Raw genomic sequence first — 72,089 nt, 5'->3', positions numbered from 1 at the left:
TACCCCAAAGATGAGCAATTGATAATACTCCCCGATGGAAGTCCCAGAGACGTTTGCTCACTCAGCTCGTAAACTTTTGTCCGACATGCACGAGCAGACAGGAAGTTTATATAACCCGTCGCGGGGCGCGCGAAGGTAAATACCGGGAAAATCTAATGTCATACCCGGAGCTGCACGCTTGTAAAATGGAACGGAGAAAGCTGGTAAATACTTTTCCGAAATAAAACAAAACAATATACACATTTATAAGTTATACATAGATATGTACATCCGTGCATTCCGAGCACTTTTGCGCACGACGAGCTCGTACCTACAAGAGCGCCTGGTAAATTTCGGACGGCACATTATAAATATAGATATATACACATAAATGGTACACTTGCCTATGTTTGGGTGCAGTAATCTCTCTGTCTCTCGAAAAAATACGACACACCTGACGCGCGTTTCATTTTATGTGTTTACAACCTGATGTGTATACGGAGGAGGAGCCATGGCATTGTTCGCGGCCCGCATCTTTTATTCATTGTCGAAAATCAACGTTGTCTCGCCTGATATTCATCTCTTTTTTTTTTTTAATGGCCCCTGCCTCGCGTGAGAATTTCAGTCCCCCTCTCTCTCATCCAGTGCCTGCATTAGCATCGCTATCAAAGCGACATCGGCTGCTGGTGGTGCTTTTACTCCTCCCATTCCCTCTTATTATTGCGATTGCTCAATCTTGTGAAGTGAAATGATTCACTAAAAGCCATATCAGCTATATACGTATTATATACAGGGGTCCATATGAGCCCGTCACGCTCGCATACATATACATATACATATATATATATACCCATAGTCGTAAATAAACAATTAACACCCGTGTTCCGGGACTTTCTTTGCCGAGCTGATGCTTGTGAAATAAAATCTCAACTTGGCTCTCTCTCTCTCACGCGTCGTCACTCATACATACCCACCTGATGGAGGAAAAACTTGTGTGCATGAGCTTGTACCTCGTAGGTAGGTAGGTATTGTTGTGCTGCCAAGGAGGAATAATCGGGACATTTGAAAAGGACGCTATTGCTCCTGCTGCTGCTGTTGTCAATATTTGCGGACCAAAACTGCCTTCGGATAGGTCGTGCTCGGTCCTGCGCTCTCGAGTGCAGGATAAATAGACCCTTGGGACCCGAGAGATCACTGTTTTTCGACATTTTCCGGGAAACCGTGTGGGAGCAGCGCCATACATGTATATATGTATATTTACCTGCATCAACACTATTGTTATTCAATTTTTACGGTAAATTTAAACGTTTTATTTTTTTTTTACTTTTTTTTACTTTTTTTACTATTTTTCTATAACAAAACAGAAACACCTACTATCTTTGTATACACTATACGCTGACGCTTGTGTGATCGTTGCAATGTTACAAGGTTGACTGGAGATAACCCGATGCATATACATATGGGTCGTTCCGTTGAAACTCGCAATACTATTATACTATAGGATAATGAAAAATTAGCGATTTTTAAAAGTTGATTTAAAAATTTTTTTTTTTGTCATTTATCGTTGATGCAACATTAGAAATTACTTTAAATGTTTATTTTCACAATACGCGAAAGAATGCGAACGCAATTTTGTAAGCAAAAAATAAAAATTTAAAGGAATTTGTCACAAGTTTTCATACTTATAAATTTATATCATAAGCGTTAAACTGTTAATATGTGGATCTCCTGATGTTCTATCGTATGATGGAAACCACTAAAAGTAGTAAGTAGTATGTTTTTCATGTATAGTTAAGAAGCTCAAATTTTGTCTACCGAATTCTTTTATTTCTTTGCAGTTTATTGTAATTTTTTTTTTTTTTTTTTTAAATTATTGAACAACATTCTTTTTGTATTGTATACAGAAATCATGAAACGTTTGTGTCGATCCTTATCTACTGTATGTAAAATTCAATTAAAATTGACATTTTATTATAAGTAAAATGATCATCAAAGCACCAGATATTTTGTTGTTCACTGGTTCACGCTGTCGGGGTAAATGTTTTCCACATATAAATCGTGGGGGAAAAAAAGTTAATAGCTACTTATGGTTTGGTTTATTGCAAGTATATAGGCTAACAACAAAGTCAACCATGATAATGTTTTGTACACTTTAAGGTATTAGTGTCAGAAAAGCGTTCACTTGCAGCTTATATTATCTCGTCACAATATTTTACAATGCAATTTATGTACGAGACATACGGCAAAACTGAAATTTCGACTCGTATTTGATATGTAGATCAAAGAGAGCCTACATATTTTAATCTATTTTTGAATCTATTGATATATTTACATTTTCTAACGAGTTGGTAGTATAACATGTACTATAACGTGCACGAGTAATAAAAAATCATTAGGATCGAGTTTTTTCCAATATTGCAAAAGCTTCACTAGGAAATGTCCATATACATATTTGATGGTTGTACAACAAGCGTATAACTTCTTATCAGCAAATAGCTGAAGACTAAGGCAAAAATACAAAAAAAAGGCCATTCCTCAGCAGCGCGTTTACACGTGTCGTGGGTCGAATGTATATACACCCAAGCTGGCAATCGCCTTGATAAACTCAAACATTTTATTTAACAAGGAAGGTATGTATGGTTGCTCATCGAGTGCCTTTATCATCCTCGTTTTCAAAGTTATTATATTACCACTGCTGCACCGGTAGGTATAAGTATAACAAGTACGTGGCGCGGCGTGAGGCACGAAAAAGGGGAGCGTCGGTTTGTCGTCGGTGGTCAAATACACGGAAAAAGGTATTTGCTCGTTCACTCTCTGCGCTTATCTTAATTCCAAAGTGAAGAAAGCCACGAATTATCTTACATGGGCGGGAGAGGGGCGCTCACCTTATCTTTGGTATCTCGACCTGTTTCCCGTGTTTCTCATTGAGCACAGCGAGCGTATATTTATATGTACATGCTTTTCTGTGTTATTTTTATTTATTTTTTTTTTTCATCTCTACCTGCATACACACGTGCATATAGAAAAGCAGCAACAGAAGCATGGGCGCCAGAAACACCCCAGAGGGGACTATATGTGGGACGAAAGACCGCTCATTATTGGCTTATGTATACTTGTGACGTGTTTTCTCTCAAAATTCTTCTTTGAAGGAGAAATGCGTGTAAGTACGTGTGTATAGAGCAAGGCGCTGGAATGAGTGGGTCGGAGGTGATGGAGAGCCGACGATTCTGACAGCTCTCGATCCGCAGAGGGCGAGACTTTTTAACTCCGGCAATTTTCGCCGACGATCGAGCCACTGATAGGCGATCTTGATGAGAAAAGTGGACTTCCTCTTTTTTTTTCCTCTCTTAAATTCTTTTCTTTCTCTGACGCGCGCGCGCGAGCTCCTCTCTTTCGTGACGTTGCTTTTTTTCATTTGTACAGCGGTTGGATGAGTGGCGACTATTTTTTTTTTTTTTTTTTTTTTTTTAGCACTTGTACGTTTTCTGAGCAAAATTTAATTAACTGTGCATGGTCTGTGGAGCGGTTATCAACTTTTTTTAGTCCAAAAACGCCACACTATACATACGTCGGTACGGTATTTTATAAAATGTGTGGGAATACGTATATTGTGAAATTCATACTTGTAAATGTAGTAAATGGATTTGATCAAATATTATTTTGATCCACTGTTAAACGAATATGACATTATTACGTTACTGTACATATTTAGTTTCAACCTATGACCAATGGGTATTAAAAATTTTACAAGATTTAAAAAAATATAATATATGGTACAAAATCAGCTACGACTCCAACAATTATGTAAAATTCATAATTTTCAAAATTACACTAAGCAAATATTTTTTCAGTTACTTTGAAATTGTCAACCTAATTTGCCTATTATGATTTTTTTATCTCTTACTTTTCTAAAAAAATATGATCAGGTGTATTTTGAATATCGTCACATCTGTCTAAACTGAGGGCCGAATATCATGCTCGTAGTGTAAATTGATTTTTAATTTTTCAAAATAATTTGTTCATGCTATAAATTTACTGTTACATGATTTTACTGTTTATTTTACTGTTTCTGGATACTCCTATAGTCTTTCGAATAAATACAACGTCTGTACTCAACACTTGCGAAGCACAGGATTCACTCTATAATTAATGTTTTTTTTTTTTAAATAGCACAAATTTTAAAATGCCCGTATCTCCGTAAATAATAGAGATATCGCAAAATAAGTGATAATTTCGGATCATGGTAATTCATAAATTTTTTTTTTTTTTGTTTTGTATACCCTGCCCTGGCCCATGCTTATAAAGTAATTTAAAAAAGTAAGATAAGCTTTCAGACAGTCCACTTATATTTATTACTACAAAATTATGGCAATATCAAAATTCAAAACATTCGTTTCATGAAATGGTATAAACTTTAATCCCCCGCATCTTCCTGAATAATAAAGATGTTGTAAAATGAGCAATCATTTCAGATCATCAAAATTCATACAAATTTTTTATTAATTTCGTGTACCCAATTTTTTTTAAATTATATGCCCTGCATGACGGTTAAAAAAAACCAACGAGTAGAATAACTATCCAAACAGTCCATTATATTTCTTTAAGGACTATAGGATGCTATAACATTATTAAAAAATTTTAAATTTTTAGCTTCGGAAATGGCCTAAACTTAAAACGCCCGTATCTGCGTAAATAATATAGATATTGCACAATGAGTTATAATTTTGGATCATCAAAATTAACAAACATTTATTTTTTAATTTTTGTGTACTCTGCCGTATCTCACGTTTCAAAATAAATAATATTAGGTAGAATGACTTTTCAGACAGTCCACTATATTTCTACTATACTACGAAGCCATAACATTGTTTAAAATTAAGAACTTTTGGCTCAGAAAATTGCTTAATTTTTAAATGATCGTATCTTCGTAAATGACAGAGATATTGCAAAGTGAGGGATGATTTCAGATCATTCAAATTAAAAAACATTTTTTATTATTCATTTCCGTGTACTACGCCCTGGTCAACGCTTTAAAAATGATCTGATGACAATCTCTTAATTTCGAAGGTTGGATTTTAATTTTTATAATTTGAGTTTGTTTGGTATTTTTTAGAAAGAAGGGGAGCTTACGTGGTAAATGATAAAACATTCCTTGATTTCTAAATTGATTTACACTTTTTTGTTTTGCGTTTTTTAAACATTAACTGCATTATTTTTCATTAGAAAAATGTGCATGTCAACTGCAACTAAAACCGATTTGCATGGCCACCTAAGCAAATAAAAAAGCACTCCTAGCAGGTTGAAATACGAAAAATTTGGAATAGCATTTCATTTTAAAACTTAACGCCCAAGATAATTTTTTTGGTGGCGTTTTTCATTCTGGATTATTTACTCTTTAAAGTAATTTTAAAATGTTTCAATGCGCATAATTTTTACACATATGTAATAAATAATTTTAACATTTTGCAACATGTTAACTATAATTATAGTTTTAGACACACGTTTTAGGATTGACATTGACATCTGTTGGTGGGTTTTGTGAAACTCATGTCAGTAAAGAGAAAATTATCCTTACCGACCGGTCGTAACTTGTTCTCTCGGGATACACCACAACAGCAGCCGCTTACACCGCAGGATACCCTTGGATGATGTCAGTTATCGATGACTGAAACTCGTTCAATACTGCAGAATAGAGATATACATTTGTTGGACATAATTGTAAATTCTTTTTTCATAATAAAAAAAAAAAAAAAAAAAAAAAAAAAATTAAATTACAAAAGGTGCAGTGTGAGCAAGTAATCCACTCTCAAAGAGATAACAATTCAAAGCAACAAGCGTAATGATTTATAAAAGATGTAAGATACTCAATGCGAGTGAACAAAACATGAACGAGGTGTGTCAATACTTAAAAAAATAGTCTGACTCATTTTAGTTTTAGTACTCTCGCAGTTGGTGCTGACATCATAGTTGAAAAGGTTTGCAAATAAACAAAAATGCTCATTTTCAGTCACTGGGGAGTTGTACGCGATTCGAAGTAATTTATTGGAGTATACCAAAAGTGAAAGGCGATTGGTAATTTAAGTCATCTACGGTATCACCCAAGGGTCGTATACCGTCTAAGCTTCTTCAGAAAAATTGAAGCTTTGTTACCTCGTTTAGCGAATCTTGCATTCAGGGCCCCCCAAAGGCTGCAACAAGAAAATATCGAGCCAGCCACCGCGGCGTCCAAATAGAGATAAACAGCCGACGTTCGTTCAACTTTCCCCCAAAAACGGGCGAATGTCAGGACGACCTCTTTCTCCGGCGCGGGCGTACTTGTATATTTTTTATCGATCGCGAGTCTAGCAGCCGACGACCGAGCTCCTTCTCCTCCTCGGCAGGAGCTGCTCTTTCTTAGGTGCAACGTCCCTTAAGACTCTCACAGACGTCATTGTCATTCGTCTACTGGTGTACATACATAGTCCAAAGGCCGGCGGGCGGATTGTATTTGTCCGTTCCTTCTTCGTTGCTCCTTTCGGCTGCAACTTGATTACTGTTCTTTTTTCTTATTTTTGTTTTTCGTTAAGCTTCGGTTCATTTTTAATTTATGCGTGGGCTCGGTGATCATTCACCTGGATTCTGTTCGATAAAAAGCGCCGGTTGAAAGATTTTACTTGTTTTTCCGATTCAGCCTGTTCCTCATGTACACAGTGACCATTTAAATTCATTCAAATCACACGTTTTTAACGGGTATACTTGAATTTTTTATGTTTTACGAAATGCAACAACGATTTTTTTTTTTTTTTTCATTGATACAAAGAGACATCCTCTACGATTGTACCTGTACCATGTGAGCTTTCTGCATCATATTGATTTTATTAAAAAAAATTTTCATCTATGCGAAGCTATAGTTAATAAACTGAAAGCATAAGTATGTAAATTTGGTTGTTTATACTACACCAATAATTACAAACACATAAAAAAAATTGGACTTTAAATGTTAAATACATTAATCACTCGTGTATACAATAAGGTAAAAGTAAGATTCATTTGACTTACGTCTAATTTTTCATTCGGCATTCGATTACATCGGGTACAACCAATAAGGTTCGAGATGAGTCCCTGTTATTCTTAAGAGATAACCATGAATAATGAAGCGCATACAATTTATACAGTTGAATCAACAAAATTGTTTTAGTCGGTTTTTTTTTCTTCCATGGAATTGCCCCAAATACTTTTTACCATGTACATACGGACAGCTGCGGGCAAGAAAGTGCCAACGTTGGTTTTCATTGAAAAAGTTTTTCATTTAGAGTTTTGTTGAAAAAAATTTCAATTTAATCTCTGGGCGAGAAGTTGCTAACCCGCAGACTTTCTTGTACTCCCTTACAATATGGTTGTAATACGTAACCAAAGTAAGGTTCTGGTCAATAATTTTCTTTTTCATAAGCTAGATATTATCATCCAATGGATGTATATTTTTTGTCAGCACTGACTCTTTTTTAAAACGAACATCTCAAGTGGTATCAGTTCTCAGCCGCAAAAGTCGATATTTCAGATTCAACGCGCTCCTGACCCAAACATGACGAGTTGAAACCGAAGAGATATCATTATTTTTTTTTAACTTGATCATTAGTCTACAGCTCTTTAGCGTCATATAATAATGATTGGATTCTTCGATCAAAGGCGTATAGTACCAGATCAAGAGCTAAAAGTAAGGGAAGGAGCCAGGGATTAAAAAATAACCAACCAACGATTGTTTTCCAACTCGGAATCAGAAAGCAACAAAAACCGCAACGTTTTCAAACGAATGTACGTCTCAAGCATAGAAAAAAAAAAAAAAAAAAAAAAAATGATGGTACACGAAGGACTGCCTCTATTTTCAGCCGCAAAGAATCTCATCGCGTCCACCCTCCCCCGAGCCAAAAAAATTGAGGGGACCTTCAAGAGGAGAGGATAACGTAACACGGGGATCTCTCGCTTCCCCTGAAAGCTCTCTCCCACCCTCCGACCCACAGCAAGGGATGCTCGCGCGCGCGTGTGTGCCACTGCGCTTGGACAGCGACGACACACAGGGAGGAAGATCAATACCCGGAGCCGTAGCCGCCACCGCCGCCAATGGGCTATATACCACAGCTACCGAGCATTGGCGGCAGCAGCACGCCAGACAGTAGCTTCGCGTACCTAGCTCCACGAGGACGCGCGCGAGCCCACCCCTCGGCCATCACCCATGTTCGCTCCAGGACTACCAGACCCGACGACCCTTGGAGCTGCTGCTTCCGTGCAGGTGTCTACTGCTGGCTAACATCCGATCTGCTGGTGGGTCTCTACTCTCCTCTACTCCATCGCCACTGCCCGTACACGTCTCTCGAGTCGTTTCTGTTTTCTTTTTCCTCCCACTCCTTTTGTCCTCCCAACCATGTTCGTCTCTCCTCATCAAATCTCGTTGCGAGTCGGTAAACGGGGGTCGACTGTCGTTCGTAATGGTACACGTATAGATCATCTCGCTGTTCCTCGGTGTGTATATATATATAGGTGGATCAGCCCGAGCGATCGAGAGGTAGTCTCATCGAAAGGCTCGCTGATCCCTCCGGGGATGCAAAACTTGGCAGGCCATCGTTGCTTACGGAACACGTGGTGATGGATGCCCTCCTCCGGGCGCACTCGACGCGCAAACCCTTCCGACTCCACGCACGATCGGACAGATTACGCGGTCCATTTTCTTTTTTCCCGCAACACGCGCACACGCTTCACAGCCATTCCATCATCAATTTCGGCAAAATGTATTGGGAAAGCAGGGGCTGAGGGGTCCATACTCCAGCGCGCGCGCGCACCGAGCTTTTCCCTTCACGCCGCGCTCACCGGAAAGCTCCGGGTTCTCTCTCCCAACACATTTAAATCGAAAGCTGCTCCCGTGATGGTAAATAATATTCCGATACTGCGTAAAATATTTCACAAAATGAGATTCGTAGAGTGTGGCTTTTTACACTTCCTGGCACGTTGCTCCTCAATTTAAGTTATACCCAAGTGCAGAGTCCTGGTTCAAAGTAGCTCGAGCTCGTGAATTTGAAGCACAGGGAATATTTAATCCAGCGGGGCCTCCCCCGGAGCATTTGGGTATAGCTGTGAATTCACGAGACGACGAGGCTCGCCGAGCTGTTTTCCCTTAAAACCATCCGAAGCAAAAATCAATCGACCCTTTTGATTTGCATCGCCCTCCTCCCTCCCCCTTATACACCACCCATATGTACAAAAGCTTATCAGGCTCTCTTGTGCCGGCCCTTTTGTTTCCCGTCAGCGAAACAAGCGACCGAAATTTTTCTCCAAGGGAACATAAAAAAAAAAAAAAAAAAAAAAGCCGGGAGGGGGGCACGTACACACGCGAGACGTAAGCTGCCTCGAGAAGGTCGTGACATACTAATCGAGAATAAAAAAGCTCGCGCGCGCGACGGTTCGCCAACCACGGCAGTCGTACTTTTCTCGGAATAACTTTCCTTACTTCGGCACGTGTATATATATATGTTTTGTATGGTAGACAAAAAAATGTATTTACTTGCCCGTGAATAGGCCCATTCGTATCTATCTCTCGAGCTTTCATTTTTCCAAGCACCCTTCGATACAGTATGACACCGAGGGAAATAAAAAAAGAAGATGGTTTTTTGCTCTCCTCTTGCGAGGGTTCCCTGCACGGATTCGACAAACACGGCCCCAGCCAAATCAATCGAGTCCGGCGAACTTTTCTTCTCCGGTGTACTTTACGACATGATTCGGCGCGCGGGACCATGATTCAACGGAAAAAAAAAGAAAAGAAAAGAAAGATAAAAAATCGAGTTAACAACCGCCAACTTTTCCCTCGTAGCTATATATGTACACTGGTCAGTAGGTATATATTTATTATCAGCTAATCGAAACTCTAGTTAGGGAAACCACTCACGCGGTGAACTTTAGCAAGTCCCCCTCCCCTGTACACACTAATCTTTTTATTAATTCCGACTCGGGCGTGTAGGAAAGAAAATCCAAGGCTCGGGAAGTAAGTATAAAAGCAACACATCTGACGCGGACGCGTCATCTATAATCCAAAGGCGTCCCATTATATCGAGCGGTTGGCTGTTTTTCTACAACCCGCCACGCGAGCCCTATACCCATCAGGTGGGGGTGTGGGGGTGGGATTGCACACGTGCGAGAGTACCTACATGTATATATATATATGTACAATAGAAGGAGAGATTCGAGTGACGAGTATATATTATGTTCTTCTCCGTCCCAGGGAGTACTCGCGAGAACGGTGATACGGGGATGATGACGAGGTGCCAGGAGCCTGCCACGGAGGAAGAGGAGCCGGAGCTCTAACTCGGGAACGCCAGCTACGCTATTCCGGCAAAGGCGCACCGCTTCTGACTGTCCATCCGGACGCCTATACCTGTTCTACTGCGCTGCTGTGGCTGTCCCGTCTATACAGATGAGACGCGACTGACTTTGAGCTTCGCGTTCATCAAGGTTTGACGGTGCGTGCAAGGGCTCCCTCGATTCGGCCAGTGGGACTCGATAAAGGTGACCATGTACACACTTTTGTTATTCATCCTTTATATTTGCCCATCGTTAGCGATGGCTCTGGAAACAGTTTTCGTGCTGCTGCACGTACCCTCCGAGCTGTGCGTGCAAAGGGCGGATAAATAAACCGAGGGGAGGCTGTACAGCCGAGCACGCCAGATTCATCGCTGGAAAATATTACACTCGAGGGGAAAATGGTCACGCGATGGGGATGGAAAAGGGAGGTTTCTTTGACGAGAAAGACAACGCTTTACACAATGTATGCAGGCTCGCAAATCGATAAGCAAATTGTTTTCGAAAATATGGAAGAGTATAACGTGGAGGGCTAGCGATTGCATACAGCCGGAGTTGCCGCGTTTTGACTATACGGAGAAATGACATAATTTCACCGCGATTATTGTCAACATTTAATTGGAACGGTTATCTGTTGCTAATGTACGTTTCGATTATCATTCAGATAATATTGTCGACTTTCGGTCTAGGAAAAGTTTAAAATGCCAAAGATAAGGTGTGCGGCGGATATGAAAAGAAAAAAAAAAGTAATTCGATTAAACGGTGTATCTGATATACGCGGATGTATTATCAATTTTACTAATTCAACCAAAGTTCAAGGTGACGCGTGGGACTACGAGGACTTATTAACCAAATACGCTTGTCCTTTGATAAGATTACGGGAGCACGAGAGACACTCTCGCATCTGTACAATATTATATTTTTTTTTTTTTTCACATCTAGTATAAGAGGCTATCAATAGGTGAAACTGACTTATCTGAACCTGTACCGCAAATTTCCCATGATTTTGATGGTGTGCACGTAACTATACAGTTGCATGAAACGATTAGACCGATAGATTCGGGCCCATACAAGTTGTATCAATGTTTGATTATTATGCGACAACGAGGCCGTGCCACTAATCGGCATTGCGATCGATTTCAACAAAGTCTCATCCCGACCTTGTTGTCAGCAAATTGCATATACTTACATGCTCTCTCAAGTATTATCGACTCAAGGTAAACACAGCATGGATTGTTGACATGGCTTCGGTGCTTTTTTTTCTTTCTTTCTTTTTTTTTTTTTTTTTTTCGTCTCTCGTTCTTCTTTGCGTGGCATCTATGGCATCCCTTGCCAAAACGTCAAGTACTTGTGCTCGTTGAGACATAAAAAAACAGCCATACCATTGGTGCTTGTTTCGATAAATTGCTTAGTGAATTCATCCTTAAATTTACAGGTAGTTAAACAATTACGATGCTTAATGCGTGTTTTAAGCTGTTATTTGCGTCGATGGCGTAAATGCGTGGTTAAAAAAAAAAAATAAAATAAAATAATAATAAAAACTCTCTATATCGTGTAAAATTTAGGCTTCGACGGAATTTTGTATTTGTATAAGATTCGTTTAACTTTATCTGACATAAATCTCCGTGCTGGGTCTAATTAAAACTCCGAAGAGCACGTATATATATATATAATAAACACGTTCGTGTACACCTTACCCTCCACAGATTGGAAATCGTGTTATGTCACGTTTTTAAAACAGCCTTTCCTTCGACCAGTTGCCTTTACGTTTGAACGCCACGACGATCGAAGGATGAACTTTTTAGAGTTCAATTTTTTCCACGAGGATGTTTGCAAACAAAGCTCGGCACGTTCAGATTTCCATAGGCTTTTAGAACCATTGGCAGAAAAATTTATGTGTTTATTTATTCGAGTGGCAATTGGACTTTTTAACACAATTACAGTTCGCGAGACATGATGACGTGGAGAAAAGAATAGTTGATAATTCTGTTATGTGTCGATGGTAGGAACAATTTTTTTTTTTTTTTTTTCGTGCTCCACTTCAACTGTGTACTTGCTTCAAAAATCGATGAGTCGACGAACTTGATCAAATGGATTTTTCAGAGATAATAATATTCTTTTGCGCCATACCTACATATGTATGCCACTCGAAAAGCATCAAGATCACCGAGAAGATAAAAGATTTATTCATCCTCGCAAGCGTAATACGTTTTGTCATCGTTATCGCATAAGCTCGAAAATTTTGGTTTTACAATACGAGCGCTGAATGTTAATTTTGGGCGTACTCGAAAAGCAAATACATGTCATTCGTCAAGGCCGTTCGGTGCGTATGCCAAACTGAAAAGAATCGGTAAAAACAAACACAAAAAGCGCGCCTCTTTTTCACCCATCAATTAATAACTCAAAGAACATTATTTCCTCGAGAAAAAAAAAGGTAAATAATATCTCAAAAAGCAAAGTCATGGGGTATGTGCCGCATTGCTCAATCACGCAGCTGGAATTAAAACAGCAAACAGATTTCTTGGCCCGTAAAAAAAAAAAAAGTACACCTGCCACGCCAAGTAGGAGAGAAGGCGGTTTCTGTAGGAGGGCTGAAACTTCAAATCCGATTGTCATCCAGCTATATATGATTCCAGAGGTCATGGATTTCCCGAAAAGTTCCCCAAGCACGAGATGTAATGAAACCAGTGACGTGTCGGAGAACTGGTTGGGCCAACGCGTGCGTGTTTACCTTCAATAATATTAATCGGCTCGAGATGATAATCCTTCCGAGACTACTCGCTTTCACGCGATTCGTCAGAGTAGGAGGATATACTCGTGTGTAATTTGCCACGGGAGAGAGAGGTAGCGACCAACAGGTGAGTATTAACCAGCTATCTCCGGTTACAAGCAGTCCCAACCGCTTGAGAATCACTCCGGTGTGTTGCAACGCCCTCCCGTGAGGTGCGTACAACGTTTTCTTGATTATGAAGAAAAAAAAAAAAAAAAAAAAAAAAAAAAAGAGCCAAAGGAAACGACAACGCGCGCCAAGTTTACCTCCTCTCAAAATCCATTTTCGCGTGAGGTGGTTGCCGGAGGGGGCCAAAGCGAGGATTACTTTTCTGGCAACGTATGTCTGGTTTTTTAATATACTTACTTATTTTCCGCCTTGTGTTTGCACAAACGGCAACGACAGTAGTGTAGCGAGTGAGGCTTCTATAGCTTACGTTCAAGTGCCTTTCGATTTACTTTGGAGGGAGGGAGTATAATATATACCATTTCCTTGCAATGTCGCGTCCTTACATGTGCAAGTTGTACCTATGCGAAGTAGCGATGGACTTTTTGGTCAGTTCTTTTGGATTCCTTGTGCACAATTGTTGCGCAATGCTTGGGTGGGTACACGCGCGAGTTAATTTAATTGAAAATGAGTAGGCATGTGGCTCGCTTACTTGGTTTCGTTTGCGAAACATTGCTAAAAAGGCATTCTCCTGTTCACCGGGTACAGTACAATAGATGCCACGCGTTACCGCAATTATATCGTACATCTCGCGTCTCACGGGTATAATGACCGAGAGTCGCGGTAGTGCGTTTTGCGCAAATCAACGCTAATTGCGGATCTCACCGCGACGGGCGTTTAAAAATATCGGCTTGGCTCGGCGAGGCCAAAGCCTCGATTCTAAAATAACGAAATCTCATTCACGTGCACAATTCACGATGCCTTCAACTCTCCCCAATTCCTCGATTACTTTTTTCCCTCCATTCCTTTTTTTCCACCTTCTCTACTCCCAGTACATCCAATATTTTACGTTGGCATGTAGCTCCTGAACACAACCATCCGAGACGCAAAGAGACGCAATTAGGTTGTATCTTTGTGAGTAGAGGGCGCCCATTTCTGTAGGCTTTGATAATATATATACATATATTGGGCCTTTATGCAACGCCGAACAGCCGTTGAAAAGGGAATTTAGGATGAGCCAAGCTCGAAGGGCTGAAAAGTTTACCGGAAGATGCGAGATCGGCTCGAACAAGATGTAATTTTTTTCCTCTCGTTTGGTGAAATCGAGCTACCCCTTCTCTTCGTACAACCGTCACGCGAAGTGCTTTCGAAATCAAACGTTTCTTTATCAAAACTACGGTCGCGCGTCTCCCCTGACCGCTCATGTATCGAACATCAGCCAACGGTAGCGGCGTACGCTAGCGCCAAATACCGGGCGAGCGATAAGTAGTAAACATTCAAAGTCAGTCGGCTCTCGGCACCGCGTCTGATCTGCACGCACCAGATGCAGCGCCCGCGAGTATATAAAACCACCAACAGTACCTCACTCGTGCTGTACTGCTGCCCAAAGTGCCCCATCTCCCACCGATGTCCCGACTCTAGCTTCGCCGATCTCACGTTTTCGCGCCACAAATAGCGGCCGCGCGAGCCAAATGCCCGAGTGAAGTGCGTATAGTGTTGTTGCTCTTGCTCCCCAAGTTCAGGAACGTGGCTCCGTCCGTGTGGGCGGGCTGATGCGGATATAAGTGTCGTCGTCGTCGAGGCTTAAGTTTTCGCCAGAAAAAGTGGGAAACTCTGCGGGAAATGAGCGGAAACTCCTTGGACAAGTACGACATTTCATTTCATTTTTTTTTTTTCACTCGAGACCTTTGATGCTGATTTTGTCTACTCTTGGGTCTCTTTGCGCATTTATTTGGAAAAACTTTGCTGTAGTTTTCACGAGCACTTTTGCCACTAATGCCTATACGCGACTTTACAAATTTTTCACTCAAATAAGCTGTATGGTTAAGAAAAAACAATATTATCTATACAAAAGACGCCAAGAAATGGAAATACAATTTTTCTACCTTGAAGCTCGAAGAAATTAAATAATACTTTTGAAATTGGTGCGAAAAACGTACATCGCAAAGCTATTTTTAAATTCGGGAGAAGAAAAGAAGTCGCCGAAAGGTGTGTATTATAAAAAATCTTCGTACACACATCGCAACATTAAAAAATTCTTCATGTGTTAAGTACACGTTTTATCATCAAAGTGACACATTGTTCAGTCAGCCTTTTCTTTACGCACTGATTCGGATTATCGCAGTAATAATGTTTTATCATCCTAATATTATAGTTACAACGCGATATCCAAATTCGATTAGATGTAATAGTTGAGATATATACTCGGTGCACGTAAGACAAAGAGCTCAAAAAATGGTTAAACTTTTTTTACACACATAGTTTTTCGGAGTCACTTGACGTTGCGATAATAATTATCAGACTGTCTCTTTATCTTCGCTTTGTGTTTGTGTGCCTTCAGTCGTAGTGCCTCACATTCGCGTGTTATAGTATTTTCTTTTCCTGTACAATTCACAATATTTATTCGGGAAATTCCATGTACCAGAAAAATATTTTAAAGTAGATGTTATTGGAGCATATAAAAAACGAGAGCGAACCATCGAATAGTATCAATAAAACTTGTACACCAACTGTCAATAAAGTGTGCGTGTTTATCATTGGTTTGTCGCACGTGGGCTTATCGATCCATGTGATATATTTTTCAATCGACAGTGAATAAAAAAAAAAAAAATCATCAAACAACCAAACTCCCACAGCTACTGACAGTTTCATCAAATTAAAATATTATTACAATACACGGATAACATCGTCATCCGTACCATACAGCGCACGCATAAGCGAAAAGAGGGACTCGTGCAATCCCATTGTCAGGCAGCATTCGCCGGGAGAAAGTCCCATGGCAGCATTTTCTCAGGGGGATGCACTGAGGATGGCATCTCTAGTTTCTGACCTAAAGCTACCCCCTCGGTTATTTCAGCGGAAAGCGCTCTGGTGTTTTACTTTGCGTTGCGTTTCTTAGTGCACCTCGACATAAACTCTTAAGGCCAAGGCCACATCACTATCTGGATTGGTATCACGATTACGTGTCGTTTTGCCATCTCATTGGTATTTTGGATGCAAGTAGGCTCTCGTAGGTGATCAGTATTCTTTTGGTATTTCGTTCAAGTTGGATAACAGGGACGCGTGTTTGGCGCCGGTAAGGCGACCATTTGGAAAAATGTTCCCAAAATTTAATCGAGGGACGCAGCAAAACCTCATGGAAATAAACTGTTAGTTACGAAATTTCCCCGTATGGTTGCAATTTTCATCGTTTCATTTCGTTAGTATTGAGGTAATGTTCAACGATTCAAATGTAACAAACACCGAACACTCGCTCGGCAAATAGCTGTGGACGCGTGCACGCGAAATTCGAGATGATTAATAGACATTTAATACACCACAGCGCGTACAATTACCGGACACTAAACGGAAAAGCCATCAATAAAATGACTACGTGGGAGCACACACAGGTATTAAATCATTAGATTTTGATATCCATGCACTCGGTGATCAGGAACGATTTATCATACTGCAAACTTGCACGCATTACGCGATATACAAGGCAGTAGGCTGGTCGATGAAAAAAAAAAAAAAAAAAAAAAAAAAAAAAAACTAGAAATTTATAGGCTCGTGAATTCGAACGCGCGAAAATGTAAGATACACATTCAAATGGGATATCGTGAAAGCTTCGATACACATCGGTATGTATGGAGTACGAGTAACAAGTTGTTATACTTTTTGTTTCCACTGTACGCAACTATGTATAGTCGTACACGTGTGTATGGGTATACCCACTAATAGTCTGCTGCACTTACCGAGTTGTCGAGGGGGGGAAGCGCGCGATTGAGGGACTTATCTGTACCTATACTTTGATTTCATTTCCACCCAACCATCGACATCTCGTATATACAAAGAAAACGAAAAATTTTTGTCTTCTTCCCGGCTTAATCGATTCGGACTCTGGAGTACAGCAGTAAAACCCACGATCTCCACGAGATCCCCGTAAAAGCAGATTGCAATGCAGCGGAAGAGCTTTAGGCGTCACGCGATCCCCTTCCAGTAATGACCATTGTTATTTACTGTTTGACGAAACATTATCCACCAGCGGGGAAACCCGAGGAGAAGGAGCAGTTGTTAACGCTCGCAAGGACTTTTTCATCGGACCTTGGCTGGCTCCCCGTCGAATGGCCCCCCCCCCCCCGGCCAATGAAGCGCTCATTCAAATTTCAAAGAGTCTCCGCTCGCCATCGGAACCCGTCGCGCGCATTAGCATTTGAACGGCTGATGCTTACAATCAGCCGCCGAGCGAGGGAAGCAACGCAAGGACCTCTGGCACCTTCTTCTCTTCTTCATTTGGAGCTTTCGGCCACGGTCGATCGAGTCTTTGGCAATTGTCGTTGCCAGTGTGTACGCCTACCCCAACTTCCGGAACTTTTTGCCTCCGAGAAGTCGCTCGTTACGGCGCCGATGACAATTAAAGTCCCATCAAGCTCGTACGCTTTTATTGATCGTCGTATACCTAAGCGCTGCAAAAAAGCCACGCCTGCAAATCCAATCAATTAATTTCGAGCGGTAGATGGATTTTTCTTTTTCTTTCGATTTTCTCTTTGCTCGATATTTCGAAAATTCATAGACTATGAAAATCTGAGCCGCTGCACTTGATGCGCGATTAGTCTTGATTTCTCCAGAGTACTCACCCGAGCGGGGGAGTGCAATCGCTAAGTGCAGGCGAGCGTCCCGCCACTTGATCGCTCGATAGCGTTTACATGCGTGCGTGTGTAAGAGACAACCCGCAGTGCATCAAGTTACCTATACATGTGTACATAAATAAGCAGAGTCGCTGGTACTATGTTCCCGTGTGTGTATGTGTACGCCCCCTACCGTCTATTTCATTAGATGGACAACGGCTTCCATTCAGTACGAAAAAGCTTCACGTATGGATAATCGTCGCAGGATAATTATCCACTTGACGACGCGTAATAGCTTGGCCAGTCAATACACACTGGCGCTCTTGACATTAGACAACACACATTTTTGGCGTGTGCCCTCCTCCTATTATTTACCTTACTGTTCGATATACACTGTATTGGCAAAATCGTTGATTATCATTGTTGGACAACATTAGTTCGGAGTACTCGTTACGAAGTGGATTAATTGAATTAAAAAAAAAAATAATAATAATAATAATAATAATAATAATAACAATGAAGAAAACGTTGAGTTTCCGTCTATTGTTTGTCAAACAAAGTTTGCATGTAAATAATGAAGAATAATTTCAGCTCTTCCGTGGCATCGCGTGGGTTTTCCTTGCCGCTAGATTTTGTCGGAGTGACTCGGCGAGACGGGTTTCGTTTCGTTTTTTTCGCCGGAGAAAACCAACCAACGGCAAAGTCTGCTCATTTTCGAAATGATCAATTATCCGAGAGAGATACGCTACGCGAAGCCAAAATAATCGCGACGAATTTTAAAACCACGTAGCACCGTATGGCAATTACAGTGACGCAACGCGCGCGGCATGATTGTCGTCTCGTAATATTATATCATTCATAATAGCCGAGTTTTTGTTGACGCATCGGTAACAAGCTTGCACTATTGCGCAATATACGGATACTCCGTATACACGCGCACGCACAGTAGAAAAGGCCAGAGAAGGAGGTGCAAAAGCGTTTATCGGATTGCAAAACAGTATAGGCAAAACACTCGCATTGAGCTGTCAGAGTGAATTTTGTTTTCTCCCCCCCCCCCCTCGCTGATCTGTAATTGCGAGCAAAGTGACGAGCACATAAAATTGTCATTTAAATCCAACTGTTTACCGCACGTATGCCAGATTCGTGGATGGATATCGTAAAATTACAATTCGCATTCATTAGTCGTCTCGGTCGAAGGCCGGCGAGGATTGCCTCTTTCCAATATATCTACCGACAGTCGCAAAGGAAAAAAATAATCACGGCGACACGTCAGAAACGATCGAACATAAAACAATACTTTGAAACCTCATCGGCCTTGCCGACGAGACGGAATTTGAATTATTATTCCCCTCACCTGTTATATCGCGCTGACGTAAAAATCGGGCCTTTGAAAGATCTTTATCGCGCAACGAGTGGAAACAAAAGTTTGTGTATATTTTAGTTTCTTGCATGTGGAGTCAAGTGCAAACCAGATGCTCGACTCGCCGCATCATTATGCGCGCACGTGTCATTATTGGCGAGCTATATTATCCTCGTCACTTGGGAAAGGAAAAGAGAAAAAAAAAAAAAAAAAAAAAAGTAGAGACTGACACACATTTTTATGCGAGTACCTACAGCTGCTGCGTCGAGATCTAAAAAGATGCGATGGCAAAATTACCGGCATTGTGCACCACGTGCTTTTTCAATTCTTGACCCAGTTACTACATACTATAGCTTATAATCACTGGTTGTGTTTACGCTCGGTACAGTCCAAACATCATCCTTGATTGAGTGATTTTACAACTCCCGAGTGAAGACACGTCGGCCGATTGAATCACGCGTTTAATTTCATCCGTACGGCCATTTTTAAGCGGATTCGGTTTTACAATCCTACGGCGTGAAGGCGCTTCGTCTAAATGGAGCCAAGTGCTTTTACCACATATTGTACACCATCAGTTTTGCGCGACCAACCTTTTTTTGCGAAGCTCCGGGAAAAATATCGGGCGCTAATGAGCCGAGTCGCTGCATCGATTACCTTGACGAATGCAACACGAGACACTCAACGAAACTTTGAATTTGGAGTGGATCTTTTGAATACTCTTCCGTTCGATTTTTTAAAACGTTATTTCATTTCTTTTTCGTAGTTGTTTGGTTACGTAACGCGTACATGTTTTTTTTTTTTTTTTTTTTTTTCCCAATAAAGTTTTCGGTTTTTTTTAATGGTTACATCAGAAGCGTGCAAAATTATTTGATCCTCGTGTCTCTTGATTACAATATTATAAGTATATTTAATGATTGAATTTACCCATTTAAAGTTTTCCGAAAAAAAATTTAGCGCTGCGTAGATGCTCTACATTTACTTTGCAGCCGACACGAGCAGACTAATACAGCTTGCAACACGAAATTGCACTTAAATTGAATTATCTCTCGTTTAGTGCGTACCTATTCTTTCGCTACTTTGCCTCGTGCATCAAAATCATCGGCATTGTCATTTTTTTTAGACAAACTACTGAAAAATCCAACGTCTCCTACAATCGAAGTTGATCAATCATCAGTCGAATCGCACGGGCAAACAGTTGCGAACAAAGTTCCCGTGATAAAACTTTGGAAACTCTATTCCACTCTACCCGAGGTTTCCGCGGAAAGTAAGTCCACGTAAAATATAAAATCAAACGCCAATAAATTGCACCTTGTTCTCGGAGCCGACCCACTTTCTCCTTGCGCATTGTCACAAAACAAAAAAACTTGATTCCTTTTCTCCCTGTGACCATGTTGCAAGTGTAACAGAGAGATATCTTTTTGGGTAATTGACAAGTTGCCGAACAATAGCCCGTGCCAGTCGGAACAAACGAGGTCACGATCAAGAGTCGTCACCTTGCGGGTAAACGCAGCCGCGTAATCGCGCGTACAGCCTCGCATCAGCCAGCCGCTGCAATTCATCAAAGCGGAGAAGCCATGGCCGGCGCATTAAGGCGTCGAAATTCTCGTCATCTGCCACATTTCTCTATCCGTCGCACCAATTGCGAAACCACAGCACGGCACCCCGGCGTTTCCGTCCAGCGCGCACAAAGTCTCGAATTTGTCCATTATCCTCCGCTACTACCTTCACAGCTTCAAGCTCGTGAGCCGAGAGATACTCTACTTTTCCTCTTTTTCGAAGAAGCGAGGTGGACGACTGCGTTCCGACCGTTGGCGCGGAAAAGTTGGCAGTAGAGCCCAGCTCGATTACCAAACTCTCGCCAGAGCTCCCCACTGTTGGCCGGACGGTCTTCGACTTGAATTTTAATTGAAACTCCGGTAGATCGGGTGGAAACAAAAACCCAAGGATTGGCTGCCTCGAGTGGAACCGTCCGAAATCGTAGAGATGATCAATCATTTGCTTTCATAAGTAGCCCCGGGGCGTTGTTTGCACTCGTAGGCCCAAAGGCGTATCGGCCGCGACTCTGTTAATCAAGGGTGTATATTATATATAAGCCCTGACTGTTTGTAAATGTTTTTTCATATTTCGTATTTCAGACCGTGGATGCAGCCGGGCGCAGGGAGCGGAGGTGGCGGGGCCCACCACCAACAACCTACCGGCCAAGGGGGTGGCGGAACGGGGGACGATGAAGCTCCCAAAGATCCGGGGGCTCGCATCACTCACCAGTCCCATCAGTACACCGAGAAGGACTTTGAAGGTAATGGGAACTTTATTGTGTGCCCCTGCATTATCTCTGTTGCTGAAACTCGACCAATTAAAGACTAACAAGCCTCATCGTGACTATACCAACGACTAACTGTAACCTCGTGCCTTTTGCATTTAAAAATAACACGAGTTCAAAACTTTTTCGCTGAACTAACTGTTCCCTCGACTCTAACGAGAAACCTACTAACGAAAGCATCGCATGAAATTTCGCAAATAAACAAAAAAAGGATCGACCGGTGTTTGTGCGGGTCAATCTGGAAGACGAGCGGCGAGTGTCGGGTGAAATAGAGTCAGCAAACGCAGTCGACCTAATCGCGGGATGGACTTTTTGCTCGAGTGACATTTATTGGTCCGGAAGAACGACAACGTGCCGGTGGGAGATAGATCGAGTTGGGGAGAAGGGGGGAGGGGCGCACGTCCTTACAGGTATATAGGTCGGTCTCACGAATCTGGCTTCTGCGTGTATAGGAGTGCACGCGTGGCCGAGTACGCGATATAAAGAAAGAAGTGCTTCAAAAATCGTTAGGCTCGTCACGCCACGCAACTCCGTCATATCAGCCTGTACGCTTCATTATGACACCGAGGGCGGATCGAGTCCTCTCTCTCTTTCTTGCTTCATTCCGTTGATGCGCGAGCGGTGCTCAAAGCCGTGTGCCGCGGACGACGAGAGATAAGTAGAGAGGTTGCAGTGGCAAAAGTGGATAGAAAAATCGAGGTAAATCGATAGGCTGCATTTACAAGAGCACTAGTTTCTCTTCCACTTATTCTCGGCTTCTTTGTCAGCTCAAATGAGAGAGAGAGAGAGTGAGAGGGGCAGCCGTGACTTTGATTTACTTACGCTCTCCTTCTTGCAGTCCCGCAACAATAACTCACTCCCCAACGTCCGTACATGTACTTATACATGTACAATATATCCTTTTTTTCACTTTCAGTCTGTTTCCCCGCACGTCAGCTTAGCTTTAAATATTTTTCACCACCTCTAGCTCGCCTTTACTTATGTTACCGCGCATATGTTGTCCTTTACTTTGGTCACGATCGAACAAATGTGCTACTCGTTGTGGCCTTTGCGTTTTACAGAATCAATGTGTGCGATTTTTAACTGATGTGGTATTTGAATGAAATTCATTCTCTTGCCTCTCGCTGACAAAAGGGCAAGTATTGGATAGAGTAAGGCGATTATTGGCTCTAGATTGTGTGGGTGGTGGAAAAATTTTGCTACCCAAATTTTGTCGTTCTGATGACAAAAGCTTACGATACAGGACACCCATTAAGGTTTGTTTTTTAGATACGAGTACTTCATTATTTTCTTGGAGCAATGGTGTAACCTCACGTAGATCGTATGGTTTAGAAGTGCAACAAGAGGGGGGGGGGCACGAATGGTATCTATTTTTATGCATTTGTCTACAAATAGCTTCGTTTTCATGCAAGTTTTATTCAAGATGGTAATTTCAGATCTCTGAAGAAAAAATTTTAGTTTTGCTACGCTAATAGTTTGTAGAGACGAGATAAACTGGATACCTCGAAACGGAAAACCTTTGGACCTTTTTAAGGCCTCAAAATTATAAAAAATTTACACCTTCTTACGATTGAAAAAAAATTAGTGAAAAATATTAAAAATTAATTCCAAACAGTAGCTTGAAATATTTCAATCCTGTACATTTTTACCATTAATAGTAAAAAATTAGCGTTTGTCCGTTTTTTCTTAAAAGACAATTATAATTTATAAATACAAAAATTATAGTTTTTTCTCTGTTGATTCGATAAAAAAGTTTAATGACTTGAATCAATGCTGCTACTTGTTTTTTCATTAAATCAATCTTACCGAATAACCCAGAAAGAAGTGTTCGACAAACACATTTAACAACTACGATCTTACGACCGATACATTAATCAATCAAATCGTAAAACGAACGAGTACAAAACGTCTGACTGTGTACGTGGAAGGATCTCTCCACTCCTCTATCGAAAAAAAAAAGGTAGACAGAAAGAATGAAACGGTACATTTATCAAGCGGTCTTCGACGGCCGACGGGAAAAATGACAAACGAGCTGGTAGTTCGGACTTGTAAAATCAAATCGAGACCGAATCCTCCAACGCGTTGTACACGTCGGATACGCACCCCAAGTTGTACCAGCAGGGGTAGGGTGGTACTCCTTCATCCCCTTGGTTTTTAGGTCACCGAGCGCACACCGTCTACGTGGGTGTTCATTTGCCTGGCGAGCGCAGGCATAGACGACACCATAAGCACCACCACTCGCGCGGTGGCAATGGCTACGGCAAGGAGGACGGCTCCGAGGGCGACCGACCCAGTGAGTATCTCAATATATCGCCAATGTTGCCGTTATTATTGTACGTTACTTTACTTTTGATTTTTATTTCTTTCGCCACTTCCTTGTGTCCTTCCACTCTGGTACTATTTTCGCGGGAGGCAGAGACACTCGCGTCTAACGATTCGCGATTTACGGCTGATTCATGTGCGTTTTTAAACCTGGGTATGGTAATCGCCTTCGACTTTTCGCGTCGGGTGGTAGTTAAATTCAGAACCAACGACCGATTGATTTATACTCCATACCCAGTTTGAACTATTTGGCTTTGCCGTAATAACATTGAATCGCTGTTTTGAATGGAGTAATATATAATCTACGCGTTCGTCCCGATCAATGACCGCCATCTACGGGCGTATGTATACATAATATATGTACGCGATTGCAAGAAACTGCACACAAAAGTACGTGGCAGCGAGCCAACCACTTGCTATAAGACTCGAAAATGAGGCCGTTCACCTCGAAGGCAGTGCTCAGTGCACGTGAGCTGGAAAATTGAAATGGGAAGCTGCAATTACAGCTTGAAGTATTGATAACCTGTTGAGGATGGTGCCGGTCAGAGCCCGGGTTACCCCGAAAAAGCAATCAACTCTTTTCAATCGAGTCGCATTTGTGAAGAAACAACGACGTGATTACTTTGCCATGTAAACCTGCTTTAGTCGCTCGAAATAGATTATCTTTCTCCGCGTTGACCTTTTAGCGAGCCGTTGGATTAATTTTTCGCTCGAGTAAACGATGTCGCTTGCCAGTCCGGAAAACGCTCGCTTCGAGACCCCCTCCTGTTTTGTAAATAATCTCGCGAACCATCACTCCAAGTAGCTACGCCGAGAAAAATTAGCCCAAGCTCGTAGATTATAGCTTTTCATCACAACGTATTATATAAATTAATTGCCGCATGCCGAGTCGAGACGAGGAAATTCATACTAGATAAAGAGTAGTGTAGACTAGCAAACACATGAGGGGGATACAATTTCGTGATACCATCGCAACAGCTCGCTCTGCAATGGTACCTTCTCGCGAATCAATAAGAGACTGGAGAAGCAACGACACGAGCTTTTCAATCGGAAATGGGAAAATCGGGAACTGGACGTAGAAAGGGGGCCTTCATTAGTGCTGTAGTTTTTAAGTACAAGCGTGCATGCACCTACAGCGTAACCTTATCAATATCGTGTGTTTCTCATTGGCATTACAGGGCAATTGCTGATGGCGCGCAGGGGTCGGCTTGCGAGTATCTGCGATCTTGACAATGAATTTATATGTAAGCCACACTCGACGCACTGATGTAATCAGCGCGAGCACGAATTTCCATAGTTTTGTTGTTGATGGACGTACGCACCTACTCACAGCTTTTCGTCGCATGCTTCGCTTTGACTAACTATCCTTACAATGCATGTCAACACCTTGGGCGCTCGCAAAGTAGTACACATTGATTCTCATTTTTCATAAGTATATGGTTGCAATAATCCCGAAGTATTTATACCTCGTATGTATATTTCTTAGTGCATGACAACGCAACTTTCTCTCTTTTAGATGTATCCAGTATTTAAATGCACAGGCCACTGGTGCCATCAAGCAGCAATTATTACGTTATTTGTTAATTTTTTTTTTTCTTTTTTTTTTTTTTTTCAATGCAGCATTGACTTGAGGAACATGTACATTCTTATTTTGTGTCATCTGTTCGCTCTATCTTAACGATATAATTTTTGTATTTCAATTTTTTAAGAACGTTACTTGAAATATATTTTCTCGTTCAAGTAGTTTTAATTCGCTTATACAATCGAGTCTCGAATGATTCTCTTGCAGTCACGCCTCCCGCTCAGAGAGTTCAGTTTATTCTGGGGGAAGATGTCGGAGACGACGCGCACGAGTCACATCCTCTCTTTTCCGAGATGGAGGAACTCGTCAAAGACGGGGACGAGATGGAGTGGAAGGAAACCGCCAGGTTACCTTATTTTAGCGAGTTTTCTAAATAATAGCCACGTTCAATTGGTTTCGTTCCCTTTTGTGATGAACATTCATTTGCAGATGGATTAAGTTTGAGGAGGACGTCGAGGAAGGGGGGAACCGTTGGAGCAAACCTCACGTAGCCACTTTATCACTGCACTCGCTCTTTGAGCTGAGAAGTTTGTTGCTGAACGGTACGGTCATGCTGGACATGGAGGCAAGCGGCCTGGAACAAATCACGGACCTCGTTCTCGACAATATGATCAACAAAAATGTCCTCTCTGTCGACGTCAAAGACAAAGTCAGTTTACATTGGCAACTGAATTTATCAATAATTTTTTTCTTCTCAGATATACGTGAAAATTCATTATTTCATTTGATAAAGGTACGAGAAGCCCTGTTGGTTCGGCATCGACATCAATTTGAGAGACGCAAGGATAACAACATGTCCAAACTACCAATCATACGATCACTGGCTGAAATTGGACGCAACCATTCGTCATCGAAGAGTAAGTTTTTATTTAGGTTGTCCACAAATATAATTATTATTACTGTCACTGCCAAGTCAAGTGTCTACTTTAACGAAACAACTTATGTTTACAATTTATTACTCAATACTCCAACTTCGGATGAACGATTCCAACATGAAGTACAAGAACGAAACTCGAGGGATTCCCAGAGACAGTTACATTTTCCACATTATATTCTACTGTTATTATTTTCCTTTTATGTTTGATTTTATTTCATTTCATGATTTTCTATAAGTTTAATTAGATATTTTATTTTTATGGTTTACTTTAGTTTATAATTTTATTTATTTAAGATTTTAATTTAATTCCGTTGTAATTAGCAATGGAAGTATTTTTATTTATTTTTTAAAAAACACAATACTTTACACAACACCTAAAACACATGCGATTCCCAAACCTTTGCAGATTGTGACTGTACATGTGGTATGCATGCCTTGTTGACATCAGATTTCCAGGATCGACGTGACAATGGAGACGCTTATGCTTCTGCCGTTGCTCGGAGCACGAGCTGTCCCAATTCAAATACTGCCCTACTCTCCAAAGAGGCAAAAGACCTTAAAGGCCCTTATCTCTTGGTTCCAGGTATATTTAGGCCAGTTGCTAATTTTAAAGGCCTTCCTCGACTAACTTCGACAGCTTATCTGCGCTACATGACTTCCCCATCAAATTCATTCACAGTTTCGAAATTTCTTCATATTGCGAGCGTGACTTGAGGAATATTTTCACAAAAAATTTGGAACATTTATGAACGAGTTTCACTTACAGTACTGTTACTCCACAAATATGCTCGCAATATGGATGGTATAAGCATACATTGTACTTAAAAATGCTTTAATCGCCAATAATGTGCTCATAAAGTAGATAGATTACTAATTTAGTAAAGTAAGCACTAACAGCTGTTTCTGTATAACCAATGCTTCAAAAAATTATCCTGTTTCAAAAAAAGATTAATTACTGTGTAACTTGAGGCTATTAAAGTGTTGATTTGAAATTTTTGCGAAAATTACCTGGGAACAGGACACATCGAAAAGCTTCGTTTGAGTAATTCAATCATTTGTTTTAACTGAAAATTATAATAAGAACGCTAAACCTAAAATCATTATCAAACTATAAACGATTCATTTTTTAATACTGTTTTGATAGATGATTATGGGATTCCCTACGTGGTGGGTTTTACAACCTGGTTCGCAATGTGTCCGCTAAAAGGTTAGGATTGTAAAAACTCTTGGAAATGAGAAAATCTATAAGTTATTGTAAACCATTTTCTTTATCTCCTTCTTCTTCTTTGGTGTTTGTCTACCTACGTTTTAAAAACTGAAATTTTGAAGTTGCACACCTGATTTTTCTTCAATCAAGTTATATTGTCTTCTTTCCATGTTTAGTTAGCAAACTGTAATAAACTCCTTTTTTATCTTCACTGTCATCATTATCATCTTCATATTATCATTATTTATAGTCGTCCACTTTGTGACACATAATTATAAATGATTTATTACTAATGTTTCAATTTATATTACCATACCACATTACCATGTTAAATTACGTAAAATAATTTTAATCAACGTTTTGTATTATAGTATTGAATATCGGCTCGAAACTTTTTTATCTGATTGACCTTATCGTAATAAGAAAAATATCAAGAATTAAACCTAGGACTTCTTGATTATCCGAGCAACCTCTTTGATGTCAACTTCACCTAATCAAAAACGTTTTATCGGAAGTTAGCATCGTTTCTTAATTTAAAACGATTTGTGAAAAAGCAAAAAATTTTTATAATTCAGACCTTGATAGTTTCCACCATCAAACATGTATTGAAGGCATATTGCGTATTTCTCAACTGACTTTATAAAGATGTGACTGAATTATGCACATTTAATGGTACCTTTTAAATGATGTCACTGAGCATGATGTTTTCCATTATTGTACGTAATTGTAATATTTTTCTATATGGGTAATGTTAGAGTCTCTTTTGCAGTCGATGCAAATATCATCATGATTTATTTGTACAGAACACATTCACACAATCGTATATCGAGCATCATACTGTCACTATTTGTAAATTACGATTTTTTTTCAAAACGTTTAATTTATTGTAGGATATTTTAACTAATCCAAAGATATGATAATGCACGACATTAAAAAATTACTTAATGCTAATATCTTTACAATGTCCAAGACATAACAAAAGTTTGTTGTTAAAAAAAGTAATTGATTATAAAAAATGAGTATAAATAATTTTGGCTTAATTTAACATACCTTCAGACGCGAGAACCTACTGACCGTGGTAGACAAGAAATACGTTAGCCGTTATGTATTTGGTACTTTATAGTGGAAGAATCAAATTCTGCACCGGCTATCGCTGCCTCAATGGGTCAGGGTGGTGGTGGTGGTGCAGGACTGAATCCAAGTGGCCGCTTTTTAACGATACCCGGTAACCCTGGTAATTCGAACTTATAAGGCTTGCCATTTATATCGAACCCTGCTAGATTAGTACTTAGCTCTCCAAACATCGCAAATTCCAAAAAAAGGTCATTTCAAAATACACCCGCCTGTACTTGTATAATGCATACCGGTTTGAAGTACGACAAAAAAGTTTCATCAACTCATTTGGAAAATCATTAGAAATATTTTTTTTAAATTTATTATCACAAATATTTTTTATTTTATTAGAAATTATGTCAAAGGATGCATGACAGTGTGCAAAATGGTTACAAAAATCATTCAAATAATAAGAACAAATGTGATTAATTCATTTAGTTAAGCAGTAACTTCATTAAGGGAGTTAAAACTATTGTTTAGTAGATTGAAAACTTTCACGACCTTTAAATTTTAAGTATTAAAAATAAAGAGAAAATTTATGTCGTGCTTCAACCAGCTTATTGAATTTAGAAAAAAATGAACGGGTAAAAAATTTTAAGAAACATTTCATGAATGTTGGAAATCGTTACTAAAAGCATGTAGCATGCTTAAGCTTGGCTGTACCGAGGTGCAGGTCATTACCATATTATTGGCTACATTGCATGTTTAATTAAAGGTAAAGGGCTTCACAAGCTTCGAAATTCTATTTGTCAATAGAAGCAAAATAAAATTTTGTACGCGGTAATACAGCTTAAGCTAAAAATGCGGTAGGCAGTAAGCTAGTTATTTTTCAGGTCAAGAAACTGGACAGATGGGTATGGATCGAAGTCCTAGCAGTATTTCCATTAGTAGGAATCATAGTGCGAGTGCGTTGGAAAATGGAGACTCGAATCACAGGGTTGGTAATTTAAAAAACGTATTGCAAGTTTTGTGAAGTACATTATTTTTTTGTTTTTTAAGTAACACTCATTTTAGGGTAATACACACTTTATGCGAAAAATACCTGCCGGAGCTGAGGCGAGTAATATTTTGGTTGGAGAAGTCGATTTTCTGGATAAAACCATATCTGCCTTCATCCGTCTTAGTCAAGCGAGTATTATGGGCGATCTAACAGAGGTGCCCGTACCCACGAGATTCATTTTTGTATTATTAGGTCCATCGGTACGTAATTCAAAATTTTACGTAAAAATAGTAAAAAATCTAATTTATCAACAGAAGAAAAAAATTACTTTGATTTTGAAACAAATTTACAGGGTGGCATTTCAAATTTTCACGAAATAGGACGAGCTATGGCAACTTTGATGTCAGATGAGGTCTTCCATGATGTAGCTTACAAAGCTAAAAACAGAAACCATTTATTAGCCGGAATAGATGAATTTCTCGATGCGGTCACTGTCCTACCCCCGGGTGAGTGGGACCCAACTATTAGAATAGAACCACCTGCTGCAATTCCTTCTCAAGTACGTACACTTTTTAACGTTTAACCTAAATCATCTCAAGTGCAGTCAGTTCGAAAGTAAAATTTTTATATCTAGGATACCAGGAAAAGACCAAAGGAAGAAAAATTGAAAGAAGACATCGACGAGGAGGCAGATGAACAAAAACTACGAGAAGAGTCTGGGCTTTCCCGGACCGGCAAGCTTTTTGGTGGATTGATAAATGATATTAAACGAAAAGCTCCATTTTATATCTCTGATTTCAAAGATGCCTTGGCAATTCAATGCGTGGCCTCATTCATTTTTCTCTACTTTGCCTGTCTCTCACCTATCATTACATTTGGTGGCCTTCTCAGCGAAGCCACTGGCAAAAACATGGCTGCTATGGAATCTCTTGTTTCTGGATTCGTATGCGGTATTGGGTATGGCTTTTTTTCTGGACAACCGCTCACTATATTAGGTTCCACAGGACCAGTGCTCGTTTTCGAGACGATTGTTTTTGAATTTTGCAAGTAAGTTTAATTGTAAATTGTTTATTTTGATGCTTATCCACTGTTACTTTCACGCTTTAACGTGTCTTTGTATTTCTTATAGGAAATTAAGTTGGAATTACATGTCGTTTCGGTTTTGGATCGGTTCATGGATTGCTTTTATTTTAATAGTTCTTGTAGCTATTGATGCAAGTGCATTTGTTTGTTATATAACAAGATTTACTGAAGAAAATTTTGCTACATTGATAGCTTTCATTTTCATTTATAAGGTTGGAGTTTTTATTTTCAAACTCGACTTCGTTGCATTTTTAATAAAATTTATGTAATTAAATTTTTAGGCAATAGAAAACGTCTTATCTATTGGAAAAAAATTCCCTATGCACACCCATGTTGGCGAAAATTTAAGTTACGAATGCATGTGTAAACCTCCAAATAATACATACAATAACTTCAACCTGTTTCCTCCGACTCAAAGTGTCAATTGGACTGCATTGGATAAAATAGCATGTCAGGTAAATATGCTTAAGAAATTTCAAGAATCAGCGCATTTGGCCTATTCTCAAATTATAACTTATTGATAAATTTTTTCCTTTTAATCGTTTTTTCTTTCTTTCTTTTCAAGAATTACAATGGCACATTAGTAGGAGACGGATGTAATACAGCTCAATACGTACCCGATGTGTTCCTGATGTCAATTATTCTTTTCATAGGTACTTTCTTGATTTCGGTGCAATTAAAAGATTTTAAAAATGCTCTTTTCTTTCCCTCAAAGGTAATATACGATTACGTTTTTATTTGGTAATAATAAATGTGATAATTGTAAAACGTAATTGTTTTAGGTGCGACAAGTGTTTAGTGATTTTGCAGTTATAATAGCTATTTTTTCAATGTCGGCTTTAGACTATTTTGTCGGCATTGGTACACCAAAATTGGAAGTGCCCGTTGAGTTCAAGCCAACTTTAGAAGGGCGAGGCTGGATTATATGGCCATTTAACGAAAATCCGTGGTGGAGTGCGGTCATAGCTTCTTTGCCAGCTGTATTAGGAACTATATTAATATTTATGGATCAACAAATTACAGCCGTCATTGTAAACAGGAAAGAAAATAAATTAAAAGTTCGTATGAATGAAGTATAGTTAACGCCAGTGATCGATCAAATGGTAAAAATTTTTTCATCCTTACAGAAAGGTTGCGGCTATCATTTAGACCTCTTTGTTTTGGCCATCCTTATAGAAATATGTTCTATAATGGGCCTTCCTTGGTTCGTGGCTGCCACAGTACTTTCTATCAACCACGTGAATTCATTGAAATTAGAATCTGAATGTGCGGCTCCGGGTGAAAAACCACAGTTTTTAGGTGTACGTGAGCAGAGAGTGACTCACATATTGATTTTTTTAATGATTGGCTGTTCAGTTTTGCTAACTCCGATGTTAAGCCATATACCAATGCCCGTGCTGTTTGGTGTATTTCTGTACATGGGTGTAGCGTCATTAAAAGGGCTACAATTTTTCGACAGAATCCTTATTACCTTCATGCCAGCAAAATATCAGCCAGATTACATGTTTCTTCGGCAGGTAAAGTATATCAAATACTCTTACAGCTGAAGTTTCACTACTTATTTACATGTTTTCAACCTTTGTTTGATTTTTTTTTTCTTTACAGGTACCTATAAAACGAGTACACATGTTTACTTTTATACAACTCACCTGCCTTATATGTCTTTGGGTCATTAAGTCATTCAGCAGCACATCTATTCTTTTTCCGTTAATGGTAAGTGTAAACACTATAAAAAATTAATAAGATATCCATTTACGATTCATGAAAAATTTGCGTATTTTACAGTTGGTCGTAATGATTGGTATAAGAAAATTACTTGATTTAGTCTTTACACAGCGAGAACTGAAGATTTTAGATGACGTAATGCCCGAGCCACATAAAAAACATGCCGAAGACCTTCTCCAATTGGAGAATGGCGAGGTTAGCACTGCGACTAAAATATTAAGAGCAATTACTTGTAAATAGCACATGAGCAGTGATCCCAGGCCTTCATGTCCTGTGGTCACTTTAGCTCTTTGCGACCACAAAAATACCACGCTTTATGGTGGGAACACTTAATTTAGAAAACTTATTTTTGTTAATCATATGATTTTTATGTTGTATTTAATTTTACATGCGTTTCATTAATTTTTTTTTTTTTCCACCACGACCGGCCTATTAATGAGCACGAAGAAATATCATAATTTTTTTTGTCAGATAGAAAATGATAAGTAAACCATTGCAGTGGATTTGTTAATGTAATTATAAAAAATAGGTAATAAATTGTGCTAACTGTACTGGACAAAATTTTTTTGCCCAGTACAGAAAAAAATTCTATGATACAGAATCAGTATTAAAAGAATTGTTACGAATTCTGATCGTAAATAATTTGAGTGTAGCCATGGCTCGCGCAGATGATTATCTTTGTATTGTGCCAATGACAAATACTGTTTAAAATAAGTAAACACACACATTTACTACTTATGAAATCCCTTGTAAAATGTTTTCGGCCTTGAATCAATATATTTATAGATTAAAATTTTCGATGGTAAAGTAAATTAATATTTTCAATAACGTGGCCGAAAATTAATTGTGAGGGATCGAAAATAGACAGTTTTGCGTTATAAACGAAACAACGTTCAGATAATTTTTACTGAAGATTTTACAACGAGATTTTGTAAATCCAACTTTAATACATACGTGCCGTTTTTTATGATCTAAGATTTTATAAACTAGCGCTGCTATGGGGAATTTTGATAAAATAATAATAATAGCACGTGATCTCTACATCATATGATAAATATTACATTTAAATCAAAACGCGAGACTGTCATGGAGAATGAACCTTAACGTGCAATATGATAATACACTTTGAGATTGCAAACATCATCATTAGTTCAACAAAATAATAATTTTGGTATGCAAGTGAGCCAACCGATTACATTACAATGTGTCATTCGCCAATATTATACACATCAATACACAAGTATTTTTACATGTTAGTGCTCTTTTTTCATGTAAATACACTATAAATTTGATCACCCAATATATATATTTTTCGATGTCAGTTCCTTAAAAGTTTGTAGCACCTTTTTTCCTTAAATTGTTGTTAATAAAAGAATCAAGCTAAATTATAGAATTACTATGTCGTACTTGGAATTTTACGTTTTTTTTCCACATCTTAAAAATATTTGAAAAAACACTATGAACCCAGAGTTAGCTTGATTCTTCTTTTAAAACATACTTTTTCCTTTAATTTCTCAAGTTTTGAGCAATATTTGTTCTCACCAATTCACTCTATGTCTGGATTTAATTTTTGAGGTATGAAGTATTTTTTTATTAAAAACTTTTAAGCCTGAAATAGGCGAATAGATTTAGTTATCGCTGTAATGCTGCTTTATTTTCATTAAACATAAAAGTAGTCAAAAAGTTATCTTCGTCACATTCATGAATATTCTACTGAATACATGCGTGCAAGAAATATGTGCACTTCCATCATTAAATAGTTAAAGTGAGGAGTTTAAAGACTACATCACCATGAGATGAACATGCACTATGATAGTCGACCAATATTCCTACTGTCCATCATCGGTACGTTATATCAAAAAAGCACCAACCTACCTACCTGTAGTACGTGTACTGGCATCGAATCTCGCAGTCCATCTTAATCGTCATTTGACAATGCATGGATTATTATTGCTTTTTAATGATTTCATTGTTTAAATGCTCTATTAAACGAGCATTGCCTTTTCTGGCTAATTCTTTAGGATCACGAATCAATCGGCTTTGCTTCTTCTGGAAACCTACAAATTTCTTTGGCGAATGGAAACATAATGAAAATTCCTTTGACAAGTATTAATATCAGTGAGGAAGTCAATAAAACTGGTATCTGGCAACAGGTCAACGAAGGAAATGATAAGTCCAAACAGCAACCTAACAAGATGATCAAGTAAGTTCACCAAGAAAATTATCATACGTAATAAATGAAATTGGCTAATAGTGGAAAATTATAGTGTAGGCAAACAAAAAAAAAATTCGAAGAAAGATGCCGTACTATCAACAGATGAGACAACGAGGCTTACCACTATGACAGAAGAAGATGAGGATGACGGTGGAATATCAATCAAGGTGAAAAATATTACCAACTCTAAATTTTAATCACCACAACCACTACAACTTCTTCTACTACAACTACTTTCAAGATAAATAATACACGGCAAGAGCACGATTACACGGGCATGCGACATAAACTAATGTTACACAGCTGTGAGTAAAATTCACACAAATGAAAGCAGGAGCTTACACGAATCAGTCACTTTGGATTAATGTAGTTGTTTTTCTTTTATTAGAACTGTTTGATTATACATCATGGACTCATTATTGAACTTCTGAATGAATTTTTTAAAGTTCATACTCCATATCGTTGTTAATTGTTAGCATTGTTTTCAAAAATTGTATTGTAATTGTGATAGTTATTGTATTTGTCTCAGCTTTCTGAATGAATATTTTAAGTTGAGAGTATTGTTGAAATTATGCCTTGACCATTACTTTTTAACAACATTAACAGCACTACAAGCAAACTCTGATCCTCAATAACGCATATTGATATTAAAAGTTACAAAAAATTTGAAATGCACAAATCTTTTCAGATACAATCAAAACAAGTAAAAAATATTTAATGTAAGTTTATTTCTTCTAAATTAGCTTCAAAACAAGTATATGTGAAATTTTTGCATTTTGCCTCGGTGCTGGTCGTTTGCGAATTAAAGTTAACCCTTAACTAAGGACTTATGGAAGTGCCAAAAAATAAGTGATAATTTACATGCCAATCAAAGTGTTGTAATTCAAGTGCTTAATTAAGGGTTTAACTGATGTTGCTTCGCTTTTATGTGTAGTTGCTATAAATTAATGTTCATATATATGGCACCAAATGACAGTGTGAAACTACAAAAAACTAAAATAATAAGAAACTCATATCACAAATATTATTCATGCTGATGCATCAAATCCACATTATCATTTTTAAATTGACATTTCCGGTTATACAAGGAGCGTCTAAAATATTTTCTAAAAAACTTTATTGAGTATCAACAGACAAATTAAACTTTTTCTAGTGTTCTATTACGTGCTTTATAGCTTGATTATGCGGATACATATGTTTGAGTTATGGAGTACAGCGATAATGTTTTAGGTGTATAGGTATTCGTTTTTTTTATTACAGGTAAACTTGATACGATCGAAAGATACTAGCCCTTTCAAGGCAAATGGTTCTTCTGCCGAAACTTCCGTCTGAATGTGTAAGAAAATTGTGTAATAAGATATAATGTAATAAAATATAAGGAAAACTTTAAAACGGACTATACTTGCATCGTATACTGACTTGCATCGTATATGTTTTAAGTATACTTGTAGTAAAGTGAAAAAATATCGGAAGATCTGTGAAATGTTAAAAAGTAATTACATTAATTAAACATCGCATTAGTACTAAACAGCGAATCGTAAGCGCAAAGCGTAATATGATATGAACATAAAAAAGAACAGTCATCACTTATCGAATATTTATGATTTCCATTATTTCATAGAGATGCTAAAATTATTAACAAAAACATTTCCTCACTTCACAATGATATTAGTGTGCGCGGTGAAAGTATAATTACGTAACGTGTCTTCGGAGAAAGTTTTATAATTAAGAGGCTCCAGAATAAGTGCATGATTTGTACGAAATAATTTAAGCTCATAATATGAAAAATTGAGATCTCATTGTGCATCACACTTTAAATTAGTAATCTGTATAATCACGCGCATTAAAAAAATTTATTTGATAAACTTTAATCATTTGAGTATTAAAAAAGTTTTTTAATACCAACTAATAATGATTATGACGTATAAAAATTTTTATTGCATTTTTCACAAAGACGCACATCAAAATGTATGGATTAGTTGCCTTTCTAGTCATATAGATACGTAATGTGGAAAATATAATAAGAAAATTTTTTAATAATGTTGAGACTTGTAAAACTTGTTTTTAATAGTTATAAAAAAATGAATTAAAAATCGAATTCGACTATAAAAAAATCAAGAAACCCCAACTAAGTGCTTCCTTTTGAAATCCTTGAAAAAAAACATCACCTCACATGTACAAAAGTTAACGATGATATTGTATGAAATTCCTTACAGTAAAATTATTTCAAATTTTGAAAAGAGATTTTCTAATGCTAACTGATCTGTAAGGCAAATAAATTACGCATTTAAGATTATGAGAAATGTTACTTACTTTTTTTTTTAATGTTTGCAAATCAGTTAACTTACATTAGTTTTACGTTAATTCATTCATATTAATAGATATGATTAATTTAATGCTGGAAAATCAGACTAACATTTAAACTTTAATCAGTGAGATTTTTGTACTCCTTTAACTACGAATACATAAATATAACATTGTTTTTAAGATGTGCTAACACCATATTTACTGATCTTAACGTGTAATAAATTTGTTAAGCATTAACTAAAATAAGTCAAGTTTAATTAGAGTAATCGTATGATTTTTTTGTATTTACATAAAAAATTTTAATGCGTGAGGCATAAAAAAGTATTAGTATTATTTGGTTGTGATTAGAAAGTAATCATACGTCAAACAAGTAATGATTAAAGCTTGTGAATTCCATGAACAAAAATTCGTTGCAAGTACAATATTTTAGTGCAATTTTTTATTATTTTTCTACACTTTTATTTATACCACATACAGTATTTTACAAATTGTAACTATATGCAACTGGATAAAGCTAGATGTCATTGAAGTATTATAGGTGGGTTATCAGTTATCAAATTTTATCATCATGCATTGTTAATACTATATTTTATACGGCGAAAATAGCAAAATAATGTTTGATATTTCTGGCGCCAAACTGTATTGATGTAAATAAAAAAATTCGTGTATAGATTAGAGCAAACATTATTAATGTAATAAAATATTATTGATACAAGCTTCTGAAGTCTTATTTATTACGTCATGTTATCATCAATTTAAAAATTAATTGCTCTATTCTATTAGACAATAGCGAGTACTAAGTCAAAAAATTTTTTGTAAGTACCTTAAAATCTGTGAGCATTTATTGATTTCTTTTTAACTTAGGCTGCGGTTACATGGAGCGGAAAATTGCGCCACAGAACTTTGGCAGGACAGTCTTTCTATAACTATACATACGGAGAGCTTTACTCTGATTGGCCAACCAAAATTCCGTCGCGTAAATTTCCGTAGCGTGTATACGCAGCCTTAGTATTATTTAAATTAAAATCAGCTGGCTTTTATTCTTGAGTGAGTCTTTTTACTTCACAAAATAAATTGTAGCTTGTAGACAAACATTTTCTTGTACAATTAAAGCAGTTGGAACAATAATATACGTGATAAATATTACTTTGATTAATTAAGTTTTTTTTGTGTAGTGCTTTTTAGATTTTCTCATTATTTTGCAGAAATACTCACACTCAAGCGCAAGAGTAAGAAGAAATTAGGTAAACTCGATTTTTTTCATAATATTATTTACAAATTTTTTGCAATAGTAAAACAATTTTCTGGATCAAACAAGTTTTAATTTAAACTACATTTTTCTTATTGTAGTGTTTAAATTATGAATTAATTCACTTAAAAGTAAAAGTCTATCGCAACTATCTAAAAAGTATTTAATTTCATTAATCTGCTGACTTAAGCGCACATCCTTTTTTTATTTAATCCAATATCGAGCATTTCAAGTAATTTATTAAAGTGCTACTAAGTAATAAAGTTTTAAAAAGATATAACAGAATATAAAGTAAGTTTTTCCCGGGAAAGAACAAACAGGCAGCGTTAAGAATAATAATAAAAATTTATAAAATTATTTATTGGTAGTAAGGATTTTGAAAAAATATTTACTGGTTAAATAAACAAAAAATTTTCTCAGGGATATTTAAATTTACCAAACAGTCAATGATGAAAAACTGGCGAATTTTTTATGCCAATGATTTTTTAAGTATAATGCAACCGTCCATCTTGGTTTGTCGTCTTTACGGGTTGATCCCATACACCGTAGTAAACTTTCGAATAAGAAAATCAAGAGCAGCATTTATACATTGCACAATAGTTACATTCATTTATATATGCATATCTTTGGTGATTCTATACTTCATAAATGCATCAATTTATTCAAACAGGATATGTACGAGGATGTTACAAGATAATTGTTTTTATATACTAGTGAATTTTATGTTGATATGTAACTATACTTTTGGGACATCTGTAATAAAAATAGTTAATTATTTGGCTACGACTACTACAAAACTTCCATGTGAAAAATTTACAAAAATTTCAAAATGGATACATACGAAAGATTTCATTGTTTATACCTTGTTGATAGTTCATGTACCAAAAATTTTGTCAGGAGATGTGCCTCAAATTATTCGGAAATTGGTTGGATTTTATAGTACAACAGCAATTTATATGTTAGATCTTCAATATAATAACTTTGTGTACATTTTGGGTATTTGCTTTGAACACATTAATGAAGAACTGATCAAGTTAAAAAATAACTTAAAAACAGATCAAGCTCATCTTTTAAGACGAGTTTATCACAATCGAATGAATCCTGTGTTATTTTTAACGTTGCGGTATTTAAAACAGTGGCATTATGAACTTAATGAAATTGTTAGGAAAGTGAATTCTACTTTTAGTTTACAAATCATAGCCTCAGTAATAATTACTTTTACTGAATTGACGTTTGGATTATATTTTTATATTTTAGACAAACGGCACAAGAAAATGAACAATTTAGAAATGGAAAATTGGTTCTTTTATTACTACACTGTTGTAATTTATTTTTCTTCAAAATTACTTTTGATTACCTTGACATGTCATAATGCAAATAATGAAAATTCAAAAACTCGAAAAATCATCAATGAAATTTTAATAAATACAGATGACAAGCTCTTCAAAGAAGAAGTAAGAAATGTTTACCTTACAAAAGTTCTTTAAATTCAAAATCAAATTTTTTTCTAGGTTCATATGTATTCATTGCAACTCTTACATACTAATATTTTTATTGCTAAAGGAATACGCATGGATGCATCTCTTTTAACAACGGTATGGTTTAATGTTTAATTATTCAAAACATTAAAATTATAACGAAACAAAACAAAGTAACAGTAAGTTCTAACTTTACAGATGTCAAAAGGAATTTTCACGTATTTGTTGATTTTGATACAATTTTTAGTTACAAGCGAGTGAATTGAAATTTATCGCACATGCATATGTCAAATAGATAATTAAATGGTTTTTAATGCTAAAATAACGTATCAACTAAAAGTACCAGAGTACTACTGGTTTTTCCATCTATGAAAACTTTTTATTCGAATACTGATTTGCAAATCTTGAATAAGGTTATTTATATTTGTAAAGTTTTCAAATGAATTTATTTTTATCTCCGTTAAAGGTGTGAAAATATATTTTCATACTGAAGACTTAAAATTTTTCTCAGAGGTACCGTTTTCTCGTTGAAATTGAATCAAAATAACTAAATACGTGGTCATTGAACCAATTACCTACAATCCGATGTTTGGAATGTATTTATTGTATGTTATTGTGCATATATTTTACAATGAAATTGAAAAGCTTACCGACTGCAATAACGTTGAATCTAAAGAGAACATATTCATAGCCGAAAATTGAATTTGTTTATGAAGCAAGTGAAATGATAAATTTCTTAACTGAAATGTATTAAATAAGAATTAAAAATTAAAATTTATTATTTGTCTTACATTTATTGAAACCAACAATAATTTGTAAACCTGTTTCTCAACTTCACTATCTAGCGAGGAGTATAAAATTCGATGTACTATATCTCCCGTTTTTTTCACCTAAAAAGTGAACCAGTGTCTGATTATTATTGATTGCTTATTAGACGCAGCAAAACTATTACAATATACAAGTTTTCAAATAATACCTCATTTACTGTAATTGTTATGTACCGTGTTAAGATAAGAAGAGAAAACATGTCCAGTGATAACCAACATATGGACCAGACTTCATTCATATTAGTAATTATACTTTTTCCAAATATAGAAGGTTTTATAAAAAAATACGTATTTAATAAAATAGAAAAAAACAGTTTTGTGATGCATATTAATATAGGAATCGAATAAAATCTTGAAACATCATCTGAAATATCATACAGGCTAAGACATAATTTACGTAGTGTTGTTATTTGTTCAATTTGGGATAAATAAGCTACGGATGTAGGAATTCTTTGAAATTTTTGAAGTACAGCTCTAGAAGATATACAACTAATATATTTCTTCAGTTGATTGTTTACGGTAGTAGCCATGCCACGTATAAGAGTAATAATAAAAACATACTGAATTACTAAGCAACTTATGATAAAATTAGGTATGTGAGTTAAAATACTTTCAAACATCGTTATATCACAAAATAGGCCAACGATAATAACACATAACCAAATAGCAAAATCGAATATTAAAATTAATGCATAGTGAGTAAATAGAGTCTTCTCTTTATAAAGATTATCAAACTTTTTTAAAATTAAATCACCAAAGTACAACTCGTTACCAATCTTGACGGCTAAACGCTGACTTGTGACATACTTGATTAATACAACTATAGACACTGCATAAATAATAAAATTACCAAAAACATCAATAGCTAAACTCATTTTGGAATCATCTTGCAACTTATTTACACATTCGTAAACTTTAAAGGTTCCAGCAATGATCAAAATAAAAATGAATATTATGTTATATGTCATACCTCTATACGAGTATGTAAAAAGAGATTGGTAATTTATTTCTTTTTTCTTTGAGTATTTAGACATAGACATTGTAGCTAATCCGAATGTTTTAAATATTTCAAACATGTACGTAAACATTCTACGCATATGTTGTAAAATGTTTTTAAAATACAGCCAATAATCTTAGTTGCATGGAAGCAATAACTATTATTCAACTTTACTATTAATTTAGTAAAGTGTCTCTCCAAAATGACAGTAAATGTAACTATCTGTTAGAATTGTTGCAACTGTCGCAAGAAATATGAGATGATAAAGATAGTACGTACATCAATAATAATGTTTTACGTAAATTAAGCCATCACTATGAATTTCAATACAGCTTATGGAATGCTGAAAAGTGCTCGTATATCGATAAAAAAAATTTGAAATAATAGGTGTACTATTTTAAAAATTATAAATAACTCCTGAAAAACTTCAACACCTTTTAACGTCTGCAAAAAGGGTTGCCTTTACGTAGGTGCTTAAGATTAAAATAAATATCTATCAACTTAAGACACAGTCATAATCCTCTATTTTAAAGGATTAAGTGTCCCTTTACTAAATCCTTTACATGTGTGGTTGTTAAGTCAGATAAATGATTTGTTTGGCAGATTTTTTTTTTAAATTAGGCTGGATTGAAAGAATATTTGGAAACAAGTAACTTTAAACTTGTAAAAATTATCTGGAGTACCGCTATTTTGGTTATTTATAAGAAACTTATAGACAAAAAAAAAGTATTGATCGAATTTCAGTTGATATAGAACAAAATTATATGTAATGTACAAACGTATTTTGTATACTTTAATGCTAACCCTGATACACGACATGAACGTTTTTATTAAAAAAAAAAAAAAAAACTTTAAACTATTACTGATTTATACATTTGGTCGTTGACGTTAAAAATAGTTTCAAAAAATGCTTACACAATTGTCAAAAATCTCAAGATTGTATTGGTTGGACGAAAAAATAAATGAAAAATTTGTGTAAAAAATTTTGTTTTCTTTAGGTAGTTTGGTGCTTATGGAATACTAGAGTATATAAACATTTGTAACCTCTTATAATAGTAGTCACACTCTTTTAGATCTCGCGAAGTACGTCTAACGTAACTAAGTTTAGAAAAATACTACGTTAAAAAGTTCAGTGTATTTTTTTTAACACGCACACAATATTATTTTTGATGAAACTTGTTTCGAAATGTTTCACTTGCATAAAATTACACCAAATCAGTTAAAACATTTTGTGAGGAAAAAATATTTTTATTCCTGTCGTCATTTGCCAGATCAATAGAAAACATATTTTCCAGGTAAAGTATGTACCAGTTTAGTTGCAACAATTATTATCCCTCGGTACGTGTATTGAGAACTACTTCTTTTTCTTTACATTTGAACGAGCGAAAGACAGAGAAAGAAGTATAGTGCCTACTTCTTCCTGCTAGAACACGGTACGACGTCTCTCCTTCAGTTGAACACCAACCTCTGCGCAGTAAACGTGCCGAGCCCCGTTTCGCCGCATCATTCCTCTCCTCTCTCCCCCCTCTCGCTCTCTCACTCTTTCTCTTTCTATCTATCTTTATCTCTGCGCTAACTGTGACGCGCGATTCACTCGGTCTTTAAAGTGCGAAAGTTTCAGAAAGTATGACGTTATCCAGTTGATTATAATTTCCTGTCTTTTGTTCAGAAGGTTATTTGTAAAAGTACAAGAAAAACCCAGCTCAGTTTCAGTGAATCGCCATATTGTGCTATCAAGTAAACTACCAAGTTAACTTTCAAGTTACGTTTAAGCTTGATGTAAATAATTTTGTAAAAAAAGTGAATAGTAGTGCGTTCAACATGAAAAACAAAACCTCCTGGATTCTTGCATGATAGTTTTAAATTACTGCTTACAACAACGTATGTTTGGGAACTACTTACTTACCTACGCTTTACGAAAAATTACCTAGTTTTTTCAACGATTGTAAGTGTGGTTTAATTTGCAAAAAAAATTGAGAGAAACGAACTGTAAAGTTTAGAGAAATGTTTGTGACAACTTGTCTTGTGTTGAAAAAATTTTAACTGAATAGTTGTCTGATATGTCTTGATTCGTTCATATGGCTGTGTTTTATTATTGTCAACGAGCCACTGAACAGAGTCGTCAACGCTGTCATTTTACGTGAGACACAAGAATAAATATGAATCACATCAGCAGAGATGCCGATAATAACGAACAATTTGCTTGAAATTTTAAATTTACGTGACTGGCTGTCACGCAACAAGCAAAATGAATTCGTTGGCTGTACCGATTGCCGATCTCGTGACCTTCCCCGCAATCATTGCTACGCCACTGCGAGTACTGCCCGGGTAATAGGTGAGAGGTATAGAAAAACAGGAAGTGGATAATGCGTACCTTCTTTTTTCTCATCCTACCACTAAGTAATTGTGCTGCAGCAAGTGAAAGGATTTACAATTTTAAACGATCTATCGAGAGGTTCGTACATTCCTTACCTGATGTTTTTCTGTGATTCTTATTGATTTATTACTTGTATTTTCATAACTGAGTAGTCTTTTAAATTAAAGGACAAATATTTTTCGGTCTTATGAATCATTCCTGCAATCGTATAATTGACTTGATAAAAATGGAGGCTCATGGCTATTAATAACAATAAGTAAAGTTTAAGACATTAAAAAAAAATTACAGTATGGCATCGTTGATACATCTCACTAACTTCAATATGAATATAAAAAGCTATTTTTTTTTGAAGATTTAATTTTTGAATGTAGGAATTAGAAAGTAAGGAAAAGTTGGGTGAAGCCTCAAGACGAGAAATATTTTTATGTTTGACTAAAGACTTTTATCCGAGTAGACAGAGCGTTACAAGTGAAATTAACGTATTCCAGCGTATGGTAGTATAAACATCGTTAATATCTTGACTCAATATTCATGTAAATAAGACAAAAAGGTTCTCAATTTAAAGCATACTCTTTCGTATTGAATTCTTGTAGTCACAGAATTCGTATGTTTTTATTTAAAGCAATTGTTGTGATTGTTACTATTACGATTATTTTTACAATTATTACACATAAAATTAATGTTTTTTTTTTTTTTTTTTTTTTTTTGGAGACAAGGTCACATATAAAAAATAATGATATAGATATACTCGTATTTGGCAACTTTTATTTATAAAATACACATGAAAATGAAATTTACTAAAATAATTTGACAGTATGTAATGAAAAACGTATTTTTAGTTGAAATAACATTTCATAAAACAAAACTATATGTTAATGAGAACTTTACTTTTATTTTACTTCATCAAAAACAACAATAATATGTGTAATCTTTATTCACTTTCGGATTAAAAATCAACTTTTTGTTATGAGTCAAACTAGGTTTTTTTCTTACTTTATTCTATAATACAGACTCTCTATTTATTAAGAATCGTAAAAACTAAATAACCATATTTCATCGAAAACCAAGTGTCATCTAAACAAGTGTTAAGCTAATGAATAATGAAGCGATGAATTCGTCATTGTTACAATCAAGATCTTTTTCGTTTGAGATACGTCTATAAATTAGTATGAAAATAAAAAATTTACATTAAAAATTGTTTTACACACTCTGAATGTAAGCAATGTTATTTTTATTCTGGAAATTTTGGGTAACGAAATGTACTTTACTTGTTATTGAGACTCAAGGACGTATTCGATAAGTCTTTCATATGATGCCCGCTGTAGAAGTCAACAGTAAACAAACAAACAAAAAATTTTAACTCTCAGTTAAAAAAAGTATGTAAACAGTACAAACTACATTACACTTAACGTGCATAAAAGATATGGTCCAAAACTCGATAACTGATTATGCCTTAACAAAAATTTACAAGTAAGAATGTTATCGAAGGATAAGATTAAATTAAGTTGTATAACATTTAATAAGCCATTATTGTTTACAGTACCTTTGTGTCAGTAGAGAGAAAATTTAATGAACATGTATGTACACAATGTGTTGCTTATCACACACCGGTTCTAATCTTTTTTTTTTTTTTTTCTTTTTCTGTTTTTTAGAGGAATTCTTGAAATTATCCATTTTTTATACAGAAAACATAAGTCATGGAGGTCCAATTAAATTTTAGATTTGTAAAAATTTAAACTGAATATCGTCTTGGCCAAAAACATATTTTATAGCATGCTTATAGCATGTTAATAAATAAAGCAACTTTGTTATTGTTATTATTATTGAATACCAGAGACTTATAATGAAAGGCTTCAGAAAACTTTCCGTTGCTAAAGAATAAAATAATCACTCAAACATCAATAATATTCGTTGTTATCTGTACTCTTTATTTATTATTTCTGGGTAGTTTTTAAAATTGGTTGAAAAAAAAAAAAATTATTTCCACTAATGCTTAAAATACTTACAATATTACGTAGAAAAGGTAATTGGAAGATTTTTTTCTCTTTATGTAAAGATTTATAGTATAATGTCAGATTATAATCCTTCAGTTTCTTTGCCTAAAAATATTCGACAAACATAGCATAAAAACTTTTCCATGTGTTTTGAATTATTTGCAGATGTTATATTTAATAGTTTGTTATAATAAAATAAAAAATTTGTTGAAACTAAAATAAGTAAAACGAAATAATCAAGTATGATATGTACAGCTTTAACATTTTTGTGATAGAAAGTTATTAGATTTTAAACATCAATTTACACAGTCATAACAAACAAGGTAGTTATTTCTACGTATATCAGTTGAAACAACAATGTCTGACAAAAGCTGATTAACTTTATCGTCTTATCATAAAAGTTTCAAAACAATGAGTGAATCGCATTTCATTGTGAGTAGCTCGTTAAATAAAAAGAGAGTTGAGACGTGGGTTGACATTAACCCGGCTATGTGCTCTTCTAGCTCGCAAAAAATATTTATTACCGTCCACACTCCAAAGTTTAGTCAGTTGGCAATTTACAGGTGAAAAAAATGGTAGTTGTGCAAACTTATTAAATGTTTTACCAGCCTGTCTGCCTGCGCATGTAAATCTAATAAAAACATGCTATCCATGACAGACGTCGATCGCTGGAGACAAGGTTGTCTGGTCAGTGAGCCCGAGCAAAGCACACACCACCTTCCACTTTTAAATCTACGTCATAAACACTGGCATTTTGGAGCGAATGCATGTTAACCACGATAAAGATCGTTCGAGGTGCATATCGCAAAAATAACAGACCAAGGAAATTTTTTTCGGGCGCACTAAAACTCTTGCCTGCGACTGTGCGTTTGAGATAAGATTAAGTTGACATTGTTTGAGTTTATTTTTTTCCATATCATTCATTCATTCCTTTCATTCACTTTAATATCTTGAGCCATAAAATACGGCGTTAATTTAATTTCTTTTAACTCGAAAATAATTTGCTTTTTTTTAAAAGAATTTCTACTGTACGAATTCACTTAAGTTACAAAACATTTTTAGAGATACTCATATCTCTGGTCCTCTTTTCTATTTACGAGCTCCCAAGCAGAAATAGAATTTTCTATTTCCGCTGATGTTTATAAATGCTGGGGTGAAAGTAACATCGATGCTAGCCATAGGTATCTGATAAGTTGTAAAACTTGACTTAAAAATACTTTGTTTGTATCAAGTATTATAATAATATTTATAAAATAAAGTATAGCAAAACTTTTTAAACAAGATTCTAAGGATACTAAATTTCAATACAATATTTGAGTACAATGAATCAGGAGTCTCAAAAAAAGTTACATAACTAAAAAAAAAAAAAAAAAAAAAAAACAATAAATATAAATAAAGATGACTCTTCATACGTAACGTACCAGTTACTTTTAAATTTATGGAATACTTGCTTGAGATATCCAAATAAACTTTCTGTTCTATAAATGTGTCTGACTAAGAAAAAAAATGCATTTAATAGTAATGACGCAACGAGAATCCGACCGCAGAATTTACTATACTGATGTTCTTCAGAAAATTTTGTAAAAATACATACCAAATGGATTATTGTTAGTCAATTAAGTGGAAAAAGTCTTGGAGGAAATTATCACATCAATTTGAACACTGTTAAAAGTTCTTAAAATTTGAATACCTTTTTTCAAGCTGTCATAACATACAGTGACTTTTTCCATTATTTTATATTGTTTTGCGAATAGTACATATAAGTTAAAGCCAATAATACCGAATCTGAGATAACCAATCGTTTTCTTGTAATAATATTATGTACACATTGTTGTGTGCAAATGTTCAAATATAGACTCTTTTTTTAGTGGAATAACTAATTTCTGTATAATGGTCAATAAAGTAAAATGAAAAAAATGTAACTTCAATTAACTTGTCAAATTTAATTAAGCTTATTCAATTTAGTTTCATAATCTTAATTTAAAAAATTGTTAAATACTTACACAAATAATAATATTAATTTTTATTAAATGACATTAAAACAGTTAATGCCAACAGTTGAGTATTTATAACAAATGGAGTGTTTAAAACTTATAAAAGAACAACTACATGCTAAAAACGTCGTAGAATATTAGTTTTATTTAATAAATATAAACTTTATATTAAAAATTTAAACTAGAAAAAATTAGCTCATGTTAATGAAGAAATATAGAAGTGCAAATCAAAAACAAGCAAACTTTAGTGTTCTGAATTCATAATTTAATGTTCAACTGAAAATTGAAAAAATCTAGTGACAGATTTTATAGCTGATAAAAAATATGTATTACTTAAACATGTTGATTTCAAAACAGAAAATAAATTTAGCGTATTCACTGTGATGATCAAGGTAGCGTAATGTTTTATTCAGCTGCGATAACAGAGGTCGCAGGTCATTCTCGCTTTGACGCCACAATTACACACATCCTGGTTGAGCATTAAGACGCCTTAGTACACCATGGATCATTTTAATCCATTTTTTGTTTTTGTAACATTTCATGAAGAGTTGTGCAATACATTTTTCAGCTGATCTTAGAAGAAATTATCGGCCTTATACAAAACGTGTTAAAGTAATAATAACTGCTTTGGTATAAATAATGTTTTATTAAATATACATGAACTTTGAAATCAAAGGATTTTTAATCACGTGGCCAGTTCGTGAAAAAGTTATCTACGTAAAGATGCTGCTGACATCAATATAAGCTTGAAAGTACTTATCAGTACGTAACCGCATACAAGTCAAAAAAGTATTCACGCCATCCTGCTACAATTGATTTTTCTTTGCGACCTGTATAGGTGTAATTAGAAAGATAGAAAGAATTTGTGTTGCAGGCTATGGTTGCCAATAATAGAATACGAGCATTTTGTGTGATTCAGCTCTTGACATTGCAGTTATGAAAAAAAACGTTGACATAAACTAAAAGTTCAGTGTAATTATGAATTTTATGTACATGCTCGAAGTCTGAAATGATATTTCTATTAACATAAATCAAAAAAATATTCAGTTAATTAAACTGTACCATGAGCTTTTATATTATCAAATATTATAAGTTAATACACAATCAATAGTCGAATTTTATCTTACAATTAAAACTATGAGCAGCATATGATTTAAGTCGAAAGATATTTATGAAAAATGGTATTTAAAAAAACAGTTAAATATTTATTATTAATCATGCTTCAGATAATATAATTTACAATAAATTTTTAACACAGGTAATACTTAAAATGTGGACGAAAAAATTTCTATTCGGATTAATGCTTCTCTGGATCGTCATAAAAAAAGTTGATCCAAACCAATGTCTGACTGCGATTGACGGTTGGTTAAACAATCAGAAGTATTTCTTTAATGTATTGTAATGCGATGAAGATCTAATATGTTAATGTAGAATTGATTTTTTCAGAAGTAAATCCTAAAAGATACGCTATTCTAGATGGTAAATACATAGACATTTACTTGGAAATATCCCGAAGAGTAACGCAAAGACTTGTCACTAGGGTAACAAAGATATTTTTACAAGAAGTTTTAGGATATCCTGATGTAGTTATTGTTGAAAAAGAAGACGAATCCAACATAACTGCAACATTTTCCAGATTATACAATCCTCGCAGTCTCAGGTAAGAGTATAAATTTTTAAAGTTGTTAAGCCATACGCGTATTGTACTCACGATTCATTTTAAATTTAACTAGAACTCCTGAATCAATGGTCAACATGGAAGTTTGGGTACCTCCTCAAATAGACATCAAAGCGTTACGGACCAAGCATGATGTATTGGAAGCTGGCGTGGTTAGATCACCAGGGTACTTGGGTTGGTTTATACCAGCAAAATTATTTAAAATAAATGATAGTAGCTGGTTGACTTTTACAAAACAAGAGACAGCTGGCCGCTTTGACGTTGACGATTTTAATTTGAAAAAAATCATGAGTGCTACTTTGAAATCTGAAGAAGAGTACTACTGTCAAGAAGAATTTTGTCAAAAGGGAATGTACATTCCTCCTCAGTGTCAATCTTACAAGCAAAATTTACAACCTTGTGCTCTGTTACTTTCTGACTATTCTTACGCGACAAAGTTTATAAAAAATCACATTGATCATTGGAAGTTGTATGTAAAAGTTGCTTGGGTAGGTCCTCATTTGAGACAAATTGTCAAGTCTTTAACAAAAGAATACTTGTTACCAAATACGTCCCAACCTACTAAGTCTTTGGTAATTTTGCATTGGACGCCTAGTTACATTATACCAAATCAGAGAGAATTTGTTAACGTCGACTTTCCAAAATGTGGGTCTCGAGGTTATTCTGAAGGATGTGAGTATGAATTAAGAAGATTGGAAAAATTTGTGTGGAATGAATTGGAGCTCACAGCCAAATTAGCTTTTGAAGCAATCAATCGAATTCAATTTTCGGATGATATGTATGAAAATCTAATTAATAGTTATAATGAAAAATTGGTGAATAACTTCAATAATTTATACAAGTCATCGGTTATCGAACATGAAGTAGCTTGTGACTGGTTGAAAAAAAATTTAAATTATACTCTATTAAACTGGAAGCCTGACAATGAAAATAAAAATATGCTGGTAGTTGGAGGTATTTTTCCGATGACTGGTAGTTTTTATACAGCTAAATCTATCGTTTTGGCAGCAAAAATGGCTAAAATAGCTATTAATCAAAATAGTACCGTTTTACGAGATTATAATTTAAATATGCTGATAGGTGATGGGCAGTGTAAGTCAGAAATGGTTTTAAAATCATTTATTGAATACCTTCAGCATCCCAAGTATCAACAAATGATTGGAATTCTCGGACCTGCTTGTTCAGAAACAATAGAGCCTCTTGCTGGGGTATCAAATCATTATCCTTTTGTAATTATGAGCTACTCTGCCGAGGGTTCTAGTTTAAATGACAGGACAAGATACCCATACTTTTTCCGAACAATTGGAGCAAATCGACAATACAAATACATGTACTTAGAGTTGTTGAAAAAATTCAATTGGCAAAGAGTCGCAGCATTTTCTGAAGATGGTTTAAAATATACGGAGTATATATCATACATGCAAGATTTGCTAAGAGAAAATGGCATAACTTTTGTTGCCAATATAAAATTTCCAAGAGAGGCACAACTAGAATTGTTAACCAATGTATCTTTCTTACAATATAAATGTAATTATTAAAACTTTTTTTACAAGGTAGTAATTTGTGTTTTTTTTCTTTTGCAGCATTTGGAGGATCTTAAACAAAAACGAGCAAAAATAATAATATCTGATGTTTACGATCCAGTAGCTCGATTTATCATGTGTAAAGCTTATAAACTAAAAATGACTGCTATTCAGGTAATGGAATTTTCGTACTAAAAAACCTTGAGATAGCTTATTAAGACATCGAAAAGCTTTAAGTTTGAACCAGAGTTGGTAATGTTGTTATTTGAGATAAAACTAGTCTCGTCCACAAATTTCAAGCTCCATTACTAGGCAAAATTTAGAGGTTCCAAAGATAATAATTTGTGTGTAAATACATAAAAATTAAATGCTCCTTGGACAGCTGGGAAAATTTTTTTAACGTATAAAGCACAAAAAAATTTATATAAAAAGTGTCCAAAAGACACTTTCGTTAACTTTTAATTCGATTATTTAAAAAAGCAATTTGACTAACAATCTATTATTTTTTTTTTTTTTTAATAAAAGATCGCCAATCCATTTGAAAAATATATTTAATTCAAAGTTATATAATTTGATATGTAACTGGTGACAAGTTTTCTGATTTAAATAAGACTTTTTATATAATATATTAAGAGTTAATGTGTTTTAAAACACATAGGGTTACGTATGGTTCCTTCCGCCATGGCTACGAAACGATTGGTTTGACACTGATTCATATAATAGTCGAGGCGAAAATACACCTTGTTCAACTGTTGAAATGAAAGAAGCTATCAATGGCTATTTAGCCATTTCTCATGCAAATTTTGCGCCCGATAATAATATTATGCAAGAAGGAAAAACGGTACGGCAATGGCGCGATATATATGAAAGAAATTGTGCTTCTCAAAAAGAATCCCCATCGCCTTACGCTGGATATGCTTACGACGCCATGTGGACCCTTGCTTTAGCAGCTGACCAATTATTAAAAGAGAACCAAAGCTATGTTTTTGAGCTCCATTCGGAACGTACGATAAAACGACTCACTGAAATTGTATCCAAGACTGACTTCAACGGGGTATGAATGATTTAAAATTAAAGTTAAAATTTCGAGTGTTATTCAATTTTGATTTACTAAATTTTCTTCAGGTTTCCGGTAGGATTAAATTTGTAGAAGGGCCATCACGATTTCCTGTGATCAACATTCGTCAAAACATTGATGGAAAAACTCAAACAGTTGGATATTTTTATCCAAACATCTCGGAAGAAACAAATTTAGTTAAAGGAGGAAATTTAGTTTTAAATACCACTGACATTAAATGGCTATTTGGAAAGATACCAGATGATGGATCATTTTCACCATACGATTGTAATTTTCCATTGATTGCTGGGATTTTTGATCTTTCGTGTGAAGGTTCAAATGTAGTTTTCATTGTCGCAATATTCATGCTTTTTTTCATGTTGATTAGCATTCTGTTTTATATTTGGAAAAGACGGTGAGTATTTTTTAAATCTTGTATAAAAAAAAAAAAATGTGTGTATTATATAAATTTATGCTCTCGTAACGTTTGACAGCTATGACAAAAGGTTAATGGAACAAGAAATTCTCATGAAATCTTTAGGTATTGATCTCGAACAAACTTACGATTCAGCAAGTCTTGATAAATGGGAAATACCGAGAGAAAATGTTGTTATCAATCGGAAAATTGGCGAAGGGGCATTCGGAACCGTGTATGGAGGTGAAGCATTTTTTGATGGAAAAGGATGGCTTGGTGTTGCTGTTAAAACGTTAAAAATTGGGAGCAGTACTGAAGAAAAACTCAATTTTTTAAGCGAAGTAGAAGTAATGAAGAGATTCGATCATAAAAACATTGTTCAGTTGTTAGCAGTAGTATTAAAAAATGAACCGGTGCTAACGATCATGGAGTTTATGCTTTACGGTGATTTAAAAACGTATTTATTGGCTCGACGGCATTTAATTAATAAAAATCAAGATCATAATTCAAAAATTCACGAAGACATGAGTGAAATATCGAACAAAAAGTTAACTGCAATGGCCCTCGATGCTGCAAAAGCATTAAGCTATTTAGCTCAACTAAAATATGTGCATAGGTTAGAAAATTTGACTAATCCTTATTCCGTGTGTACATATAAGTAATAAAGAAGAGGTAATTTATAATGTAATACTGTAATACTGTTTCAGGGATGTTGCCTCTCGAAATTGTCTTGTAAATGATCAACGAGTAGTCAAACTAGGCGATTTTGGTATGACCAGACCCATGTACGAAAATGATTACTATAAATTTAGTAGAAAAGGTAAATCACGAATATACTTTAAAATATGACTTTATTATTATTTTTTTTACAATTAATCATGCATATTTTCAGCCATGCTTCCAGTTCGATGGATGGCTCCTGAATCCTTAGAACTAGGAGTTTTTACACCTGCCTCAGACATATGGTCTTATGGTGTTCTGTTGTACGAAATTATAACGTTTGGAAGCTTTCCTTTCCAAGGAATGAGCAACAATCAAGTTCTTACGTACGTGAAATCTGGAAATTCCTTAGTAGTACCAAAGGGTGTTAAATCACAATTGTATGTATTGAGACGTGTGAGTTAAATTTTTTTGTTTTTTACTTATAATTTACGTATTATTTTTTTAGAGAAGACTTAATGGTATCTTGTTGGTCAAAGGATCCTTCTAAAAGACCAACAGCACCAAAAGTTGTAGAATTTTTGACAAATTATCCTCGAGTGATTGCACCAAGTCTTGATGTTCCTCTTGCAAGTGTACAACTTGAACACACCGGTCAGATAGAAATGCGCATGGATTCAACAAACAGGCAACCATCATTCCCGTGGTCAGAAGAGGATGCACGTTGTCAAATTGGAAGTAACCTACCATTAGTTAATATAAGTAATTCCTTTTCGAAAGATGAAAACATTAATGATATGATAGGAATTGAGTGTATGTCTGATTTAGAGAGTACAAAACCATTGCTTAGTATAAAAACAGATTCTGTTCCCAGTACTAGTAGCAATACAAGTTTAAATTACGTCAACATGCCACAAAATTTCTCTCGCGTACACTTTTAGTTGTGCCTCACAGAAATTTTATCATATATAGCATACCTGTAAGTGAATGTAAATCACGTTTGAAAATGAAAAGTATGAACGATTTATAATTGTTGTGAGATACCAACTTACATCTACGATATAAAAATATTTTTATGTCAGTACATGCCACGAAAAAATATTTCAGGATAACGTATAAGAAACATTCCTAACAGAAACAAAATCTTATCTAGCTTTTACTGTAAGTACAGAAATATTAAAATCTAAGTCACTCTACCACTTAATTTATAAGTTTTAAGCCCGTATATATATGTATATATTGACGTCAGATTTCTTAAAAGTTAATCATCCATTAATATGGTTACTTTATACACAAATCATTTATTATTAAAATTCAAGACTGATTGTAAATAAAAACTGTAGTTTACTAGTACAACTATTGAATACTGTGACATTAAGATTCTAGCGTTACTTCTAATTCAAGTTTATTCCAAATTATATATGACCATGACAGACACGTGCAATATCAAGATTCTTAATAATTCAAAGTTCTTACTATTTTGAAAAAGAATTTTTTGCAATATTAATATAATTTTTATTAATACAAAATTTTTAGGAATATTTACGATAAAATATAAGTTTTTATTTAATTTAAATTTAAATTTGAGATATGTAACTTATAATAGTACTATAGTACTACAACAATAAGGCCAAAAATATGTGGATGTATGAATATACAATTGTATCCTTGGCAGTGATTAATATATTTACTCAAAGTTTATAAATTAGTAGGTCATACTTAAGTCGCTAAAATCATTTTGGTTAAATTGAGCTGTTGTTTCTAAAAATAATCGAAGTTACTCTACCACTCAAATATACATTCATCGTACGAAATTTTTCTTCCTCAATATTAATAGAATATGTTTGTTTTAGTTTTACAAATGGATATTTTTTGTTAAAAATGGCTGTGATGTATAAATGATATTTAAAAAGAATGAAATATATTTTTATATACATGTATAACTTTAAATGGTAGCACTTAATACACTGATTTTATTTTAAGAACCCTTATGAAGCATACAAATCTGTAAAAAAAAAAAAAAGAACGTGTGATACATCAACAAGTGTAATATTAAAAAATAAAATTGAGATTGACTTTAATTTTTTTTACATTAAATACTAATTGAACAGATTTTTCATACCCGTCTTTTAGTCATGGTGGGCGTGCGAAGCCGTCTGAAACTATGCAAACACAAAGCATGTATCATACTTAAAGCCAACGTAGTAGTTTTGTAACTTATCAAGGTTGAGTAAAAGCCGGTATGACATCATAGTTGCGTTCAGCAATAGCTGCCAACAGTAAAGCCTGTACAGTAGCAAAAAAAAAAAAAAAAAAAAAAAAAGAAGAAAAAAAAAAGACGTAGACACAGGAATAACAGTAACTTGTATATTTAATATGTCTATATTTTCATACACACATATCAGCCAATGCTATTCTTGTGTACTATGTTTTTTTTTTTTTTATGTCATATAGTTTCAAGTCGGTAAGATATGTGAGTGCGAGAGAGGCCACATGACATAGGTTCTCTCGCACTTGTACACTATTTTTGACATTTTGCTGGCTCACTGCTGTCAGCTAATCAAAGTTTTTCATGGTTCTCGGATATCTTTGGATGATTCATCGGTAGTGTACTTATGTACATAATTCTAGTACTATTGCAAAAATACAGTTTTTCTTGTATTGAAAATAAAAATTGCACTGTTGCTACAAGACAAACAAAAATAAAAACAATATTGAACAATTGTTGCATATAATGCGACGAGAAAAAATTTTTACGAACTTTTTCGGTTGATCTTATTTTGTGTAATTATTTTAAGCTAGCTGATTTCAAATACGATGCTTTTCTACAAAATTCAATAATTATTTATCATTAATTTAAATGAACTTAAGTGTTAACTTAAAAATTATCTTACATCAAATATTACTTTTAAAAACAAAAAATAAAAGATTTTGTTTCAACTTATATGCCAAAAATATTTAAGACAGTTTATTACTGAAAGTGAATGTAATAGTTTTCCAACTTACCACAAATTTTTGATGCTACGTTACCATGTGTCAAGGTAACAATTTTCCAACTTACCACTAGTCAATTTGTACACTGTTGATAAAGGGTAAAGGGCTACCGTCAGTAGGATTTTTGTGGTCTGTCGGTAATGCAGATGACTTTAGAACGTAAACCTACTTTTTCGATTCATGATCTACTATTGGTGCAGAGCTCTCTTACTGACAGTAAAGTAAAAAGTGTCAAAAAATTGAAAAAATGGTTTAGAGTTTCCGAATTTCCAATACATACGCTAAGTCTATGTGCAAAATTCACAGATATGCTGTTGCTAATTAATATAAGACTTTTCATTTCTAATTCTGTTCACTGCTGTTTCACAAAAATATTTTTATAATATTTTATTTGCTTGCACATACGTTTTTATAAATAAAAATATACATATTCGAATGATTCTCTCTCTGTGATGACCGATACTTCAAGAACTCACTCTTCTATATACATTTGAATTATTTTCTTATTGTTTTACTGACGGATCAATCTCGTATGCATCATTATTCATTAACTTAAATAATTAATTGAACAATTTGATAAGAGTCGCTCTAACAAATCGTTAAACACTTCTTATCACATTTAACAATAAGTGAAATTCATGAGAAATGAGTTGTAATCCATATATATGACTTAGCAAAGTAATATTAATGCTTCAAATATTAAATAAGCCTATTTCTAACTACGGTATTTATTACAATATGCACGAATTCAATACGTTATACTTCTGGTTAAGTTTTTTTTTACCATACTTACTGATCCATAAAATTGTTTTGACAAGCATACATTTTTTTAATAGTCTAATATGAAAAAAAAAAAATTAATTGCAGTGTAACTGAAGAATCTTTCAATGCATCAACAGCGTAAAAATATCTAGACACGAAAGCTCAATTCGTTGAATCTTATGCTTTTGGTATATAATCATAGTAAAACATAAAATTAAAAATTTAGGTGTCATGTAACGAACTATTTTATTTTAAGATAATTTTTACTTTCTGGCGATACATTAAAAAGACAAATGTACATCCAACAGTAAAATCAAATGGTCACCTGAAGGAGTGCTGTGACAGTGCATGTTCAGCACAAATATGTATTGTTTTGAGTTTAAAAATTTTGTACGTATCATTTTTTTCCAATAAGTTGAATTCATAAGTCATACTATCATTAGAACGACGAAGTAAAAAAAATGAACAAAAAATGATGTGTCTGAGGTACTGAAGAATTTTTTGGAAAATATGAATTTAGTCGTGCATAAAAAATAATAATTCATTTGAGTGATCACATAATATATATATTAAATGTTATTTAACATGGCAATTCCATTCGCGAAATATTGATTTTCATTACGATACAGTTTTTGCCGTGGCTTTGCGAATCTGATCCAAAGCACGAAATAGTAATATTGCGAGGCAAAAATAAGCGCGAAAATATATGGAATTCAAGCCGAGCAAACGAAAGATATGGCAGCAGTAATTTTAATCGGCAGCGTACGGTCACGTGGGCACGGGGGGTAAAAAAAAAAAAAAAAAAAAAAAACCGCGTATACAAGCGTATGGAAGGAAAAGAGCATGCCGGGGAGGCTCGGTAATGAGTCCCGCTTATGCATACAAGCGCGGCGACACCTTCCCGCTGTCGGGACCGTGAATCATCGCTCGGGCGATAAGCGATTTTTTTCTTTATTAGAGCCTCTTCTACCTCTCTATCCTTCTCTCGATTGCCATACAGCACAATGCGCACACGCACACACGAGCACGGCCCTATGGCGAGCCTAACCAGTTATTATATACACACGCTCAAAAATTACATAGAGGCTCGCGTGATGTATACGAAAAGTATATATTTTCGAGTAGGACGTGCATGCGTGCAAGCGTCATCCTTTCCTTTCTTTTTCCTCGATTTTTCCTCCTGCAGCACTTTATTCGCTGAAAGAGCTTGTAAGGCCTTAAAACGCCGTGTCAATGATTGCAAAGTCTGGTCTTTTTCGTCGGTGGCAACTTGTAGATCCGTTGAATATTCATCGCCCATCGTTATAAATATGCTCTCGTTAATAGGCTTCGGCGGAAGTATTTCAGATTTTCAGCTCTCCTTCAGGTAACTATATACCATACCAGCAGTTCGATCAACGTCGGCCGTGTAACTTTTGTATTGTGCTGTTGTTGCAAATAAAATTGTATTTGCAACAAATGACAGCAACTTTTTATGAAAAAATTCTCACCTTTAGGTGGTGATCAGGCTGGTCGACTCGAGGGTTTGATGGGTGATTGCAAAGAGAATCGAGTCCTGCCGTCACAAAAAAATGTAAAACAAGCGAGGAAGTGTTGCGAGTGACATTCCACAAGTGGATTTTTCTCGACACGCACTTGGACTCGAACGAGAGCGATAGAAAAAAAGACAGCCACAATGTTTAACACACAATGCCCTCATGCGAAACACCTGTGTAGTAAGTATAGCAGTTTACAGTCGAGCTCCAACTGTACCAACCCCTTCTATGTACGATCGCACCTCGGGATCAAAAGGTTAACTGGGTGGGGGGATGTTATCGTACCCGAGAATCTGGGTTAATTGTCTATAGAGCAGATGACAGGTTATAGATGAGATGCAATACCCAATTCACGCTGTTTTAGCTATTAATTGAGGAGAAAACAACATCGCGCTCGGAGAATATGTTGTGTTTGATCGGTATTGTGTCTCCAGCTTGGTCCGCATACAAAGGATCGACATGGATTTTACTATAGGGTCACGGCAAATGGATAATTTCAACTATAGGCATAAAAAAATTCGAACCTTGTAGTGCTTGATCTTATGAGCCACTTGTGGACGACAATTGTGGTGTTTGGAGTGAATCCGAGACCATTTCCATAAGATACATTAGAATCTAGCGTAGTTTTGTATCTGCTTCGAAAACCGAGATCACATACTTAGTCTTTGTTCAAGCAAATCTCGTTTCAACGCCTTATGCTTTTTTGTGTTTTCTGCTGACATGCATTCAATGCGACATTGGCATAGCACAGCTTGGTCATTACAATTATCAGGGCCACACGCAGTAATCATCATTGAATGGTACTAATGTTGGCAAACTTTTCATTTGAATTTCAGATAAAACGCAAGATAAGATTCAACTCTGAGACTTTTCCACCCGAGCGTAGAAAAAACGGTGTAAAACAACAACAACAACAACAACAAAAAGGGTCGGAAAAAGAAACTTGTGTCCGTTGTATGTAAATTTCCCGAGATGCAGGTAAGGAAATTAACCATCGAAGCCGATCTTGCGTAAAAACCGATTTGAATAGAGCGTTGTAAAATCTATTACCCCCTTTGAATCCACCGTACGTTATTACGATTATTGTTATTATTATTATTATTATTATTTTTATCTCGAGCCGTGAAGTAAAATACACTTTGTGGGCTGATATATGTATAAAATATACGTGCGAAATCGATGAATATGCGCGAGAGAATCCAGTAATTTAAGCGTATTCCCGCTGGCTACTGGTATACATGTATGTATGGGTATCGGGACGATCGAGGCTCGTCCAATAGCCGCGAAATCAATATATCAGTTGGAGAAACGTTGCCGCCGCCAACTGGAATAATAATGACAGCTCGGCCACTCGCCGTTCGTTTGAATCCCATGGCAGGGAAAAATTATCACGCGAGGCCCGTGCACGCGCCTTTAAATCCACTGCCGAAATTTTTTACCCGCACTCGCACGTCCTCGCGAAGACACGCATTCTGCGGCACTCTTCATTTTTCTCCGGCTCCCTCGGAGGCTTTACGAGTTCAAGTTCAGTAAATTTCGCTCGCGCGAGTACAGGGAGTGTAGCAGAACACCGCAGTGGAGGAGGGGAGCGGTACGCAAGAGCTCCTTTTCTTTTCCCGAGCTATCTCTCTCTCCCCGTCTCGGCACCACCAGCAGCTTCAAGCCTGAGATATGAATGAATGTGGCGCCAAGTGAATGAAGTGCGTCTCTGCTTTGCCGCGCGTAGGCTCTCTTGCATTAACTCTCCGCATTGTGTCGTCGTTAGCAGCAACGGTTATTTGCATAAACCGGCGCACTTCTACCGAGGAAACGGGAACACGCGAACAAGCGAGCGCTGACTAATTTGTCTGCGACTCGCTGGATTTCTTTCTCTCCCTCATTGTTCCCCATCTGTTGCGCGTCGCTCTCTTTAGCCACCATTTTTTCACTTTGATCCACCGAAAGTACAAGTTAAAAACAGGAGTAAAGAACCCGTACCTACTGTATATTTTGGTCTCCTAGCTTGTTATCTTTATAGAGTAACCTATACGTATGCAGTTATCGGCTAAAAAGCGCCCCACTTGCAACATCAAACTCAAGTTGTTTCTGAAATCCAAAGTAAAAAAGGCGGTCGGAATTTGCATGTTGTAAAATCATCGTTAGCGGATGATAATTCGGCCGTAAATATCGATTCCGTGCACCGCCACCCGATTTCCACGACTGAGAGCCACGGCGATTTACAGAGGTAGTATATTCCGGGGCGTAGGTCCTGCCGAGCTATCGTCGCACATGCTCGTTTGCTTAAAATACGTCATCGCGGGGCCCTGTCGGCCGTTTACAATTTTACGCGAGTTTTAGCTCGCGAGCTCGCTTTTCCGTAAGTGGTGGTGGCACGAGCGTCCAGCGGACCCCCATGGAAACCGGTTTCCGACTCCACCTGGGCAGTAAGTCACCGGCGCTTAATTTTACGAACGCATCGGATAATAACCATAAGTGCGCGCATGTATACTTGTAGCCATGCAGAAGAGAGCATATAGTTGCAGCGGTAGCGGCAAACGCGGACTGTATGGGTGCATAGTTATTGCTCGCTGACACGTAAGTGCGTCGTGTCGGTTCACTTTGTGGCGGTAATTACCTACGGGTGTACGAGTCCACGACCAGATTTCTCGCGAATCCAAGCATATATATGTATATATGTATACGTCCGGCGATGACTTTTCATCTATACTCGATTGGAAGTCGGAAACAGTGACACACACGTGCGACACTGAATCTTAAAAGACACGTTTTTTTTTTATCAAAAGTAGATTTGTACAGCTGTGAAAATTAAATTTCTTAAGAAATGTGTATAAACCTAGATTTTAAACGCGAGCAATGATTACGCGGTGATTTGGTCTTTTGCGTGGAAGAAACAAATTCACAATTGTGTAAATTGTACTCGTTTTTTATTTCAAATTACACTCTATACGAATGTGTAGTCGTGACCTTTGGCAATTTATTCACGAAATACCGCATGTCCTTGGAAATGTATTTCTAACGCTTGTGATTAACTCATGGTCAATAATTTCCTTAAAACGTAGCAATTATAAGAATTTATCGCTGATTCAAACAAAATTTAATGCAGTGAAATGTGTGTGTACCTGGTAATAAGATTAAATGTAAAATAAATTTTTACGTATTTTCTTCGAGGAAAGTGCCAATTGCTAAAAAACGTTATTTACGAGTAGCAGGAGCAGTTGGCAGTAGTAAAAACAACTACATCAAGATATCCGTCCGTACAAGAACAATCAGACTTTAAGAGCTGGGCGTTCGTGGAAAATTGAGGCACCCACGTGTGACGCACTTTGAACTCAAACCCGAGTGTTGCTGCTGTCGTAGCGTTTGTTGCTGCTGGCCGTAAGCTTATACATGACGTTTTAAATTATTTTCACGAGCTCGCGCGGGAGAAATCGACGACAAAAAATGAGACGCACTTAATTTATGTGACGTTCTATGACAAGACTATTGTTTGGCTAATGCGCTATCCGATCTCACGACTGACCAGCTCTTTCGCTCTTACTTTCCCTTCCTGTCTTTTGTTATTAATTAATTCATTGACCATCATATCAAAAAAATATCTCACTGATATTTCCACGGGTAAGTATTTCTTATTTTTCTGATTTTCCCTCAAAGCTGGGTTTGCCACACTTTTAGTTCAAGTAAGCATATACAAAAGGTTTCCGTTAATTTTCAGAGCTTCGTGAAAAAAAAGAATAAAAGAAAAAAAGAAAAGATAAAAACAGAGAAAAAGGCAGTAGTGAAACAGGAATGAATGTTCAGTCACTTATAGTTAAAGTAAAATTTTGCACTGAGAATAATGTTATCATCAAGCTGTACTGATTGGCATAAAAATTTTTAAATATAGCCGTATAAGTTGGATACTGGACTGAAAATTTTCAAGAAAATGAAAGATACCTGATTGTGAAACGATTCCGTACCTCAAAGGCAAGGATACAGTTGAACTGTGAAAGAGCGAGATTTTAGAACATCGTTAAAAATAAATTTTGATAGAAGATCCTTTTTTTGAGTATCGATTTTCAATTTTCGATAGATGGAACCCCGCTGTTGAGTCGAAAAGGTAATTTCGAGCGCTGAATGGCCAAACAAAGCTGGCCACTCTCAAGACAATCGACCCTTTTCACACCTGTCCCCTTAAAAACGATGCTCCGCTCAAATATTGACTTTCAACGAAAACGAGCGCATGGAGGAACGATAGCACACCTGCTTTTCCTCCCCGACGATGACTCGCCGAACATCCCAATAGAGTATACATCATTTTGCATACAATTAATAAAATACCCTCAAGTTAACGTCAGATGAATCAAAGATCGTCAAGACGAAAATACTGAAATATGAACCCTACGATGGAAAACAGCCATCGCGTGGGACCGAAAAAAATTGTTCAAGGAGGAGAAAACGTCGGGTGGGGGCAAAGAGAAAACAAAGGGAGAGAGAGTCGCAAAACATGAAAGCGCGATTTTGTAATTGGTCGTCCGTCGCTCGGCTCTCACGTCCGACGCGTACAGCGACAGGTGGGACCGTGTAGGACGATCGTAGTTAATGGCAGGCACACGCGAGCCTCGCCCGTTATGCGTCGAGATGCATTTGTTCCAGTCAACAACAGCAACCAGCAGCGGATCATGCGTGTACCTGGCGAACACGCGCACGTACAATGCGTACACACGATCGGAGTTACAGTCTCTTGGAATCATCTGACGTATATATGGTCCCGCGGAGGGAAGTCGATTCTCGCGCGAGCGCCTCGCTGTCGATTATTAATGTCCACCGTGTCCTCAAAAATTCCCATGACATCGCTCCTCCGCGAGCTAAAGAAAGAAAAAGGGGAGGGAGACTTGACACGAGTGAAAGCCATTGAATTGCAAAAGAGGAAAGGCTTGTACAATTTTTCTCCACAAACAAAAGATCCGCTGCTTTTTTTTTTCATTTGCACTTTTTTGACAATGTCTATCTCCGCTCGCTGCCATTGACGAAAACATTGTATATCGATTGTAAAAGGGACGATTTTCATGCCATAAAAAATAAGTTGCTCCAACGATTGGTCATTATACGGCCTAGAGAAATACTTGAGCTTCATAATGTAATAAGCACCGAGATCTTTATCGAATGCAACGATTGACGCGAGCGTGAAATTCCTTCTTCAATGGGTGAACGGCATTCCTCGAGCGTGGCTCTCGAAATACACCTACTTTAGTGGCTGTAAATTGGGAAAATGACTGGGCAGGATTTTTGTTTCCTCGGAGAAACGTGGATCATTGGCGTTGATGAGCAGCAATTTGTAACTACGGGATCTTCTTTATTTTTTTTCAACGGTTACAAGTTACGATGCCGTGGTACATTTTACGGGTCAATCGCGACATTTGAAAACAAACATTGTCTGCAGCGCGAGTTGCACGTATAGAGTTATACCGAGTCATCAGTCGAGCGTACAGTGTTACACAGTTGTCGTATTCCAATGTTTAAAATTCAGAGCGACTTAATTTCCAAACAACCAGCGTATAAGAAAGAAAGTATGCGATGTGTCAAGTTCTCGGGCGTAGCATGGTATTGTATGATAATTACAGGCGAGAACAGCTAGATACTCCCAAAGCAGCGTCAAATTTCAAGGCGTGTGTCTCCGACTGTGTAAGTGGCTTTGTTTCTCCGCACGAGTACCTATACTTTACAAGATTGTAAACATATTGGAAAATATGTATATTTTCAGTAGATAAACGGTAATAAACAAGGTCATAACAGCTTTACAGGGTACGTAATGGTGTACCCTCCTACAAACGTCCCTCCGAGAAGGCATCAGTGACCTTTACCTTTGATTTATACGAGCTCAATTATAAGGAATAGCATGGAGGACCGTGCGTTTAAAGTTGTTTCAAGATTCGTCCTATTTTTGATGTGCCATGAAATAGGATATGCCCGGTCCGGCAAAAGCCTTTTCAGTTTGCAAGTCACCCATCGCTCGAGCGACCACCGGCCGTCAGTCCGAAGATATATATGTATTTACAGGGATTCGTCGACAAAGACACCTGTACATAATCCTTCACAGGCCCGTTGGCGTTACCGGCAGGACCCATCCAAGATTCCAAGATATTCTTGACTAATTTGTCAATCCAGCCAAAGTTACATTATTACATTTCTCGCCAAATAAAGAATTTTTTTTATGTAAATCCCTATTTCTCAAAGAGAGCGCCTTATATCATTCAGGTGGTACAGCCGTAGGTTTAGTAGCAGCCGCATTGCTGTACAAAGTTTTACGAAACGATCGATCGCCGCCACCACGTGCAGGTCAATCTGAAAAACCTGTTTGGCCTATGCGCTCCGGTATACACCGTCCGCCTCCACAGGGAGCCTCCTTTTCTCTCTCCCTTGGTTCGTGCTCCAGTTTGCATTTGGTTGTTTTAACAAATTCGCTCGGTAACGCGGCATTAATTATTGTTCCTCGGCTGGCTGTCAGTCGCCACATGATTTCAGTGAATTCCATTCGATGACTCAAATTGCATGCCTCGCTCTAATATATTCCGTTATCCGAGTATCTATCTCTCCCTCTTTGTTTTCAAAGCTGATGTAGACACTTTTGTGTGTAGGCTACACGCGGTGTATATAAATATGTACCCGTACGTGTATTATTTTCGATACAATTTGATCGCAAAATAAGACGTATTGTTTTCATTTCCTCTAAAAAACCATACCATTCATTTGTTTCCAGCAACTGCACACGCAAATTCTCTCAATCAGCCACATACCTGATCTCAGCCATGAATCATCCGTGCAAAAAAGCGCGAGTGTGAGAGGGGGGGGAGGAGGGGTGGCACCCTCTTTTACCTCTATAAATATGCATACTCGAAGGCATTGGCTCTGGGGATTATTATTGCGGCAAGTAAGTAATCTTTAAACATCGAAACCTGCCGGTCGGCCTATACATGACACGAATCGCAATGCAGGTAAGTTTAATGGCTCGGCGTGAGGCAACATCTTTTGAATTTTACAAAAGATCGAGTTTATCGTTAAATACACGTACGAATGAATGTACATGGCCCCGGAGCCCCATGTGCGAGCAATCAAGCGTTCCTCGCATACATACTCGCGATCTAGATCGGATAGGTTAATCGGACAATGGAAACCTCCGGGCATCTTGCACACCGAGGTGCGTTTGTGCTCGCACGTTCCTGCCTCATTTCAGGCAACGCTCGAACACAGCCGTTATACTTGTATTTATACGTATATATAGGTATCTCCCTGCCGCTGCTCTCATTATTGTCGAACCTTTTGCGCAATCTCTCATATCCGCCAATAATTTAACAATAACGTGTAGGGACCATTATTTTCATGAATCCCCACGTTTTTATAGTATACCATTTTCAGTTGTGATTCTCAAAGTTCAGAAAGCCAAAAATGGGTAAAGTAATGAAAACAGCCAGTGATGTAAATTCGTTCATTGTAAACATTATAATGTCGATGCATAGATATACATAACGTTCGCGATCGTAGAGCCAAGACGACCGGCAATCCGCGGCGGACGGATTTGCTCGGGAGAGAGCAGTTGATATATAAATCTAGGTGGCTTTATCGGCGCGCGATCACTTTGGACCCTGCGCAAGCGAGCGCGCGTGTCTTTTGTCTCCGTAGAGTAGGTATACTGCATATGTAGGTACCGAGAGAGAGAGAGAGAGCAACTTGAACCGTCCGGTTGTCGCCTGTGCGTGTACGTTCTGCTTTGCATTCGCTGTAAGGAATGGTTTTGTTGTCGAGCAAGACAGAGGTTTCCGCTATCCAGACGCCGTCGTGGCACTGTCCACAAGGAAAGAAGGGGATAAAACGTCCGAGTTAATCTTCCCTGCGCCAGGCTGTTCCGTACATTACCCAAGTGTGCGTATGGGTACCCGCGAAGTGAAGCAAAGTCTTTTCAAGGAGATCACACGGTTGCAAGGGGTACGGGGCAGAGTTGAACGATTTCTCCGAGGATTTTAAAACTTCAATCGCTCAATAATTCAAGCTGTTTCTTATTTTCTTGAAAATTTGCTTCTCGCCTAGCCCATTACATTTAAATAAAAAAATTCATTTCATCCGCTATAGTGAAATAAGAGTAATTTGTTGCGCAACGATAAACATAAAAAAGATGCTGGTGTGGACCTTGAAAGTTCAGCCGATTTATATTCAAAGCATATACCTATATAGCATAGTTATTTCGTTCTGGAACGCACGAGTAGAGAATACTTATACGTTGCACTTTTCAGATTAACATTTCAAAAACGGATAACAAGATTCCTAGGAGGGTAACGATAAATTGCATAACATAACGCCCCTGACTCGCATAGATCACCAAGTGGTCTGGTTCCTCGTGTGTTCGACATCCAAAAAACAGTCGGAGAAGTAAATCTCGATGGAGTCATAAAATTTTGCTGGAATTATAGGCCAGTCGACATAAGTTGTTGGTACCTTGAAAATTAATATTAGGTGCCAACACATCAGAGATGAGATCTATGCGCGGACTAGTCGTAAAGTTACGTATTTTGGACACGTTCGAGTTTAGCTTTTCTAGACTACCAAACGTTCCTTCTTTCTATTTTTTTGCCTGTTTATTATTGATCATCAACAAATAATATATAGCAACGGCATTGTGATTTTCAGCTAAAAAATTTGCTCAGAAAAAGCCTGTAATACCGGTTTTTTTGGTGAGAAAAAAAAATGTAATCGTCGACGTACAAAGGTACGTGGTCCAGGATAGCAATTTGAAAAAAAGACTTAATATCAACAGATAGAACAACGGAGTTTGCTCGCAACGCGTGAGAGCCGCGTGAAATCCATTAGCCATTTGCATATTCAAAGAGCGGGTCTTTATAAAATGCCTCAAGCCGCGCGACGAGGCTTTCATGCTCATCGAAAGGTAATCTTTGCCATCATAATAATATATCTCCATGAAGAGCACACATCATCCTGGGGCCGTAAAACGCCCGCACCAAATGGGCAATTTCCGCAACCTGCGAGAAAAGGCGTAAGAAACGTCCAGCTTTTAATGAAGCGATGAATATGTGTGCGTATATCTTCCCTCTACGTTATACCCACGTAAAGTCCTTTACCCCTCCCCCCTTTCATTGAGGAAGAGCTTTGTTTCGGGGCGTGTCGCACGTTCCTCTCCAAGAACAATATATTCGCAAGCGACTCAACACCTCAGACTCGATAATGTATTCGATGCACCAAACATTTTGGATCTCGATTTTATGAACGATTATCATGCCGATGGTAAAGAAATGTTATTTTTCATCCAATCAAATAAATGATACCGTAAAACTAGAATAAATCTTAGGTATGAATGGAAACAAAAAATCATCGATTTTTATGACACTATTAAGAGCATTTTGATTTAATCCGATTCATCAGGGGTAACATATTTTTCAATATGCCCAACCATCGTAACAATAACACACAATCCTTCTACAGGGTAGATTAAACTAATGGGTTTAGTCAAAGGAAAATTAATGAAAACTATATTTTCATTAGACGTGTGTTTGTCTCGGAAGCCAATCGATGCTCTGTCATTAATTTTCAACGCAGCAACCATGGCAAACAGCACTCACTTATGGATTAGATACTTAAATAAATTAGTTCCACTCAGCGGGAGTTTACAAGTGCAGCCGGCTGGCTCTCATTTTCAAACTCCGTTCAATAAACTTGAACAAAGGAGTTCTGTCGAAGAGGAAATAAAATCCAGTCACCCTCGGCCGACGCGCCATTGGGCATTTCATAGCTTTTTAATAAATATCGTGCAGAGAAAGGGAACAAAGCCGGGGAGAAGAGGAGCAGCGCGGTATTTAACTGAGTCGTTTCGGTTTCCTCAAAAGGAAGAACAAGACGCGCCCGGTGCGATCGCGGCAGACACCTCCGTAATAATCGGTTCTCGCCGGATGAAAGGGGTTGGCGCTCGTCCCGGCTATCGACACATCTGTCCCGTAATAGACCCAAGATTTATTGGGCAGAACACGCGCCCGAGATCAGTACCTGTAACTACCACGACCTTCGCGCCCACCCTATCATTAGACCACTGCCACGTCCCGTGCGCCCATTAGGCTCCCGCGTGTGGCCCCCAAATCACTCACGGCCCCGCACAAACCTCTCATTTCGGCAACAATGAACGCTTTCGAATACTTTTCTCCGTTTTCTCGTCTTCATTTGGGGAAAACTCCTCTAATGGAGACCCATCTAAGTTTCCAAGATTATAGGTTACCCAAGTTTGCCTAACGACTGCTCGTGGACTTGGAGTATCATCTAGACGTGGAGATAATATAATGGGTCAATGGTATCCAACCGAAAGTTAAAAATATGAATCGCATTTATAGAGCGAACGAGCTTGTAGTTACCAACGCCAAAGCTTTTTGTGTGTCCGTTCAAGAAATTCTTTTTTTTTTTTTTTTTTAATTGAATAATGCATTTTTGTTCATATATTTTTTTTTGTATACGGGAAAAAAAATCAATAAAATTTCATGAAGCGGCTACTGCTACGTTATTTGTTTAATAGATTTCCAAGAATAACACGTTGTACCAGAACCTAATTAATCGGATGCGAAGTGGGTGCAAAACATCGGTTGCAGAAGGGTTTCTCCTGCAAAGGAGCCGTAATCAACCGAAATTTATAGCCGACGCTCGTTGATCGGTGGGGCAAGTATCGGCAAGGCAGAGCGTCCTCGTCGTTCTAGTGTAAATTGAATCACCTACTGAAACAACCTCGAAATCGGATTTTCGAGAGCATCTGCCACCTAACGTATTCTTTTTAATAATAGTGCGAACGTTTTTCATAAACACCTTAAAATTGAATTTTGCAGCTTAACCTTTGTAGTTGCCTGCTGCCGCTGCATGTGGCGTTCATCGAGACACACTCAGTGTTTCACCCAACTATTGATTAATGCACAATAATAATTTCTTGTTTGTGAACAAAATGTCAACTTTCGTGTCGAGTAATTTTGGAATTCAATACTGGGGATGATGCATCTTACCCTATGCTTTGAATGGGATTTGTATAGCTGCATCTGATTTACGGTACATTGTCTGGGTCACTTTCTATGAGATCGCATTATAAGTATACACGAGAGCGAAATCAGGTCAGCACATGAGTATGATGGGTGTCGGCTCTGTCAATGGTATAGGAAACGAAATAGCGTGTTTATTGACGATATCGAAAGCGTATGATTTATGGGCGTTGATTTTTTTTTCGTTGAGATCTGGTTCCTGCAACAATTACGAGACGAGGGTTTCTAGGCCGGAAGCAGATCTCTTCCAAGCGGTTTGTTATGGAAAATTGCATCTTCCGCTACGCAGGTGGAATATTTACGATTATGACCGAGTTTTCAAATAAAAGGGGATCGGAACGGGACTTGAACGAAATAATTCGACCCCGTATGACCTGCTTTACGGGGGCCCGTGTAGCGGGATGTTTTTTGTACACATCCTTTCTCAAAGTGGAATATCAAAACGAGGTCAGGGTTCATTGGGCATCAAAAAGAACAACAACATTTAAAGGTGATGCTGTAGAAGAGAAAAAAGAAATCATTAAAAAACGTTTAATAAAAATAATTTCAGTGCCGATCAAATAAGGGCTATTTATCACAAATCTTTTTTTTTCTCATTTACAATACTAAATACGTGTTTTTAATTAGAAAAAGTATCTTCATAAATTATTCAAAATCCGCTTTTCGAGCGAATACCGTAGAGTAGTTTTAAAAATGTAAGTTACAATTGAAAAAATAGCTCCATAAAGTTCAGTTACTTTGAATTTTAATGTTAATTAAACCCAATTTGGAATTATAACTTAATTGTAATTAACGTGTTTACTATAATCAATTATAATTAGGCTTGAAAAATAATCTGTCCGGTAACTGAAAAATCAGGCATCACAATCACCTTAAACACCTCATTTACCAGAATTTATCAATTCAATTATCAACGATTTCAAAAGATGAGCCTCGTCGTATCTCGTAACACATTAAAATGTTCTTGCGAGTCTTGGTTCAGTTTGTTCGCAAAGACTTAAAATGTGATTCCCAAAACATCAGCAGATAAAAGGCGATGCATGCACGGGTAGTGGTATCGCTAAAATAATTAACGTCTCCGCTCAATACGCGCAAACGCAATAAATCAATTACACTTTTATGCACGCCAGATACGGTCACGTACACAAATCTCAAGCTATCACGTTCATATCGAGTCCACATTGTCCCAAAGCACATTCATCCACGCGTTGAAACAAAACAGTCGTATTAAATCATTGATACAGATATAATTACACCGCCATAAGAGAAAATGGCCCGGTGTTCTTCCTCCATCGCCCCATGCCATGCCACAGTTGTATCCTGCAACTTTTTTCGTCATGAAACGGGAATCCATATCGCTGCTGCCGATTGGCCGGGGGTCGAGCAAAACCTGTCGCGACTGGATGCGGACTCTCTTTTGAGCAGTGACGCAGAGCTTCGAGCGTGACAGTCCTCTCTGTGAGCTAGCCAAACGAGTATATTTATCGCTGGCTCGGTAATTACTATCGCCGACCGCGTCCAATCAGCCAATCGGTCAGCTCTGGCCGTTTAATAACTCCGCCCATGCAGTAGCACGCACTTTAACTTTTTTTTTTTTTTTTTTTCTGTGCTTGAGCACGCACTTTTTTGCCATCGCTCGAAACCTTCCGACGCCGTCAATCGACCGATTGAACATTACCTCGCTCGAAATGTATGAAATTTTACATTTTATATGTACCATCGATTCAAATGAAGGATAACTCAGTTCGATCAATATTTTTATCATTCGTCACAGTTTTGAACCTAAAGAGCTGACACACGACTCTGGTTATCTTTAAACAAACAAAAACAATTAGAAGACTGTAAATAAACAGAAATTCACTTCTCGAGGTAACACTATTTTTTTTAAACCATTGAGATGATTCTTCTTAGGAGACACCTGTTCACCCCACTCGTTTTTCTCTTCCATACAAACAGATACACTTATACATATTTCTTTGATCACTGCTGCTACTGCGCACACCCGTGCATCGGAAACATGAGATTGTTGTTGCATGTACGTGGGCGCGGCTGAGCATACAATATATCTAACGGGATGTACATGTGCTCGTGGTACTCTCACCTGTAAGAGGAAGAGGTGAGAGATGATGCGCATCTTTCGAATGCAGCCATCGGCGTGGATTTCAATGTACATATCGTCAAACAAGTGAGCGAGCGTCCGAAGCGTCTTTCTCCCTGTGTATTCAATCCTCAATTTTTACTGAGCGCCAAATCAGTGGTAGCACCTGAAATGTGACACCTACACCTACTTCTCTTTTGCATGTAAGAAAAATTTAGATATTGTAAATTGTAAAGAGTACATAAGTATAATTTAAAGTAAATAATAAATACAAATGTATATCTATGAAGCATGTACTATCCAGTCATAAATAAATAAAAGAAAAAGGTTAAAGCAGATAAGTTTTCCGACCAATTCACTTTTTCTGAAACGAGAAGAAATAACTCAACTAATAATATATTCAGAATTCAAGTGTTCAAATTAACATTTTATATATATAAATACAAAATATATATATCTACGGAGAGCACGCGGTGGCTCAGTCGGCTAGGTCGTGGATTGGGAC

At 36.7% G+C, this 72,089-nt stretch overlaps 4 protein-coding genes across 7 annotated transcripts; 3 read left to right on the top strand and 1 right to left on the bottom strand.

Moving 5' to 3' along the window:
• The first annotated feature begins 14,244 nt into the window (after positions 1–14,244).
• Ndae1 (Na[+]-driven anion exchanger 1) lies at positions 14,245–36,767 on the top strand. Of its 4 annotated transcripts, XM_089590562.1 has the most exons (24): positions 14,245–14,883; positions 21,340–21,500; positions 23,683–23,817; positions 25,025–25,090; positions 25,636–25,774; positions 25,858–26,077; positions 26,162–26,285; positions 26,712–26,888; positions 27,450–27,512; positions 28,636–28,746; positions 29,459–29,562; positions 29,640–29,825; positions 29,918–30,124; positions 30,200–30,612; positions 30,695–30,860; positions 30,930–31,103; positions 31,214–31,363; positions 31,431–31,706; positions 31,776–32,165; positions 32,254–32,361; positions 32,434–32,568; positions 34,395–34,576; positions 34,641–34,755; positions 35,849–36,767. In XM_089590562.1, exons 1-24 carry the CDS (start codon positions 14,861–14,863, stop codon positions 35,918–35,920), a joined length of 3,897 nt encoding a protein of 1,298 aa, XP_089446688.1. In that variant the 5' UTR covers positions 14,245–14,860; the 3' UTR covers positions 35,921–36,767. The 4 variants fall into 4 exon arrangements, with proteins under 4 accessions (XP_089446688.1, XP_014212758.2, XP_014212763.2 ...); XM_014357272.2 differs by lacking the exons at positions 25,025–25,090; positions 27,450–27,512 and having other exon boundaries at positions 14,246–14,883; XM_014357277.2 differs by lacking the exons at positions 23,683–23,817; positions 25,025–25,090; positions 27,450–27,512 and having other exon boundaries at positions 14,248–14,883.
• Positions 36,768–38,828: 2,061 nt separating this feature from the next.
• Positions 38,829–40,341, top strand: LOC106642467 (uncharacterized). The gene is made up of 3 exons (XM_014357244.2): positions 38,829–39,598; positions 39,656–39,739; positions 39,821–40,341. Exons 1-3 carry the CDS (start codon positions 38,867–38,869, stop codon positions 39,881–39,883), a joined length of 879 nt encoding a protein of 292 aa, XP_014212730.2. The 5' UTR covers positions 38,829–38,866; the 3' UTR covers positions 39,884–40,341.
• LOC106642484 (uncharacterized) lies at positions 40,105–41,537 on the bottom strand. Its single transcript, XM_014357271.2, has 4 exons — positions 40,599–41,537; positions 40,444–40,512; positions 40,273–40,362; positions 40,105–40,197 (listed from the first exon to the last, which is right to left on the bottom strand). The coding sequence occupies exons 1-4, from the start codon at positions 41,535–41,537 to the stop codon at positions 40,105–40,107; spliced, it is 1,191 nt and encodes a 396-aa protein (XP_014212757.2).
• Positions 41,538–42,912: 1,375 nt separating this feature from the next.
• On the top strand, positions 42,913–54,404 carry LOC106642473 (uncharacterized). Its single transcript, XM_089590249.1, has 11 exons — positions 42,913–43,901; positions 49,070–49,172; positions 49,258–49,471; positions 49,545–50,994; positions 51,073–51,186; positions 51,671–52,066; positions 52,138–52,484; positions 52,564–53,100; positions 53,192–53,304; positions 53,377–53,584; positions 53,653–54,404. The coding sequence occupies exons 2-11, from the start codon at positions 49,082–49,084 to the stop codon at positions 54,083–54,085; spliced, it is 3,903 nt and encodes a 1,300-aa protein (XP_089446375.1). The 5' UTR covers positions 42,913–43,901; positions 49,070–49,081; the 3' UTR covers positions 54,086–54,404.
• Positions 54,405–72,089: the final 17,685 nt, after the last annotated feature.

This window comes from Copidosoma floridanum, unplaced genomic scaffold (genome assembly GCF_036245765.1).
Source record: "Copidosoma floridanum isolate Cflo_tuat_1 unplaced genomic scaffold, Cflo_Japanese_pri ptg000012l, whole genome shotgun sequence".
Lineage (NCBI taxonomy): Eukaryota > Metazoa > Arthropoda > Insecta > Hymenoptera > Encyrtidae > Copidosoma > Copidosoma floridanum.
The sequence above is the reverse complement of the archived record's forward strand: the minus strand, read 5'-3'. Positions and strand labels throughout refer to the sequence as shown.

Coding starts and splice junctions, on each gene's coding strand:
- Ndae1 (XM_089590562.1), top strand. CDS start 14,861: ATGAGCGGAAACTCCTTGGACAA. Junction 29,826..29,917: donor TTGTATTATTAGGTCCATCG/GTACGTAATTCA, acceptor ACAAATTTACAG/GGTGGCATTTCAAATTTTCA. Junction 30,861..30,929: donor CTTTCATTTTCATTTATAAG/GTTGGAGTTTTT, acceptor TTAAATTTTTAG/GCAATAGAAAACGTCTTATC.
- LOC106642467 (XM_014357244.2), top strand. CDS start 38,867: ATGTTGATATGTAACTATACTTTTGGGACATCTGTAATAAAAATAGTT. Junction 39,599..39,655: donor ACAAGCTCTTCAAAGAAGAA/GTAAGAAATGTT, acceptor ATTTTTTTCTAG/GTTCATATGTATTCATTGCA. Junction 39,740..39,820: donor ATGCATCTCTTTTAACAACG/GTATGGTTTAAT, acceptor CTAACTTTACAG/ATGTCAAAAGGAATTTTCAC.
- LOC106642484 (XM_014357271.2), bottom strand. CDS start 41,537: ATGTTTACGTACATGTTTGAAATATTTAAAACATTCGGATTAGCTACA. Junction 40,363..40,443: donor ATAGTGAAGTTGAGAAACAG/GTTTACAAATTA, acceptor AATACATTTCAG/TTAAGAAATTTATCATTTCA. Junction 40,198..40,272: donor ATTCAACGTTATTGCAGTCG/GTAAGCTTTTCA, acceptor ATCGGATTGTAG/GTAATTGGTTCAATGACCAC.
- LOC106642473 (XM_089590249.1), top strand. CDS start 49,082: ATGTGGACGAAAAAATTTCTATTCGGATTAATGCTTCTCTGGATCGTC. Junction 51,187..51,670: donor TAAAAATGACTGCTATTCAG/GTAATGGAATTT, acceptor TAAAACACATAG/GGTTACGTATGGTTCCTTCC. Junction 52,067..52,137: donor CCAAGACTGACTTCAACGGG/GTATGAATGATT, acceptor AATTTTCTTCAG/GTTTCCGGTAGGATTAAATT.